Source organism: Anastrepha obliqua, chromosome 1 (genome assembly GCF_027943255.1).
Source record: "Anastrepha obliqua isolate idAnaObli1 chromosome 1, idAnaObli1_1.0, whole genome shotgun sequence".
In the NCBI taxonomy this organism is placed as follows: domain Eukaryota; kingdom Metazoa; phylum Arthropoda; class Insecta; order Diptera; family Tephritidae; genus Anastrepha; species Anastrepha obliqua.
Genome location: NC_072892.1, coordinates 44,025,666 through 44,091,790, shown reverse-complemented (window position 1 = coordinate 44,091,790; position 66,125 = coordinate 44,025,666). Strand labels below are relative to the sequence as shown.

General features: G+C 36.9%; 2 protein-coding genes across 6 annotated transcripts; one reads left to right on the top strand and one right to left on the bottom strand.

Moving 5' to 3' along the window:
- Positions 1–6,070: 6,070 nt before the first annotated feature.
- On the bottom strand, positions 6,071–11,151 carry LOC129235848 (zinc finger CCCH domain-containing protein 13). Its single transcript, XM_054869899.1, has 8 exons — positions 11,013–11,151; positions 10,601–10,826; positions 9,877–10,529; positions 8,269–9,812; positions 8,101–8,195; positions 7,137–8,027; positions 6,791–7,060; positions 6,071–6,722 (listed from the first exon to the last, which is right to left on the bottom strand). Exons 1-8 carry the CDS (start codon positions 11,049–11,051, stop codon positions 6,499–6,501), a joined length of 3,942 nt encoding a protein of 1,313 aa, XP_054725874.1. The 5' UTR covers positions 11,052–11,151; the 3' UTR covers positions 6,071–6,498.
- Positions 11,152–15,568: 4,417 nt separating this feature from the next.
- Positions 15,569–38,942, top strand: LOC129235847 (fructose-bisphosphate aldolase). 5 transcript variants are annotated; one of them, XM_054869896.1, is made up of 5 exons: positions 15,569–15,689; positions 26,999–27,405; positions 28,258–28,677; positions 28,735–28,934; positions 37,987–38,942. In XM_054869896.1, exons 2-5 carry the CDS (start codon positions 27,027–27,029, stop codon positions 38,080–38,082), a joined length of 1,095 nt encoding a protein of 364 aa, XP_054725871.1. In that variant the 5' UTR covers positions 15,569–15,689; positions 26,999–27,026; the 3' UTR covers positions 38,083–38,942. The 5 variants fall into 5 exon arrangements, with proteins under 5 accessions (XP_054725871.1, XP_054725870.1, XP_054725869.1 ...); XM_054869895.1 differs by lacking the exon at positions 37,987–38,942 and adding an exon at positions 31,195–31,639 and having other exon boundaries at positions 15,655–15,769; XM_054869894.1 differs by having other exon boundaries at positions 15,656–15,769.
- The last annotated feature ends 27,183 nt before the right edge of the window (positions 38,943–66,125 follow it).

Below are 66,125 nucleotides of genomic sequence, written 5' to 3'. Positions count from 1 at the left end.
CCATCCGCTCCGTGACTAGGGTCTCGAGATAGAGACCAAAACGTGGACCCTAGAATGTGTTTGTACAATATGGATATCAAATGAAAGCTGTTGATAAGTGCTTTAATACGGGGTAATTTTCATACCTATTGATGACTAGGGTCTCGAAATATATGCCAAAACGTGGACCCGCCGTGTCTTTGAACCGAATTAAACCAAACTTACACACATTGTTAAGTAGATATTGAAGATGATTTCCGTATAGTTTGAATACCTATTGGTAGATAGGGTCTCGAGATATAGGTCAAAACGTGGACCCGGGTAACCTTCGGATGTGTATGTACAATATGGGTATCAAATGGAAGCTGTTGGTGAATGCTTTAGTTCAGAGTATTTTTCATGCCACTCCGTGACTAGGGTCTCGAGATAGAGACCAAAACGTGGACCCTAGAATGTGTTTGTACAATATGGATATCAAATGAAAGCTGTTGATAAGTGCTTTAATACGGGGTAATTTTCATACCTATTGATGACTAGGGTCTCGAAATATATGCCAAAACGTGGACCCGCCGTGTCTTTGAACCGAATTAAACCAAACTTACACACATTGTTAAGTAGATATTGAAGATGATTTCCGTATAGTTTGAATACCTATTGGTAGATAGGGTCTCGAGATATAGGTCAAAACGTGGACCCGGGTAACCTTCGGATGTGTATGTACAATATGGATATCAAATTGAAGCTGTTGGGGAATGCTTTAGTACAGAGTATTTTTCATGCCGCTCCGTGACTGGGGTCTCGAGATATAGGTCAAAACGTGGACCCGGGTAACCTTTGGTTGTGTATGTACAATATGGGTATCAAATGAAAGCTGTTGATAAGTGCTTTAATACGGGGTAATTTTCATACCTATTGATGACTAGGGTCTCGAAATATATGCCAAAACATGGACCCGCCGTGTCTTCGCACCGAATTAAACCAAACTTACGCACATTGTTAAGTAAGTATTGAAAATTGGTTTCGTAAAGTTTGGTTGTAATTCGGAGCACTGGCAACGGGTACAGCGTTCTTTTGAACCATCCATAATGTCGCTTACTTTTTTAACGCTTGGGGCGGAACTGAACTGTCAAATTGACAGTGTGAGTTACAATGGGTCTATATTTCTTTCTGATTTGGATGCCATAAGGAAAAAACGTAAGTGCAACATGTAAAAATTGTTTGTGAATTTTTTTGGAGTGGATTTTGGAACAGTGAATAATTTCTTACGAAATTTGAGAATTTAATGTGAAATCCGAATGAAATTATGTGTTCGTGAAAAAAAAATTTTTTTCGTTTTTTTTTTTGAAAAATATAAATGGATAATGGTTAAAAAAGCTCCAATGGATCAGGAAAAAAGACGATTGTTTATTCATATGCGTTGATTTGACATTTAAAAACAATCTTCTTTTTTCCTGATTTTCAATTTATATTTTATATTTATTCAAAAACAAATAGAAAAACAAAAAATATTGTTTATGCCAAAGCGCTTGAATAAAGAATAAAGAAATAAATAATATGAAAATCATATATTTTCTGTTCTAAACCATATCTATTCTATTTTAGTGTGCCCAGCGAAGGGGGCCGGGTTTGCTAGTCCTAAATAAAGCCAACAGCTTCTCTCTTCTTAATTCTTCTCTCAAATGAGGTTTTGCCTTTTTTCTCTTCAACAGCTATCAACGTACCGAAAACTTTCAGAGCTAAACTCCTTAGCCACCGCATCGTCTGTGGCATTCGACGTCGCTCCAAAAATTTTCCACGGAGCTTTACTCTTGAATACTTGTTAGATCGCCTCTTTAGATGTTTTTAGCGTACACACCTCTGCGACTTAAATTAGGACAGATAAGATGACAAACGGTTGGTTTTTGGTCGTCAACAAGCTACTTTGTTCCTCTTTTGCTTACTCAACATAAATCAGGATTTATTGCAAAGAGTGATCTTTGAATTCCAAAGTTGATATTGTCATCGATATTATAACTTGTGTCCAAGTAAACCAAGTCAAATTACAGTGTACTGCTTCTATAAGCGATTATTCGCCTCATCCTCCTTAATTGTCCAGTCTATTTACTTTGCTTCTTTATTGCATTATGAGCACTCAAACGTGTAAGACCGCGAGATCGTTCTGGTCACGCGTGGATTGTGGTATTAGCGTGCGTGGCATTCTCCTAAGACTAGCAAAGACTCAATTGTTGGACGCGGTGGGTGTATTAACCGGGCATTTTCTGTAGTTATCCCTGCTATGAGACTTAATATTACTTAGAGCTCCTTTAGCAGCAACTGCCTGCCAAATTATCTCAACACCTACTCCCAACTGCCCTACTTTCGCGAAACTAAGGCTAAGGCAACTCGGCTATATAGTTAAGACACGCCTGCAGAACGGAATACTAACCGCTGCTGACATTCATATGTACGATGCAGTTACCACAGTCATTATTAGGTATTTCCGCTTGTCTACCCCACTCTTTCCTTTCTCCTCTTTTCCTTTCACAACAAATAAATTCTGGATTCAAATCCTGGTATTTCCTCTTATATTTGGGGGAGTAACGAGCCAACATAACTTAACCCAACCGACGTCCGATTAAAAAAGGTCTCGAGTTGTCAAAATTGTTAGGTTTATCTGGTGAATATCGAGTCAATAGAAGATTTATCACTTCTGAAGTCATAGTAGTAAGACCTAAGCAATTCCGCGGCTTTGGGTTTTAATTACTCACAGTCAATAGAGTTGGAAATTCGTCCACCTAATCTTTAACCGCGGAATTGCTATTCTTAATTTACCATCGTCAAGCGTTAGGGACTCGACTTCGCCGTCCACTTAGAGGAAGTCACAAGATTTTTACATCTTCTACTTAGTTCACTGATGTGATTATAGAGAAGTGGTCCGACCACAAATTAAGTGAGCCCAGAACATTTTTCAATAAGCCACCGCCTTATTTTTTATCATTTGGCTAGGGCCTCGAGAAATTGTTGTTGCTGTATTAGTACAAAATATTTCTTGGTAACAGATCTTAGCCGGATATAAATTTGCGCTCCCTCTTCATTCAGAAAATACGTCTTACTTCTTTCAAACCCCTTTTCGTTGCTCCCGTGCCGTTCACATCGCTCTGTGGAGAGCCTTCGTCCCTTATACTGCAATATATTTATGTAAATTGAGCGGCTACTGTAGCCGAATGGGTTGGTGCGGGACTACCATTCTGGAGTGCGTAGGTTCAAATCTACGGGCATGAAACAGCGAAATGATAGGAAAAGTTATTTTTAAGGTACGGCGCACTAGACAGGGCTAGTTTACTGGGGTGGCAGCTCTTGGTTGGGAAACCCCCCCCCCCCCCCCCCCCGAGTCATTCCGGTAGTGCAGAACCGGCTACCATGGGAATGTGCTCAAAATAAAATGCTCAGCAAACAGTTTCTGCTTGGATCCTATCGAAGGTTTCTTCCCTGCATACGCCTTCCAGGCACGTCAGGAGCCATGTCCTCAACTATTCTGACGAGATCCAGGACAAAACAAACCTACAACTATTGGACCGGACAGTATATAGACAGACACCAAACGACAATCATCGGGAGACGCTTACCCACATCCCAAACTACCAACACCCGAATGCCGTTATGGGTGACCAACCCCCACCTATTGCAGATGAACAGCTCCAGCGTCCCCGTGAGACATGCGTAACACTGGCACAATAACGTTTTGGATACTGTAACAGACTAAGCTCCTGCCTATCCAGAATCGGTCCCTACGTACCCAACATAAGTATGTCCAGCATGCGAAGGCACTCCGCACTACACTCACCACCTATTTCCATGTCCTATCAAACCTTCTCACCTAACACTCCTCTCCCTCTGGTCCCAACCCTTCGAAACAGCAAGTTTTCTTGCTCTACCGTTAGATGAGCTAGACGACGAATGTACTCACCATTGCACTCACAGGGTTTAGTAAGTTGTTACAACAACAACAACAAAATATTTCTAATAGCGGTCACCCCTCGGCAGGCAATGGTAAACCGTCGAATGTATTTCTGCCATGAAAAAGCTGCTCAAAAAAATATTTGCCGTTCGGAGTCGGCTTGAAACTGAACGAACGAGACGAGACGCACGCCACAAATAGGAGGAAGAGTGCGGCCAAACACTTAACAGAAGTGTACGCGCCAATTATTTATTTATAGTCTGTCAAAAAAGGACCGGGAATTGTTCAATAAAACGCAAAATAATTTAATCATCCAAATTTATTTTGTCGCCTTCAAAATAGGCTCCATTCGAAGCAATATACATATGCCAACGATTAGTCTAGTCATCAAAGCACCTTTTAAACGCGTTTGAAGAGATCTTCTTCGGCTCTTTCAGCGAAGTGGCCTCTGTCTACTCAAAGCGGAGTCCGCGGAGTGGCAATTTAAGTTTTGGTAAAAGGAAAAAGTCACAGGGGCTAAATCCGGTAGAGTGGTGGTTGTGCGATGATATTTCTCGAGTTTTTGGTCAAAAAAGTGTTCACAATATGAGCCTTGTGAGACGGTGCGTTATAATGGTGCAAGGTCCATGAGTTTCCTTTCCACACGTTTCCTACGCACATTCTCTCTCAAACGTCGCATAACTTCCAAATAATATTCTTTATTTGCCATAGAACCATTTGGAATGAATTAAAAGTCGGGCGCAGTCAAATCTGGCGAACAAGGTGGCCAAGGTAAATCTGAATTTTCGGAAATCAGACGTTCGCCAAAAATTTCACACAGCAGGTCCATAGTTTGCCTAGCAGTATGCGCAGTTGCTCCATCTTGTTGAAACCACAAATTGGGATACTGCTCCACCATTGGCCGCAAAAAGTTTTCAATCAATGTTCTGTAAGAAGCTCCTGAAATCGATTCCGGCGTTTCATCTCATTTCCGAGGAAATATGGACCGATAACTCTAGTGGCCGTAACACCGCACCAAACAGTACATTTAGATGGGTGCAACAGATGTTGGTGTGTTGCTTTGGATTTTCAGAGCCCCACAATCTACAGTTTTGTTTGTTGACATAACCATTTAAATGGAAATGCGTTTTATCCGACATATGCCGATATTTACGCTGCGTTAAAACAATTGATTGTTGACAAAAAGAGAAAAATAAATATGTCAAAAAATAAAAAAGTTATTTGTGCTTAACATTACTAGGTCTTATTTGGCCCACCCTGTACCTCTCTCAAACTTAAATAAAGTTTTCCAGCACCATTTTTCATCAGTTGAAGACGGTGATGGGCTATCAGAGCGGGGCAAAGCTTCCACGACTTCTCGGCCCTATGCAAAAGCCGTAGTATACCACTCGTAGACCCGTGTTTTTGATAAAGCACACTCGCCATGGGCTTCCTGCAACTGTTTCAACGATTCGGCACACGAAATCCCGTTCAAACACACAAAATAATTAAATTCTTTGCTCGATATTTTTATCCATAGTGAAAATCGCAGAGCACACGTAATTGAGATCACGCTCAAACACTTGTACCAACATTCCAGCAAAAAAAAAATTATACATTGTATAACGCACGCTTTTAAATGAACAATTCACGATATTTTTTTTGACAGAATGTATTTTTATTTATGTAAATTACAGCGCACTTTCGGGTCGAAGCTGAATAATCGGAGGAGGTGCGCAGCGCAGCGACGAGCGTGAAGCGACTAACTTGTTCGCCCTCTTGCTTTTTTCGATAAAAAACATTTTTTTGTTTCAGTTTGGCAGAAAAGGCAGTTGTTAAATAGTTAAAAATAAATTTTTAATAGTAGGTTCTTGGGAATAAATGGCAAAATGTGTGCCAAAGCTGTAGCAAAAACGAGCACAGAAACTTTTTTCTTGTAATTATCTTTTACATTCCACTGAGAAACTTAAACAGGAATAAGTATCTTCCGCCAACTCTTTCAAGTGCTTTTTAATCCTGCTTATAGAAGCCGTCTTCCGTTCGGAGACGTCTTGTCTTCCATGCCACAATCCATGTTAAATCCCTTATTTGCTAAAAATAAAATTGAGTTCGTGGGTATTTACATTTCTATAGTTCTAAATTAGCGAAATGCTAGAGTAAAATGAGATATCATACTTAATATGTAATATCAAGCGTTTTTCTGCTTTATAACTTTATTACATTTTGTTTGCATTTATAATTATTCGATAAGCCGTTGAATTTGAAAATGTTTACTATTCTATGTATTTCAAGAAATCACTGCAAACACTATTACAATATATTTTGTATAGCTGTTTTTATGTTTACGTATAGTTTACTATCCTTTTTTTAATATGCGAGAATATTTATTTTTCAATAATTTAAAATTTTTATATATATATAGTTTTTTTTGTGTTTTTGTCTTTCTCTTTACGTTTTGTAATTACGTAAAGCATGGATACGCAGCAATTATATTTATGATTATAAATATGAAATAATTTGCGTTGCAGCAATTAAATTTACATCCACACAAAATGTACTAAAATGTGCACCATAGCTTAAAATACAACGCACATCAATTCATTTTAAACAACCGATGCGACCCACTTGAATTTGCTGCTGCTCTGCACTTCATGATGATAGAAATTACACTCCAACTTATTTATGCAATTCTTGCCAAATCGACATGGTTTGGGATGGTAGAAAGTGCACCCAACCTTTGTGCATGTGGGGTAGTATTTGCACATGGTGCTAGCGGCTGTTGTGGCTGAAATCGATTTGTAATTTTGTACAGGCACGACGTGGGAGGCTGTGGAGAAAAACGTTTAATATTTACAAATATCAGTGAATTCATGTCTTTTTCAAATATTGACTTACATAAAGGCGGCGCTTGTGGTACCAGTTGTGCCGGATCACGCGGTCCGCTGTGCGAGTAATTGCAGTCCAGATTAGTGCAGGCGAGATCGTATTTGCAGTGCGGGTGTGAGTACAAGCATTTATCTGCATATTTGCAGTTGGGGAAACTTTTACATGGCGCCGTCGGATGATAATAATCACAAAATTGTTTTGTGCAATTTGGGTGATATTTACAACGTTCCTTTGTCTTGAGCACACGCACCGCTGCTGAGTCCAAGGTGACGGAGCTCACTTAAGAGAAGAAAGATGCATGATTTTCAATGCTATTGAATACAAAAAAAAAAAAAAATAAGTATAAAATACTTACGAGAAGGTATGTTGTCATACTTTTTCGCCTCCACATTTCGCGTTGAGATCTTGCGCCGCTCCTCGCCACTCTGGCGATCAGCGGAATAATCGCGTGATGCAGCACGTTCGTGAATTCGTTCACGGTCACGCTCACGATCACGTTCCCTCTCTCGTCCCCGTTCACGCTCCCGTTCACGATCACGATCGCGTTCACGTTCGCGTTCTCTCTCGTATGCGCTATCCTCACTTTTGGAACGTCGTTTACTTGCTGAAACATTATCACGATCGTAATAATCTAAGTCACGCGATCTACTGTCATGTTGACTACTAATTGGCGTGCGTTTACTTTTGGGCGGGGTTTTCGACGATACGCCCTGCTCTGATTTTCTTGTCGGAGTTGGTGTAGCCGAGCGTGCGCTTTGATTGTTTCGGTCTTCGCTGTGCGTCCGCTTGTGTTTGCGTTGTGGATTGTCATTGCTAACAACCACAGTCGAGGACAACTTTTTTGGGCTCATCTCTTCGTCGTCTGTATCATTTTTAATGATGATCTTTTTAATTTCTTTTGGCTTGCGGTAGGCTTCAATTAAATCAGAGCGCCGTAGTGGCGGTGTTGCTGGCAATGAGTTCGACGAGTCGTGATCACTGATGCGTGGTACTGTTGAGGTTGGCACCACTTTCGCAGAAAGACGCGATTTAATGTTTGAACGGCGACTGTTGTGTTCTTTCTCGCGTGCGGCTGGTGGTCTTGCGCCTTGCGTTACTGTTGTTGTTGTGGTTGTAGATGAGGCTTCCGCGCGTTTAGAACGCGAAATCGAAGATGAAGATGACACTTGTTGCAATGGCGATTCAGAACGTGCGCGTTTCAATGCGGCTGAAGCTCTATTCATGAACTTCAATGCAGATTTTTCATCTGTAATGGTATAGTGTGTGAAATGTTTTATATTGGCATTACTGTATCCAAATACATTAAAGTTTTAACTCACCATTAAGGGTAACCACAAACTGCGTTTTCCTTTGCGAGCCCTTATCCAAAGAGGTCTTGTCATTATCATTTCCATCTTCAGTCGTTTCATCAGTTCTGTAAAGATAAGAAAAACATAAATTAAAAACGTTGAGTAAATGTAAAGTGTGAAAAAATGGCAATAACTTACTCGTCACTTTCGTTACTCTCCTGATCCTCATTTTTTATGCGTATCATTTGCGGTACGTACACGTATTCGTGATTGGAATCAACCCGTTGGAACACCGTGCCTGGCACATATTTCTCCTCCAATTTTACTTCTTCCCCTTCATCTTCTTCAAAATCTGCCTGGTCGGTACCAACAATCTCATTCATTTCCGCTCGCCGTCGTTTCCGCAATGGCATATCGCTTTCCACTTTTATTACAAGATTTTGCGTTGCACGCCTAAACAAATTCGATGTGGAGGAAGTGGATGTGACTTTCGCGCCACGATTTAGTCTCTCGCGATAGCCTTTGGTATACAGTTTGCGCTCATCTGTAGGATCTTTTACAATATTACTAATTTTATTTGCTGCCACCTTCTGTTCTTTGTGTCGTGACTTAATTATAGTGGATCGTTGTGCTTCGGCAACGGCACGTAACAACAGCGTCTTGCAAGCCTGTTTACTGGGTGAGACTGGGGCGCGAGGCTTAATTTTTATAATTGAATTCAATGATTTGTCCTCCTCCTCCGATGATTCGACTGGTTTGACGGGCGCTACGATAACACGCGAACCGATACGTTGGCGCTGCGTTTGCGACGAATGTGAAGGTGACGCATCTTCATTGGCACTATCTTCTTCGCTATCCGAAGAGGTTCCTGATGTTGATGAGGAGCCATCATTACCATCATCGTCACTATTTGCGTCGACAATATCCTTCTTGGCATAATGGGGTTTAACTATAGCTGATACAGTAATGTTGGGCAGTGCGCGATTGTGGTTAGTCGATGTGGTGCGACGTAGTATTGGCGATAACGAGCGTCGCATTCTTGGTTCATTCTCCTTACGCCTATTAACTTGATCGCGGCTTCGGTCTCTGCCTCGATCTCTTTGGCGTTCACGTTCACGCTCCAAATCGCGATCTTTACGCCTGTCTTCACTTCTGCCACGCAATTGTGCCGGACCACGATTTCTTTCACGCTCCCTTTCTCTATCGCGTTCTCGTTCTCGCTGCCGTTCCCTTTCTCTTATCCTTTCACGTTCAAGTTCTCTATCTTTATCGCGCTCTCGTTCTCTTTCGCGATCATTGCCGTTGTCTTTCCTACGGAAGGAAGGCACGAATAGTTGTTTATCTTCCCGTTGGCGACGAACTGGAAATTGCGGTTCGCGTGCTGCTGGCAGACGTACGCCCAATCGCTCATGCACAGGCCTTTTAGTTGCCTCAAACGGGGTCTCGCGTTTATCACGCTCGTGATCCCGGTTCCATTGCTTGTCATGAACGCTTTCTTTCTCTCTTTCCTGATTTTGCTGTTTTGATGGGGATTGACCTCGTCCTCCACTACTATTTAATTGTTCACTGGTTTTTATCATTTTTTTGGCAACTAATTCTTGAGGCGGAGGTGTGAAATGCGAAGATATATCTGCTATTTCCTTTTCTGTAGATATCGGTTCCTGTATTTGTTTCTCGCCTGCGTCAAAAATTATCGGGCTTCTCCTCGCGCTAATTTGCTGTTCGGTTTGTATGGTTGAAATCTGAAAATATACATATACATTACATTATTTAAATATGCGCAAAAAGTTGTATTTATTTTATTACCATTTCAGTTTCTTGTGGGCTAACATTTTCCCCTTCCTCGTCCTCCATGCCATCTTCCTTCAAATTAATGAAATCATCATCATCATCAGTGTTATCATCCAGTTCACCTAACTGCCGTAAATGCTTTTTAGCTGCATAGATTTTCTTTTGTATTTCTGCCAACTCCGCCAAATCTTTCTCCCTATTGCCACTGCTTACCGGCGCAGTTGATCCTGAGCTCTTTCTGTTAACGCTGTCACCATCTCCGCCAGCGCCATTGCAACGTTCGTCTTGGATTGGTGTAATATCTATTGCTGATATAGACTTTTCATTTATAGACTTGGTTGTTGGGGTTTTTGTTGTTGTGTCAGTACTCGTCGTTTTGGTGTTGCTTTTAGCTTTTTTAATGTGCGCTGTCGCTTCAGCAGTTGTGCTGAGTGTTTTCTTTGCTTTTTCAAGAAATACATCAGCAAATACGTCAGTAATAGAGTTAATGGGTGGCACTGTTGGTGCGTTGGTAGCACCTGCTGATTTTTCGGTAGTGTTCACAGACGTACTTTGCACTTCATCTGCTGATTTTTTTGATGTGGATGTTTTTCGATCTCTTTTGCTAGTTTTACGATCCTTCTTGCTTACCACTTCTTGTTTTGGTTCTGCTTTACGTTTTTTAGTTGCTGGACACAGATCATGAGAACAAAAGTTTAGTAATCTTTTATTAAATATTAAAAAACAAACAGTTACTTACCACTAACTGCCGGCAAAGTGACTTCTTGCAACTTCTGCAGCACCTCATGCAGCCAAGTTACAAACAGTTCAGTCTGCGAGCCCAGAAAAAGATTAAGGTCGGCAATCATTTGCTGTTTGGAACGCTTGTTTGCCACCATAATCATCACATAATCAGGCAATTCATCGTCTATGTAGCCGGCAGTGCCACCAGTGCCTAACTCTAAGAGCTTGGCTTTTACAGCACTCTGGGAAAAGCAGAATTCATGCAATTAATGGAAGGCTTGCACACACAAATGTTTAATCAATAAATTTTTGATATTGAAATCACCAATGACTCTTTACTAGCAGCACTGAGCCATGCTTAAAAATGTTAACTGTCGCTATAAAGTTATGCGGTATTTTACGAATAACTCCTTTCAATATAAACTTACCCGCATTTTCTGGCCAATTTCACTGCCAAAGTTTTCCATTTTTTACAAATTTGCGAGAGTCAAATAAAAAACCTATGAAAATTCCTTATCCTTTCTACTACTTGTCGACGGTGAAAAATATTGCAATGGATTGGCGAAAATTGAGAACAAATGTCAAATAAATAAAGCGCAGCCGAAAAGAAGAAATACACAAATGCAGGGTTGTAATTTCAAAGTTACCACTGTCCTTAGCATGGTGAATTTGGGGTCAATTGATTCTAGATATTATGAAGGTAATTGAGGATAAAAAACATTACCTGGGCAAATTCAATATAAAGGACTAACAGAGGCAGCGAGGAACAGACCTAAATTCAATGGCATCCTTTATCATATATGGCACAACCCTAAGGCTAAGCCCAAAATAACGTTTGTATTCAATCGCGAAGATCCAGCCATAGATACGCCGGTCATGAAGAGTATAAAGGAATACACATTGAGTATGTAGTAACCATAAAAATCAGCTGAATTGATTTCTTCGTATCTATTTGATCTCTAACAAGGCGAATTTATTAATGAATACGGTTCGATCTCTAAATAGTTAAATTTTGTTTAAATTACCTTGATAAACTTTGTTTGTAGATTTTGACATTCTATGGATCAAAAATGCAAAAAAAAGAGGTTGTCTGTAAAGTCGGTTTACTGACGATAGTTTAACGTGACAACGTCATAAGAAAATACTGATGTAATGGTTGCAATTTTCAAACCAAAATTTTAATTTTATTAGTTTAATAGATATTTTATATGGATATAGAGGAGGAGGTAAATGGAATCGCAATGGAATAGGTTAAGTTACATTTACACAAACGTGCAAAATGACGAAACATTTATCAAATCATGAAAGATATGTTCAATTTCGATTGTGCATCAGACGTTAATAAGTCAACAACACAAAGAGGCACCATCATCGATTTGCCTTTTTCAAGACACTTTACACTCGAAACACTCCCTTTCATTTTCTACTTTTTCTATCATCGTCCTATTCTCAACAGAGAAATGGTTCATTACCATGCACACAGGAAAAAGGCATATGCAAATACAAGTATGTGAATTTATATACAAATGCGCATATACTTACATATACATACATATATATGCTCACTCAAGTAGGACAGAGCCAGATGTCGAACGTTGCCGAACGCGGGGGCCGCTTGTGCTCTTTGTCGTTCGTTCCGCGCTCTCGCTTGCAGTTCAAGCACATTAGCTTACATTTGCTTGCGTACGGAATAGATTCGTACATTTGATATGTCCATATGATTTGTATGCATCTTTACATATAGATTTGTTCTTTTTGAAAATTGAGCGAAATTTTATATGTATATGCATGTTTATATACATATATATATTGTATTATTATAGTATACAACATATCTTATAAGGTATGTGGTAAATATTACCCTACATTTTGACGTGATAACGTCTTATAATTTGATTTAACAGGCTGCACGCACGAAAAAATGTGTCGTTACCTTGCTCATTAGTGTTAACTTGCTCATTGCCGTTACCTTGAATGAACTGCAAGCGGAAGCGCGGAACGAACGACAAAGCAAACAAAGCAAACGAACGGCAACGTTCGACATCTTGCTCTCTCCTACTTAAGTGAGCGTATATGTGTATGTATATGCGCATATGTACATATATAAATTCACTTATTTGTATTTGCATATGCCTTCTTATTGATTATTATTAATTTGATTTACTTGAAGAATTTAAAATAAAACCAAGTTTGTTAATAATACCTGTTGTTTTAATGTTATTTTTATTTTTTGACGTGATAACGTCTTATAATTCTATGTAGCCAGCTGCACGCACCAAAAAATGCGTCGTTATCTTGCTCATGCGTCGTTACCTTGCTTGAACAGCATGTTATGTTATGTTATGATATGTTATGTTATGTTATGTTATGTTATGTTATGTTATGTTATGATATGTTATGTTATGTTATGTTATGTTATGCCATGTTATGTTATGTTATGTTATGTTATGTTATGTTATGTTCTGTTCTGTTATGTTATGTTATGTTATGTTATGTTATGTTATGTTATGTTATGTTATGTTATGTTATGTTATGTTATGTTATGTTATGTTATGTTATGTTATGTTATGTTATGTTATGTTATGTTATGTTATGTTGTGTTATGTTATGTTATGTTATGTTATGTTATGTTATGTTAACGTTATGTTATGTTATGTTATGTTATGTTATGTTATGTTATGTTATGTTATGTTATGTTATGTTATGTTATGTTATGTTATGTTATGTTATGTTATGTTATGTTATGTTATGTTATGTTATGTTATGTTATGTTATGTTATGTTAAATTATGTTATGGTAATGTTATGTTGTGTTATGTTATGTTGTGTTATGTTATGTTATGTTATGTTATGTTATGTTATGTTATGTTATGTTATGTTATGTTATGTTATGTTATGTTATGTTATGTTATGTTATGTTATGTTATGTTATGTTATGTTATGTTATGTTATGTTATGTTATGTTATGTTATGTTATGTTATGTTATGTTATGTTATGTTATGTTATGTTATGTTGTGTTATGTTATGTTATGTTATGTTATGTTATGTTATGTTATGTTATGTTATGTTATGTTATGTTATGTTATGTTATGTTATGTTAATGTTAACTCATTCTCTATATCCATACAAAATATCTATCAAACAAATAAAATTAAAATTTTCTTTTGAAAAATGCAACCATTCAATCAGTATTTTCTTATGACGTTAACACGTTAAACTATCGTCAGTAAACCGACTTTACAGACAACCTCTTTTTTTTAAATATAAATGTATGCATGAATTATTTTTAGGAAAATATATAAAAAAATGTAATCGTGGCCAATTGTTTAAGTTAAATTAAATTTAGATAAATTAAGTTAAGTCAAGACTAACTAAGTTCTACATGTCTGTCGAGCGATAATACTCGTTTTCCATCGTAACATTTTCATGGCAAAGAGTGTTATCAGTGTTAATTTAAACCCATGGAAAAATGTTAAAATGGTAACATTTTGGCAATTTGTAGCAAATTATGTTGTCAAAAACAGGGAGTAGACTTACTGCCAATTTTATTCGACATAATCACCTTTTATTAGTTTAGTAATATGAAGAAGAGGGTCGTAGGCAAATCCAGGATATTCCACCTTGCCGTCGGGCCAGCCAACGATCGTGCAGCTATGTATGTCACAGCGTGCATTCAGATCGCGATCTCAGCGTTCAATTCCTGCCGGTCGGAGGAGAGGCAATTACCCAACTCTGCCACCACGAGTAAATAGAGGCGGCTTGGATGATCTCAGGAAGTTGAGGGTGAGAGACGTGGGAACCTGAACTAACTCGCTTAAGCGCATCTGAGGCTGAGCAACTTTATAATTGTTTCAGGCAGAAAGGAAACAAAGTTATTTTACCTGCATTCGAATCTGAGTGTGCAAAGAAATCTTCCTCAGAAAGATCCGCATCCACCATAGAGCGGCAGGTTACTCCGAAGCTCTAAGAGCTAATTCACTTCACTTCACAGCACTCCAAGAGGTCGTTACGTTCCCACGACAGTCGGTTCTACGTAACCGGAACGACCCGGATTTATATCCGGCCAAGGACTGTCGCTTCAACAGCATTCCTCGTATATGCACGGGGAATGTTATGCTGCTACAACAACAACAACAGGTCGTTACGGACACACACGCTTGCTATCTGCGTGGTCTACTTCAGGTCAGATCTTCTACTTACAGACTGCAAAGCCGAGAAGACCAAGGAGTTGCTTACAAGAGTGACACAAAAGTATGTAGGATAAGTAAAACTTAATTCAAAAAGGTATGCTGAAGCATCTAAGCATGGTGTGCAAACGTTTAGAAGGAAAATCTAGGGATGGATGCACACCATAATAATTGGACGCATCATAACAGATATAGCAGTTACGTATTTACCCTACAGCTGCGTTGGAGGTAGTGCTCGAGCTAATACCGCTACTATAGTTATTCCGAAATCTGTCAAGCGTGCACTATTTAATATCACTAGGGAAGGTTTTGGCAAAAGAAATGTGATCTCATTCAAGAATGTGGAATCATTGAGCCTATAGTTTCTACTTGCCCAACTACTCAGAGATGGTATCAGTACGGGCTTCAAATTTACAAAGAGATTGAAGATTGAACAAAGCCAACTAGAGTACCCTAGTCCTTGAAAGGAAACTTCAACTGGTATAAAGATGGCTCGAAAATGCCTGAAGGCGTAGACCCTGGAACTTATGCCCCAAAACAAAGGTACCTATTTTCCTAGTATAGTCCAAGTAGAAGTATATGCAATCTGTCTATGTGCAGATATCATAAATAAATAAAATAAATAAAAAGAAACCATGTTTTTTCTTCAATTTTTTCGCTTTGAAATTTATTTAAAAATATAAATATCAACAGTTTATGCACTTCAAAGCACTCTACTAGCGCTTCACTAAAAAAAATGTTGCACAATATTCACCACAACTACAATATTATTGCGCAATGAATGATTAGCCGGTATTTAGCGCTGGTTGGCTGAATAATAGCTGAATGACAATTTGAAGCAACGACCTCCATTCAACCTTTCGGCTGCCACTTCGCCACTTTGCAGACTCAAAGTGAATAATAAAGTTGAAGCTGCAGGTACGTAAACGCGATTTTAAATAGTGTAAAACTAATTTTCCAGCCAAAAAACAGTTTATAACAAATTAAATACACTCCAGGTGAGTGCCATCAAAGTGAAAAAAAGGCTTCGAACTCCATTTAAGGGGAAAGAAAATTATTAATTGTGCTATTTATCCAAAACAAATAGGAAAGCGATAGTGAGAAATTTGTACGTGCGATTTAATTTTTTGCCTCTTCGTTGGGAGGTGTATTTTGAAGGCATTTCGTAACTGCATTTTGATTTTGCATTGCGCACGTAAGGAGTGTATTTGTGAAAAGTGCGTTAACACCGATGAAGTTAGGAAAACACGGAATTGTGTAACGAGTGCTTTTTATTAAAATTATGTGACTAACGATTAATTGTTATAGATGACGGTGGGGACACAAAGGTCACATTCCACTTTAGGAATAGTACCTATTATGCATGTGCATAATGATCTTCGTTTGAATTGCGTTTGTCGAAAAATAATTTTAATATATTTTGTTTTTGTTTTGTTATGTGAAGTATCTGTACTATTAGATCTTTTCAATGAAAAAAAAAAAAACCAGATAATTGCACGATAAAGTACCTTTTAAGTGAACGTGCTATTACGTATGTATGTATGTATGCATGCCTAAGTATGAATTACATATGTACATATATGCCTGCATATGAGAAAGTGGGGCTTCTGTGGGAAAGCACTCATGTGTCATTCTGATTAACGTATTTGAATATATTTAATGGAGATCCATACATGTACTTACAAATATATGCATAAATATACTTGCATACATATGTACAAGTAACTGTACTGTTTGTAAAGTTAGCACTTTAGCTTATTAACTTTCGTATGCAAGTAGATACGAAATATTTATATTGTATTTTCATTTATGTTAGGGGCCTCTAAAAGATTATGTTTTAAAGCAAAAAAAAAATTGCAATTCTTTAAAAATTTGTATCAATAATAAAAAAAGATATACAGTATGCAAAATTCGTATTAGTACACCCCCTTATAAATAAAAAAACCACGTATATTTTCAAATTAATTTTAAAACAAATGCTTGAAACCGTTTTATTTTATAGATAATTAACTAAAATAAGGCCAAATAACAAAACCACTCACAAACAGTATTGAATTACAAAAAAAAAAATGAGAAAGAAAAAAATGAACACTTTTCACAGAAACAAAATTCGTAGTAGTACACATGTTTTTTTTTAATGATTTAAAGAGTAAATAAAAGATAGTTCAGAAAATTAATATTTTGCAGGATACCCTCGTTGCCTTAGAACAGCAGACAATCTCTTCGGCATAGATTCTACCAATTTTTTGTGAGATTTGGAGAAATCTTCTTCCACTCTGATTTGAGGACTTTTTTTAATCTTCTCGGTTCCTTATTTGATGATGTTTCAGTTGCTTTTTGAAAATCGACCATAAATTTTCTATGGGATTAATATCCGGGCTTTGTGGTGGTGTTCTGAGATAATTTAGACAGTTATAAAGGATCCATAACCTTGTATCCAATGCCGTGTGCTTAGGGTCGTTATCTTGTTGGAATATAAATTTTTTTTTGCAACCCAATTTTTTGGCACTTTTGCGTAGATTCTTTTTTAAAATATCAATATATTGCCTCGCAGTCATAATTCCATCAATAAAATTCAACTTTCCTATTCCGTTTGCCCCGAAACATCCCCATACCATCAGAGAACCACCACCGTGCTTGAAAGAAGGCTGCAGATTTCGTTTTTGAAGGCTAGTATTACACTCTCTCCAAATTTGTATGCGTCCATCGGACATTTTTATATTAAATTTACACTCGTCCGAAAAAATTACCCTTTTCCAAAACCGCATATTTTTGTTTAAATATTGCCTGGCGAATACAACACACTTTCTTCTATTGACTGAGCTTACATACGGTTTTCTAACCGCAGTTCTGCTTCTAAATCCCAATTCTTTTACATAATTGCGCACTGTTTGAGGTGTAACTTTGATAGCAAAGTATTTTTCGAGTTCTGCAGCTAGTGAAACTCCACTGACGGTGGGATCTTTCCTGATAAGTCGTTTCAAATAAGTCTTGTGCCTCTGTCCAAGCTTTGCCCTGTTCACATTTCGAAGCTTTTTGTCAATCCTTCCACTGTCTCTATAAATTTTGACTACGTTTTGTATTGTAGACACACTTTTCTGCAATGTTCTCGCAATTTCGTGTAAAGACTTTCCGTTTTTGTTCATATTTATTATTAATCTCCTAGTTTCGTTTAATAATTCACTTACTTTAGGCGACATTGCAAACTAACTCCGCGAACTTCAACAAATGGCTACTAAAACGCAACTGCCCAAGGTTAAACATTGAATGTTTAACACAATCGTTTCGAAAATAACGGTAAATGCCAACAAATTGTTTACAAATTCAACGCATCCTAAGTACTAATACGAATTTTGCCTGCAGTAGAAATAGCTACACTGCTACTAAAGCTATTTTTTTCAATTCTATGCAAATGTTTCGGAGTTTTTATTATTATTCTATTTTTTTATGAATTATACAATACCGCACTACGATTGAAATCAATTGCTTTAAAGTAAATTTGAAAATATACGAGGTATTTTTATTTGTAAGAGGGTGTACTAATACGAACTTTGCATACTGTAGCTTAGAAATTCGTTGACGTGAAAATAAAATACAAGACTTATCAATATTTTAAAATTATAACCATGCGTATCAAGACTTAGATATGGTATATTATTGTTCTAGATATTGAAGTTTGCATGGTATCACAAACGTTTGGAAGAGCATTTGTAATAATATAATTGCAATAAAATACTAAGTATTATTGAGTACGCAAAAAACTTTAAATAAAATGTTCTTTCAATAAAGAGTGTTTATAAGTAAATATTGTTCCTTTTTCGAGTTTGCATTCAAGAAAAAAAGCGGGTGTATTAGGGTATTTTTTGAAACTTATGCAAAAAAAAAAGTATTTTTAACGCTAAATATTGCTATTAATTTTTAATGGTAGTTTACAAAAAGTACTATAAATCAATAGGCTAATATATTGACTACATTTGTGTGGGTTTTAAAATTAGGTCCACTCACTTAGACATTATAAGCAAATCTTTTGCGGTAGTAAGGAAAAGCCATCCTTAAAATTCAAAGTTCAAATTTATTAAAAAATATCTTAATTTTTAATTAGCAAACATCTTTAGGTAATTATACAGTGTATGGCGCACATGGAAAATTTGATCAAAAAAAGTCCAGGGGGTACCAATCGATGCGTATTGGCTCCAAATTAAAAATCTGAAGGAGCGAAGCGATTTTTTTTCTCCGTTTCATAATGTTGCTCTTTTAAATCACTAAATACACGAAATAAATACACTAAGGTGTCGAACTACACCTTCTATATATATATTTACACATTTTAATTTATTTCAATTGTATTTACCAAAAAATAATATATAAATATAATATTGCCGATAACTTAAATATATTATTAATACAAATGTATACAATGTTTATGTGACGATCGAAACATTATTTAAATGCCGCGCGTGGTTAATGCCACTCTTTTTTATTATTCCTTAAAATAGTTATAACGTGTTTAGGCTACTGATAATTTGTAGAGGCAAGATTAATTTTATAAATTTTAAATTCTCGTTTTCCGATTACGTTCAGTTTTACTACTACCACTTTAAAATAAATCAAAACGACAGAATGCAAAAATAGATTTAGTTTTATTAAGCTCTTGTCACTTATCTTACACCACCAAAAGCACCATGTAAAATGCAAAACACTTCTATTCGCGCGTTTTTTTATTCAAAATTTTGGCCTGCAGCGAAACAGGGCCGTAGAGAGCATACCCGGGCCCCGGGGGAAAATTGCAAATGCGGGCCCTTTCCAATGATGTCTAATTCATATAAATACGTATAATCTCGAGTCCGGGCCCCTCTGAAAACTCCGGGCCCGGGGAAAAAGTTGTTTTTTTTATAAAATTCGATATAATTTACCTATTTTCCCTAACAAATAATCAAATAATGAAAACAATTTACTAACGCAATTTTCGGAATCGACTTCAGTTTTCGCAGGATGCATAGAAATTGTAATTCGAGTTTAGGTAGGATTATCCTAAAAAAAAACACAAAATGTAAATTTTTTTTTATAAAATTCGATATAATTTACCTCTTTTCCCTAATAATTAATCCAATAATGAAAACAATTTTCTAACGCATTTTTCGGAATCGACTTCAGCTTACGCAGGATGCATGGAAATTGTAATTCGAGTTTTAGGTAGGGTTATCCACAAATAGTCTAATTCTTAGTCGTAATTATTAACTGGAACTGCTACACTTACACGAACAGAGTAAGCGCTAATCGAACAGATAAAGAACCGCTATTTACGGGAATCCAATTTGAAATAGCACAGAACATTTCCAATAAACTTTATGGATATACCCGGGCTAGTCAGTTTTTAAAATTCTTTTTATTAACATTTCTTCTATAAGTTTCAAAAAGCCACCAAACATTTCAATACTTCATTGGCGTGCATTTGTCTAAAATTAGCTCCGGAAAATTAATACAATCGCGAAAAATTGCCTATACACTACACAATTTTTTTAACATAAATAATTCCAAAAATATGCGCGCTGCAGTTGGGTAAGTGGATAAAAATAAAAAATGTATGTATGTATGTATTTACATGAATACAATTTGCACTATGTACATGAATGCGCACAAATATTTCGACTGAAGTAAATAGCCACGTAATTGTCTCTTGTCCACATACTTTTCACATGTCCGCATACTGTACGCGAGAACTTGTTTGCATGTGGCGCGCGGGTGTGATGGCAGTGTTCCAAGTTTTAGCTAAAAACCTGCACGCTTATCACAATGTATGTATGCACATATGTGAGATTGCAATATCATGTATAAATAACTAAAAGTTCAAATAAAGAACAGGTGTCCTTCGATTAGTTGAACTTTTACTATGTTGTAAAAATTAAAAAAAAATAAAATATAGAAGTAGAGTTAGAATTTAGTAGGCAATTTAATCGTCATATAAAAGAAAATGGAAAGAAAAAAATGTGCAGAAAAATATAAATAACATAGAAGTCTTTTAGTAATAAATGCAAGCAAGTAAAATTATGTCTGATTCCTTGGATCTGATTGCTCGTTTGAATTAGGTGAAATTTGTTCAATTAACAGCCCTTGAACCAGTGGTTATGCAGCTACTAATGCACACACCTACCTACCTTTGGTTCGATCGCTGTAAGACAATATTTTTTTTTAATTATTTCCGAAAATGCTTTTATATACAGGGTTCAATGCATTAAAAAAATGTAAATCTTTTCTAAGGAATTTTCTTCGAGATATGCATCTCTCAAGAAGAATTCGCCTGCCAAATTTTTTTTGCCCTAAGGAATCGCTAATCTCTAATTACCGCATGTCGTAATTACATGCTGGTCGTTATAGATTGGAACTATTCAGGCAAACCGTGAATGGAAAAATGCACCAGACTGTCATAAAAAAAATATATATCATATATTCAAAAATCAACGCAAATTTTGAGCCACTTCAAACTTGCATTTTATTATTTTCATAGCCCATGGGCCATAAAACTGCTTAGCGGCAATTTTTCCAGTACTAAATATAGTTTTTCAATGCCTGCGTGTAACTATGAAAGAAACTTAATCTCCATATCGCCTTCGTTTGGACTTTGAAATCAATCTATTTATTTTGTTTTCCGATTATGTCTTTGTAACTGCTTGCCTGTCTACATACAAGTCAGTTCATAAGCGCTGAAGCTGCTATGGAGGCTCGTTTTGTGCTAAGCTGTTTTTGTTTTTGATAAATGCTGGCGTATGCGATTAGTAACACGTCACATAATTGGAAGACACGCCCCACCACAATACTCATATTTATGTATAATATTTAAATATCATATATATACACACGTACATATGTAGTATCTGTTTGCAATAATAGTAAATATACCACAGTGATAAAGCCGGAAGAACGTGTTTTTGCAGTTGCTGCTGGTGTTTTTTTGGTTTTAGTTAAAATGATATTTGTTGTGTTATCAAAAGCGGTTTTAGGCTACTTTGCTTGATAATACAGTGGCCCCAGGGGTTGTACTATGTGTCTTTATTTATTATCATATGGAGGTATGTACATATGTGCTTGTTGGTGTAGAAATACTGCACATATTTACATATATAATTTAAATATAAAAGAGCTTGTGTAGCTGACTTCGAAATTATATTAAAAACCAGCGACCCACTGTTTTGGTCGCAGTACATTTTCAGTTCGCATCGGCGAAGGAAGTGCATAGGATTTTAATAAGGTAAAGTTTTTGGAATATTTGCAAATTTTGCTGGGCAGTAGGAGGAAATTTTGGCAACTTGGAGTTTGCCATTAAAACAATAAAAAAGAAGTGCCTGAAATTCGGGCGATATCCAATTTTACAAATATTTTAAGTGAAAGTCGCAGTTTTCAAAGGTCATCAGCACTTATCATTCGAGTTAATTCACTCACGGATATAGTGACGGACGCAAGTCGAATTCATATAAATTCAAAATTTCAAACAAACAAATAAACACAACAACAAAGAAAAAATCAGTTAACTGATATCCAAACCACTAAATCTAAAGAAAAAAAAAACAAGTCAGCTGTTTTACCTATATCACCTTGTATGGAATTGCCTTGGGCGGATGGAGAAAAAGCTAAATTTGTTATAGTCAAAGTGTTGTGGCAGCTTCCAGATATCCAAAGTGAATTTATTGAAGATGGTGGCGCTAGATCAACATTATACAAGGCAAAAATGTCATGACAAAAGAAAGTACAAAAAAAAAGAAAACGACGCACTACGTCGACTAGTCGACAGGAAGTGGGAATGGAAGGCTTTTCGTCATTGCACTTTGTTCTGGCACTGTGATGTAGACGGTGAAAGAAAAAAACATAATTTAGCTGGTCTACTGATATCTCCTTTAAAGATTTATCGTGCAGATATTTGCTTATGTGAATGCCATACTTACAGTTTTGAAAGACAGTCAAAAATTTCATCAGATAATCATTCATGTTCAACATCAAATCTACTTTCAAGCTGTGAAATTTCAATACTACAGATTTTTAATCATTGCATTAGTTTGTAAATAAAACAAAAAAACAAATACAACAACCCAGAAAATGGGTAACAGCATAGGTTGCTAAGGGAAAAATATAGTTCCATGTGAATAATTTGGGAGGCAGCAAATGTGATTTATAATATTATATGATAACTCTTAATATTTGTATAAACATTTCAGATACCGTGCTTCTTCCCAGACTTCATATTTCCCCTTATATTTTCAGTGAGAAAAATATTTTCCTTACTATAATCATCATTCACCTACTTTTCCTTTTATTACAGTGCGTCAGAAATTATAAAACTGTCGAAAACGGTCTTTATTTACATTCTTCCTATGTATATTTTATTGCATTGTTTTAGGCTGATAAGCTTTAGCGGCACACAAAAAGTCAAAGGTCTCAACAATTTTTAAATTCTATAGCGTATTTTTTATTTATTCTTATTTGCTTGGAATTATTTCAAGTGGCAAATTCCGTATTACGAATATTTAGTAAAAGGGGCGTAATTTTAAAATCTTTTTAAAAAAAATAAATTTAACACTTTTTTTGTATCACTAAATGAATTTATTTAAAACTAAATTAATTTAAAAATGTAAACGATAGTGTCGCTTATACAACCTTAGCCGATGTGCTATTTTTTTAATTTTATTTTTTTAATAATGACGGTTTTCAGAACGAAGACATTTAAACATATGTATATATACATGTAAATGTATATACTTCTGAAAAAATTATAGTTTTATTTTTTAATGGTTTACACTCGTCAATATTTCCTGTATTTTGATGTAACTTTTGATTTTATTTTAAATTTCATAATAATTATTATTTATTTATTAAATTATTATTAAAATTATAAGTTAATATGTTTATAACACTAGTTACCATCGCTAACGGCTAATTTCAATTAATTACTCTCAAATCTCTTTTATACATATTTTTCTATTAGGATATTTTGCTAAATAATATCCAAGAAACATATTTCCATCAATCTGTTAAATTAAAAAGTTCCCCCCTTTCCCACTATAAATACCTCAATCGGCCTTCACTTGCCACTCTTTTGACTTTTTCAATGTCAAGCGAGTCACTGAAATTCTTAAAATTAATTCGCTAGGCTGACAAAATGTGCGGTCGCCAAACGCCTACTCGTGAGTGAAGGGGGAAACAACAATAAAATATAGTTAATAATTAATAATACATATGCGGTATGCAACTGCATGCACATATATCTGCTTCAAGATAAAACTTGAAAACCCTTTAGTACATGGAAATCACGCGCCTTTCTAAAACAAAATAATTTCATGTTTCTACTTGAAAACACATCAGTAAACAATATTTCACCTGCAATCAAAATGTTGCGCCATCTTCAATGTTAGTGTTAACTGAAACAACAATGTATAGCAACATGTTTTGCACTACCATTTGTTTGACCTTCATCAATGTCGGCTACAAACTTATACAAACATATGTATATGCCTATTAGTGTGTATGTGTCATTTCTCGCATGCCGCTATTGTGCGCCGTGAATGAGCCCTATCGTGATAGAGCAATGGTTTTGGGGGATATGTGTGTGTCATGCCAATGCCAAGAGTCTGTATCGCTAAAATTGAGGGAATCGAAAATGAAATTTTTGTATTCCACATATGTTTGTTGTTTTTGTTGATGACATGTTATTTATCAGGCAACGAATTGCGCATGTCCATGAATACCGACGAATTTATCTTTTTTGTTTTTGGAGCGAGAGTAGAAGTACTCGTACACACTATGATAGCACTTCTGCGCACTCCACATTAATCGGGAAATTTGATTTGTCGCGCTTCACTATAAGAAGTGAAAGTGAAAGTCATTTTGTAGGACACTTTGCACGCGTATCACCACCTTCTGCTAACAAATACGTCACTAACCGCCCAATAAAATATGTATGTACACTTGCTCCATCGCGCAACTTGTGTCTCTCTCCACTGCAACCTCTATTAAGCGCGTTCTCCATGCAATATTACGCCATCAGTGCTTCAGAGCTTATCAGCTCATCTGAGAAAAAAGGCCTGACTTCCACACACACACACGTATGTACACTTACACACATACATTTGTATTGTTTGACTATACATATGACTGAATATTGCACCTTGGGTTGCTCCAGAGCTAACAATTTTATTCAGTATCTGTGTAGTGCTTCGTCTGAAACGGTTGACTTTTTTCGTGGTGCGTGTGCGATTGAATTATTTTAAATTTTTTTTGAATATGTATCTCTGTGATTCTTAGTAGCTATATTAATACATATATAGCTACTTCCATACATTTATTAATGGAATATTTTTTTTGATAAATTACTTTCTTATTAGTTTTTGTGGTGCAAAAAATGATATATGTTAACAAAATATTTTATTTCACTTTTTTACTTAATGAAAATTCATAAAAATTTATGTACTACATACATAGGCGTATATGCAAATTTTCAATATATGTACATATCGGAGTGTTCCAACCGGTGATACACATACGCATACACATATACTACGCATTTATAGGCCAATTAATCTCTTTTAAAATAAGATCTAATTAATTTCAATAGTAGTTATGGCAGAAAAAAGTTATTGAAAAATATTTTGCTTAAATTTTTACCGAAAATTTTAAAGTGCGAACATTGTTGAAAATCTGTTTTTAGCATTCATTTATCCCTTAGTGTTCTTGAATGTGATATATGATACATATTTGTAAATTCATGTAACTAAATTAATTTTCTAAATTTTGTGATGGAAGCAATTATTGAATTAAAAAAAAAATATTTTGCTACTTTTAATTAATTTTTATACATTTTTGTTTTGTAATTTTACGTATTCTTGTATTATTTGTATTAAATAGAATCAAATATTATTATTTCAGTGCAATTTAAAATTATTTAATGCAATTTTTGTGAAAAATTCAAGATACATAAAATTTTTTTCTCAACCGTCTTAACTTTTTAGTAGACAGTGCCATTAATTTTGTAACGTTTTGGCGTTTATTCATTTGTAATTAGATAACTGAAAAGGCATTGTTTTGGAAAAATTACGAATTTCGAATTTTTTTAGCGCACAAACTAGATTTGAGATTTTTTTTTAAGCAAATTTTTAAAGTTGTAGGAAAAAATTAAAAAAACATTAATAGAGACAAAATTGAAAATTTTCCTACAAATAAAATTGATAATCAAACTCTTATCATACATACAAATGCATGTATGTAGTATATACAATTTCTAGCAAACAAAATTTATATGTGCCCCTCTTATCGACAATTTCCAAAAAAAAAAAAAGATTGCTTTAGTAGGGTGGATGTGAGGTTTGAAGAAGTAAAAAAAAAATATTAAATTTTATTGACAACATTACTGATTTTTTAACTCCTACCGGCCTTTTAAAAAAATAAAAGATTAAAATTTTTCAACAAACAGCATTGACTTTTGCCCCTCTTATCAGTTTGTTTCCAGAAAGTCAGTGACTTGTCTGCACTCTGATTAATGCTGATAATTTATTATCAACTGTAGAAATGATTAATATTTCAGGTTGTAATCGAAATAAGCAAATTGTCAAAGCTTAAAATAAAATAAGAAAGCTAAAATTGGGTAATTTGTAGGTCGGTACATATATGTACATACACAATAAAAATCCACCTGCTCACAGTACTCCCCCATACGGAGCAACACATGCATACATATACATATATATGTACGTGTGCATGATTGTGTGTATTACGTCCCCACCGTCTAATACAAATATGTATGCCTGGATCTATGTATATATCCAAATGCCGCTTTACGCATACGCAAGTCACAATATTTCGCAACATTTATCTATCAACATGTTTGCAACATTGGTCTCAAAAATTGTTGCCTCATGCCTCGCATTATTTTTTTTCACACTCTGTAGTTAGTCGAGTATTGAAGCCTTAAAATAAAAATGAAAATGATAAAATAAAAAATATAAAAAGTAATAATATAAAAAAAGAAAAATATAGAAAAAGAAAATTAAAAAAAAATACAATAATAAAAATATAAAAATGATAATAACAGTTATAAAAACATAAAAAAGAAGAAAATAATAATATAAAAAATTAAAAAAAAAAAATAAGACTCATTAAAGTACATCTAATAAGTATATCTCTCTTTCACTAATAATTCTAAATCTCATTTTCAACTTTCTCTTCTTTCCCCTTCCTCTTTACAGTCTCTTTCAACACCGCTACATCTACAAAATGACCACCTACTTCAACTACCCATCCAAGGAATTGCAGGAGGAGCTTAGCCGCATTGCGCGCGCTATTGTCGCTCCCGGCAAGGGTATTCTCGCTGCTGATGAGTCCGTCTCCACCATGGGCAAGCGTTTGCAGGATATTGGTGTTGAAAATACCGATGAACACCGTCGTCTATACCGTCAGCTGTTGTTCTCTACTGACCCAAAGGTCGCTGAGAATATTTCCGGTGTGATTTTGTTCCACGAGACTTTGTACCAGAAGGCCGATGATGGCACTCCATTCGTTGAATTGCTGAAGAAGCGCGGCATCATTCCCGGCATTAAGGTCGACAAGGGTGTTGTGCCATTGTTCGGCTCCGAAGACGAGTGCACCACTCAGGGTAAGATCAGCGGGAATTTAGTTATTTTATTCTGAAAAAGGATTGCCTCTTTAAACACACAGATAGGATGAGTTTCAAGCCAGAAAATATGTTTGAGGAGAGTTTGAAGAACTCTCATATAAAACTCCTAGACAATTTAAAACAATTTATACCTAAAAAAAAATGTCAAAAATTAAATCAAAAATCTTTTCTTAACAATCCGGAAAATGTACGAACGATAGCAAAATTAGTTGTAGTGTAGGTGCGGAACTCTATTTAACAGATCTTCATACTGAGAGGTCTGTGCGATTACCAGACCTATCTGGTATCTTTCAGCTGAAAGTCTTTGCCATTTGGGAGGTTTGTTAAGTGCCCTAACTAGAAAAGATACGGGCTAAGATGGGTATCTTTCGGACAGCAATTAAGGCTCTGGCACTTAATTGAGGTCTTTGGGCAAGCCTTATTTTGATAGTTCAGGTTTCGTAGAATTATGTGTTGGATTTACTAGAAATAGGAGGTTTTCCACTCCGTCCACTTCTCTACAACTTTTGTGATAATTCTCTTCTTTTGAGCAGAACAAAACTCTGTATTTGAGTTGATGGATATTACATCATCTGGGTCCTTGAAGAAATTAGGTAGAAAAGGAAATTTAAACAGAAAATCATCAACTCTTAGATCAACTTATTTTACTTCATTTCATTTCAATCCAATTTCAGTCTTGCTTACATTGAATAAATTTGAAGTAAAATCTATGCATTTCCATAATATCCGTATTCTACTTGCACTCAAGTTGGCTTGACTCTGCTTAAAAAATATGACTTTGCGTATTGTATATGTAACTCATTGGTGCTCTCTTTTTCCCCCTCTCAACAGGTTTGGATGATTTGGCTGCCCGTTGCGCCCAATACAAGAAGGACGGTTGCGACTTCGCCAAGTGGCGTTGTGTCTTGAAGATTGGCAAGAACACACCTTCCTACCAATCTATCTTGGAGAATGCCAATGTTTTGGCACGCTATGCCTCCATCTGCCAATCGCAGCGTATCGTACCAATTGTTGAACCCGAAGTGTTGCCCGATGGTGATCATGACTTGGATCGCGCACAAAAAGTTACCGAAACTGTATTGGCTGCTGTCTACAAGGCTTTGAATGATCATCATGTCTACTTGGAGGGTACCTTATTGAAGCCCAACATGGTGACAGCTGGTCAATCATGCGCCAAGAAGTACACTCCCGATCAAGTAGCGCTCGCCACCGTCGAAGCTCTGCGCAGAACTGTGCCAGCTGCCGTGCCCGGTAAGTTGATGTGTTTTAAAAAATGAAATTCCATTCTATTTGATATGATTTTCTTAGGCATCACCTTCTTGTCTGGTGGTCAATCTGAGGAGGAAGCTTCCGTGCACTTGAATGCCATCAACAATGTGCCATTGTTGAAACCATGGGCTCTGACCTTCTCTTACGGTCGTGCTCTGCAAGCTTCCGTCTTGCGCGCATGGGGAGGCAAAAAAGACAATGTATCCGCTGGTCAAAACGAGCTGTTGAAGCGCGCGAAGGTATGTACATAAGTAAATCTTTAAGGGAATTTTAGATATAAGAACTTACCGGATTAGAGTAGGATAAGGTTAATTATGGTTATGGTAATGGGCTGAGTGTATGCGTTTAAAGTGAAATGTGAAACTCTAAATTAACGAAAAAAAAAACCAAACAAATAATTCCGAAGTTAATTAACTTGTATCTTTAAAATTAAATTAACTAAATTTTGTCCTCAATTTTTTATTTTGAACGCATATCAAAAAAAAAATCGTTTCATACCTGGTATAATATCCCATATATTCCATTAGGAATCTTCTTAACAATAAAAAGGGTTTAATTAATAATAATAATTAAAAGAACTTTTCTTGAGTGTCAAATATAAAATTTTTAACTTAAAACTAGTTAAAAATGTATTCATAATTACCACAATATCAGGTATTATAAGCCGCAGATGCCATTTTTCCACACTTAATTGAAAAACTACTTTGCTGAAAATTATATTGACTTAAAATAACTTTAAAATAATTTATTTAATAATGAATTTAATTTAGGTCAACATATTTTTTAAGAAATATACTTAGGTTAGACAAATAAGGCTCCAGGAAAAGAAACCGAACTTTAATTGAAAGGTTTCAAATGTGATAGTGCTGATTTTTTTCTTTTTGAATTTACTAGCAGCTAATAATTTTTCAAAATTGAGTTAAACACTAGTAAATTTTTCAATTCCTGAAGAGTAATTGTTTAAAAGCTAATCATAGCCAAACAGTGACTTCTCAACACGAACAAACGCTAATAATTATGAAAGAATATATCCGAAGGTGACCTTCGCCAAAGAAAGTACTAGGCCAGAGGGTCACACTTTTGTTATGTATAAAACGACTGCAAATATAATTTCTGTTCTCAGACTTTTATAGTAGAATTTTACGAGGAATTACCTTGAAGTACATTTTAACTCTCTATTCATTACCTAAATGGGTATTTTAGACCCTTTCTCAAAACTTGTATAATGAAAGTTCATTAAAAAGACAGTTAGAGGGTTAATGTGTACGACAGAAATCTTGAGCAGACAATTTTACTGGGGACTACCGAGGACGAAAACCTCAGACGGGTAAAGATAAAGCTTTCATCAGGTAATGTTTACACATTTAGCATAAATTCATTGCGAGTACTTGCACTTACGAGCATCAGGACAAACCAATGTATAGAAATCAACTTTTAGAAAAAAAAATCTAACCCTCTGGAGTAGTGTTGTCTTCATCAAAGTAGATCTGAGAAACATCCTCTTTTATGAATATTCCCCATACGTGTACGAAGAATACTGCTCGAGTGCCTGTACTTAACCTGATGAAAATCTGGGTCGTTCCGGTACCGTAGAACCTACTGTCGTGGGAACCCATCCCCTTTCATAATTATTAGCACTTTTTAGTGTTGAGTAACATTTTTGGACTGCGTAAATTATCCTGCACCAGAATTTAGCTTTGAAATAAAATAACTAAATTTATGTAATTTAGGTCCAATTATATAGAAAAAAAAATATTTAAAAAACTAGAAATGAAACCAATTTTCGACTCAGTTAATAGTTAGCAAGCTCAAATAAAAAAAAAAAACGTAACAAGAAAATAATAATTAAGACAGCTATCACTGATCGGCCCCTCACTCTATTCCCTATTTGTGATCAACAGTCGGGGAAGTGACATCTAGTTGTTACTAGAAGTCTCCACTCGTATCAAGGGTGGCAAAGTCGTTCGAAATTGGTAAAATCATACCAGTGAGGAATAAGGAATTTTCTTGATTCCATAGCTCAGGTGTTTTCTGCAAAGGGTTTTTTAAATTATAACCAATATCTTTTAGCAAATAGTGAAAAATTAATCCTCTTGCTTGCAATTTAAACCACATGCACACTTCACTAATTCCCATTATTTTGTAACTATTAATAAATATGTTTAGCATTTTGTGCTAATAATTTTTTGCTATGATATTAATTTATTAGTAGTGCTGCTACGACTGCAGCTACTACTACTCCTACTACTACTACTCCTACTGCTGCTCCTACTATTGTACTATTACTACTACTAATATTAATTTTTCTACTGCTTTGATTGCTCGCTTTTTAATTTTTTATTTGCATTATATTTGTTTTTTATTGTATTGATTTATTTCTCAAATTTTCCAAATTTATTACGCCTACACTTTCTCCTACACCAATACACGCACATTTTACACTGCTGTCACCACACTTGCTGTCACCAATTTTTGTGGCTTCGTTTGTTGTAAATGCAGGCCAATGGACTCGCATGCCAAGGAATCTACGTAGCTGGTTCAATACCTTCCTTTGCAGCTAATGCCAGCTTATTTGTTGCCTCGCACAAATACTAAGGAAAAAAGGAAGATTGTTGCCAAATTAGATTTATTTTAATTTTTATACTATAAAACTACACACAAAGGGCGTACAGGTACACATGCAAATGCGGCTGAACACAAAAACAACACACGCACACACATACACACATAAATATACGAAACAATTATGCAGAAATTTATGTCGAACGGAAAGATACACAAAAGCAGCGTGGATCAAAAAAATACTTTTAAACATTTTATTTAGACATAAAAAAATAATTGTCACTAATAATCGCTTTTTATGTGCCTTTTAATGAAACTAATTTAGATTTTGCGATTTTTCGCAATACTTGTTTTAATATAAATGTGTTGACAAACATAACCATATAAAAACCTACAAACTATTCTTTATTTCTTTTTTTAATTTATACCTGCTTATGCTTTCATTATATTTTAAATATTATTTAAAATAATTAATAAAAGTTTTATTTTTTGTTTTTATATTTTTTATCATGCCAACGTCATAACAATTTGCTCCCTGTATATTTGATTTACCTTTTAACACTCTTATAAATTTATAAATACTTCCCCCTCTTTTATGCTTTTATTACTCAAAATATGGGAAACAGTTTTTTTCTAATTGGGGTCGCCCCTCGGCAGGCAATGGTAAACCTCCAAGCGTACATATTTCTGCCATGAAAAAACTCTTCATAAAAATTCATCTGCCGTTCGGAGGCGGAATAAAATTGTAAGTTCTACATTTGTGGGGACACACTCTAGAAAATGGGGAAGGAGCGCTGCCAAACAACCAATAAAGGGTCTAAGTGCCATTTAGATATATAGTCAAAAAGCCCATTCTAAGACGTGATCAAACCACTTTGAGTAAAAAATTATTGTCTTGATGCATAAATGATGTTAAAAGATTCCTATTTCTATATTATTGTAGCAGGGAAAATACATATTTGTAGCCAAGTGCGCATAATATCGTGTAAAAGAAATCACGTTAGGTGAATTAAAAATTTTCAATGCATACGGCGGGGCGTTTTGAAACACAATGGGAAGTACATAAAAGTTTTAACGATATGTGGTGAGGGACAAGACGCTTGACTTGAAGTAAATGAATATTATTAGTCATTACACTCGCCCATTCCTCGGATAATTTTCGTATTTCTTCCCGGAAGAATGACGAGGTTTTTAAAATTCTTTTCTAAAGCTTGGAGCAATATTTAATTGAAAAGTGCAATGTTGCATGGTGAATATACCGGATAAGGTAGGATCAAACATTTTGTCTAGGTTGCCACGCTGAACGGCTGGAGCGTATCAGTTGCAGTCGCTTGGTTTCACTTGATTGTAAAGGGTGTTTTTTTTAGAGGTTAGGTTTTCAAGTTGGCACTACTTTTTTCGGAGATGGTCTTTTTGACAGCTGTCACTTGATTTATGCTCAGTTTGGTTTGCCATTTCATAATGAATAGACTTACACCTGAACAACGTTTGCAAATCGTGCAAATTTATTACGAAAATAATTGTTCGGTTCGAGCGACGCATCGAAGAAAATTTTGTTCAGCGATGAAGCTCACTTTTGGTTGAATGGGTATGTCAATAAGCAAAATTGTCGCATTTGGAGTGAACATAATCCACAAGCCATTGCTGAGACGCCGTTACATCCTCAAAAAGTCACTGTTTGGTGTGCTCTATGGGCAGAGGGAATCATTGGTCCATATTTCTTTAAAAATGAAGCCGGCCATAATGTTACAGTCAATGGAGAGTGCTATAGAGCCATGATTAATGACTTTTTCGTGCCTGAATTGGACGATGTTGATGTGAACGACCTTTGGTTCCAACAAGACGGCGCTACATGCCATACAGCCAACGCAACAATCGATTTATTGAAGGAAACTTTTGGTGAGCGCATTATCTCGCGCCGTGGACCTGTGGCGTGGCCTCCAAGATCGTGCGATATAACACCGCTGGACTATTTCTTGTGGGGCTATGTGAAGTCGCTTGTCTACGCAGATAAGCCCGAGACGATTGACGTCTTGGAAGAGAATATTCGGCGTGTTATTGCTGACATACGGCCCCAATTGGTGCAAAAAGTGGTCGAAAATTGGGACTCTCGGCTGGAATTTATTCGAGCCAGCCGCGGCGGCCACTTGCCCGAAATCATTTTTAAAACATAATGGCAAACCCTTATCTTTATAATAAAGCTAAATTCTTGGCCATAACATTAAATTATATACGTTTTATTTCATCTTGAAAACCTAACCTCTAGAAAAAACACCCTTTACTTGCATTTGAAGTAAAACTTGTATCAAATGATATTTCGTAGTATTGGGAAGTATTTTATACTACAAAGCGATGATTAATAACATTACTTTTCATGACTTTGGGCAAAAATGCGAATGGTTTATGTGAATAGTGAATAGTTATCATATTATGTATAAAATGACTTGAGACTTTTATAGTACAATTTAGGAAGAAATTTTTTTGTAATACCTTTTAACCTTCTACTTATTACCTAACCCTTTTATTACCTGTTTGACCCTTTCTCAAAACATGTGTGATGAAATTTCATTAAAAAATGCACTTAGATAGTTAAAATGCTCTATAGAAACCTCAAACAGATAATTTTACTTGGAGTCATCGAAGAATAACAACTGAGATGGGTTAAGATTAGTATACAAGAAAGCTTTGTCCCAGCAAATGTTTACAAATTTGATATATAATATGAATGCTAATGCTTTCTGGACCATATGCACATATATTGTGCTTAAAATATTGATTATCGACTAACCTTTCAACAACATTAAATCCAGGCAAAAATTGACACCTTGCGACAACTACTAGTCCAGCGATCAGTTATGTATGTATGTATGTACATAGATAGATACCCAAAAGAGGGCTTTTGAGTTTATTATTGATTTTAGATGTAGTAAAAATAAATCCATTATGTTTTCCTAACATTCAAGGCTTTATTTAGCATAGTTAAAACGATCCTATTTGGGCCAAGTATGTACGGCTTTGTTCGGCAACTTATTACCATTTTAAAGGTAATTCCATTACATCTCTTTTATAGAAACCCTCGTCCCTATTTACAAAAAACGGGGACAGTCGATTTTTACATGCTTCTCGTGAGGCGCACCATTAGTTGTCGCATTATATTTCTGCGCGGCGGCCGCCGTAGCCGAATGGGTTGGTGCGTGACTACAATTCGAAATTCACAGAGTAAACGTAGGTTCGAATCTCGGTGAAACACCAAAATTAATTAATTTTCTAATAGCGGTCGACCCTCGGCAGGCAATGGCAAACCTCCGAGTGACAAAGCTCCTCATAAAAATATCTGCCTTTCGGAATCGGCTTGAAACTGTAGTTCCCTCCATTTGTGGAACAACATCAAGACGCACACCAAAAGGACGACCTCAGCCAAACTCCCAAAAAGGGTGCACGCGCCAATTATATATATATATATAATAACATTTGATTTCCTTTGAGTAGCTTCTAACATGGGAATGCCATAGGAGGGAATATTATTCATCCCATGCTTGTATAGAAAGGTTGGATAAAAATGTGTGACACAAATATTTGCACATATATGAGGGCACTGCTTCCCGGCAGTTAGAACAGCGTTACCGGAATGACTCGAATTGTCTCGGTCGAAGGTTGATACTAAATATCGGAACGTTCGTTCAAAATATATTGTATACTATAAAAATAATGTCGTATATTGATCAATATTTACGCTCTATCAAATACAACTTGCAAATGGTGGTTTGGACGCTTCCAAAGTGGCAATCGTAAAAATTCAAAGATACTCAACTACAACAATTATTGGATGAAGACGTATGCTGAACCTTTGGTGATATATCTAAAGAGTAGAACATTGACGGATCAACCGTCGGTAAAAGTTTGTACGCGATGGGAATGGTTTCGAAAGCAGGTAATTGGGCTCCATATCAATTGAAGGAGGGGATATCGACAGACGTTTTGTCACGTGTGAGATGCTTTTTGAAAATGTGGGAGCCTGACAAATTAACCAGGTTCATAGACCCCTTAAACCATCTGAAACCATCACTGGCGATCGTTACCGACTGCAGCTAATGCGTATGAATCGAGCTCTCAAAACTGACAAACTGATTTTGCTGCATGACAACACCAGGCCAAACTTTTTGGTTGCTAAATCGATCCAGTAATATTTAGAGGGACTGAATTGGGAAATCTTGTCCCACCTGCTCTATTCCCCAGACATTGCACCTTCGGATTATCATCTATTCCAATCAATGCTATCAGCTCTTATTGGAGAGCAGTTCACTTCTTATGACAGCATTAAAAACTGGCTCAACGAATGGATCAAGTTAAAAAAACTCGAGTTTTTCGTCAGAGGAATCCGTATGCTGCTTGAAAGACGGAGTAAAGTTGTAGCTTCCAAGGGCACATACTTCACATAATATCATGTATTATTTAATTGTTTAAATAATTCGTAACCTTGTCTAAGAAAGGACGGAAACTTATTCCCATACCCAATAACAAAGTAGAAAACACAGCAAAGACTTCGTGCTAAATATGAATATCGATAAAACTTAATTTATATTTATTGTAAATAAAAGCAGTGGAGGCCACACAAATGCGAGGCTAATCATGGGAAATAAAAAATATAAATAGTAAAAAATTTCAAATTGCTTGGATTATGGTTGAATGATCAAAGGGACCTTGAACCTGAAATAAATGGTGAAATAGAAACTGCTAGAGCGACCTTCAAGAAACTACAGACACACCGGGACACACCAATTAAATTAAGGACACGTTTTTAAAATGCTAGGTAAGGTCGACACTTTTGTATGGATGCGGGTTCTGGATATTGCAAGGATACACTGACTTGGCCAGAAGCCTTTGAAATATGGCGCAATATAAAAACTATGAGAATAAGCTAGGCCTATATATGATGCAAACTTCAAGGAACGTACTAACGGACATAAAGAGAAGAAAAGTCGCTTATTTTGATCAAATTAAAAGCGACAACAAATGCGGTGGGCGAAGAGAAATTGACAGGAAAAAGTTACTTGGCCTGACAACATCAAAGAGGGGAAAGGTCGCAAGATAATTTGCGAACTTACAGAGGCAGCGAGAAATAGACACAAATTTAATGAATTCATCAATAATAATGCTTGACAAACGTATGGCTAAGAACAAAATAACGTTTGTATGTCATCGCGAAGGTTCAGCATGGATATGCCGACCAAGAAGAAGAATTTTTCGGTCAATTGATAACGGTTAAAATGTCAATTGTTTTACCCGGCAAAAATAAAAGGCTTGGCTAAGTAAGAAAAAAACCGCATTCAGTACAATTTAGGTACCAATCGATTCATCTTGACTTCTAGATATCAAAATAATATACTTTGCTTTATTGAGGTCATTCTGACTTAACAAACGAGGCGAAAACCTTAAACATGGAAAATTTGTGTTTGCAACAATATTTGGTTGTTTCATATGGTTTTCATGTAAACAGTAGTGTGTTTGCTTCATCAAATTTTCTCATAAATTTAGTAATATAATTTTGTACGATAATTATCTTATAATTCTGAATGGCATCTTTGCAAAGAGAAAAAAATTTATAAAAATAAGGAAATCTTCCCTTCCACCCTAGTTTGTTTGAGGTAAACTACTATAACGAGTTTTATGACCTAATTAGGCTAGTTATGTAGAAAAGATGGCGAAAAATTAATCATTAAATTTTGTTTGTGAATAACTTTAACTTAATAGAGTGTAACAATGCACTCAACAAACGGGCCACTCATAATCAGGTCTCACTGATTTTATGACAAAAAAGGGGCAGAAGGGCTGTTTATTGGACCAACCCCATTTTTCGGCTTTAACAAAAATAATATAAAACAGGAAACCAAAAAATGGATCCAAACTAAAATCAGGAAACACTGGAACAGCACAAGCGGCCTTAATCACTCTAAAAAGTTTTTGAACTTCATTGCCAACAGAGCAAATTCTACTCTAACCCTACAAAAAAAGGGCATCAGATTACTCTGTGGAGCACTTACAGATTACTTTGGCTGTAATAAACACTTTAACACAATAGGGTTATCCAGTACAAGATCATGCAGGTTCTGCTGTGATGAAGAGAGGAGGAGAAATACTTAATTACCAACTGTGAGACATTAGAATTCTGGGCTCATACCTATTAGAGGAGGAAGACCTACAATTGCTGGTTCGATTCCTCGGTATACTAAATAATTATAATTAAGTAATTAGGGGCGCACAATAGATCAATCTGGTCGCAGTGCATAAAGGCCTTAGCCTAACCCGTACAACCATTACCATTACCATTACCAACTTTAACTTAGAAGAACATACTTTTATAGCTATTCACATATACAAGGTAGCGCAAAATTAATATATTTTGTTTTTGCATAACTTTTTTGCTAATAAAAATCGAACACCAAAGATTTTGAGTGGTGCTTGTCTGTTTGTATACCTCAGCTCTCTAGTTCACAAACCTGAAATATGATTGACGTAGGCCATCTGCAAAAATTACTCATCTTCCAATAGAGTGATTAATTTTGCGCCACCTTGTATTTAAGTTGTAAATAAAGACTAATTAGCTAATTTATTTTACGTAAATATACTTGTATGTAACATAATTATATTAATTCGTAGAAATTCTCTGCTAACGACACTCATTAATCATGTTTTTCATTTTCTTTCAATTTTATTTCTTCCTTTCCGCAGGCCAACGGTGAATCTGCTGTGGGCAAATATGTTGCCGGCAGTGTGGTCGGTGCTGGTGCTGATGCAGCACTCTTCATTGCCAACCATGCCTATTAAACAAAAGCAACAATAGCATAAAAAGCACAAAATAGGAGAGGTCATGGTAGCAAAAGCCATGAGGAGGTGCTCTATAAGAGAAAACACAGGCTTAACTAAATTATAATGAGATGGATTATTGTTTGCAATTTATTTATTAAGGATAAAGCGAAGTGACAAAGGTAACAACAAAAGCAACAACAATAAAAATAAACAAATATGCCCTACTATAAATTAGTAGAAATTCAACCAAAGCCGTGCAAGAACTAGTGGAGCAGAGAGTGGAAATAACAACAAATTCAAGAAAATAAGAACAACAAAAACAGGTCAAGCTGTAATACAAATAACAACAATAACAGCCACATAAAAAAACATCACATAAGTGCGTTAAATGAACCACATTACACCTCGCTGCCTCTTCCTCCCACCTGGTACAAGCGATTTTCATGAACAAAAATAAGTGATGGAAAACTGAAGCGCAACAAAAATTTCAATCCAAGCATTATTTACTGTACATACACACACAGACACACAATAACCATATAAAAAAAATCATTCAGAATTGTTGAAGCGTTAAGTTTTAATACCTCTACAGCAGACTGGTTGAAAGACGTTAGAAACAACAAACAACTCTATTTATCAACACTCTGTTCATCATGGCTGCGGCAGACGCACCAACAACTCACTAAGCGTCGAGAGATGAAGAACAAACAACAACAAAAAAACTGTTTGCTGTTACAATAAAGAAATTTATTATCATTATGTATATGTTTAAGTAAAAAACACTAAAAAGTAATCAAGTTGAGAGTTAATACCAAATTTAGACAAAATGAGAAGAAACACGGAACAAATAAAATAAAAAATATATAAAACGTTAAAAATTGCATGTACTATTATTTAAAATGAAATACCAAAACAACAACAAAAAAAGCAATGATTACAAAAAGCATTGTTTAATTGAATAGTTATTTTAAAAGAGTTTATTACGTTGTTCCTCCGATTTCGAGATGTAGATGTGAGCTATACAAAGAATATTCAAATGTTTTTGCATAAACATAAAAGGGGTTTTTAATATTTTAAATAATTATTTTCGAAACTGTAGTTTTAGCTCGTTTTCTCTTTGAACAAAATCACTTTGTTCAAAGTAAAAACAAAAACAAAAAACAAAAAAAAACTGACGACGATGACTTTTTCAAATTGTTTGCTTTTTAAAATAAATACCAAATAACTAAACAATTTACTCAGGTACCAACTGACTTTGTATATTACTTGTATAAAAAATGTTGGTGTAATACTTGCACGCCGCATTGAACAAAAAAAAAAACAAAAAAAAAAGAAAACGGTTCACTAACCGACCCAACGATGCACTCAAACATACCTACGTTCAGGCCAAGGCCAAACATTTACAATATTTTGCATACTTATATTCCTACTACAGCTGCGTAAATAAATATGTATGTATTTACAAGCATGTTCTTAATACAATATTTAACTGAAAGAAACAACAATAAAGTGTACGTAGTTCTCACTTGTTTGAGTTTGTTGTTGTCTCTTTTTTCAGCAACGTTGGTTTGGGAATCATTTAAGCTTACGAGCTGAACAAAATTTTAACCAGAGAATTTGTAATTTAAGTACCCCAGATGTGCAATTTCATTGCATGTGAATAACATCGAAGGAATAATACACGACAGTTGGTTACCGGAACGATCCGGTTTTATATGCGGTCAAGCACTCACTCCAGCAGCATCGCGCAAGCATCCTTAGTATTAAGTATGTCAGCAAATAGCTAGGAAGTAGGAAAAATAGCTAATATCGCTCCATCTCTAGGCTTGATTGAACTTTAACAATTTCTGATTGTTTTCGCGCCTAAAAGTATATAGCTCATAAGTTGGATCTGTTTGGAAATTCGCTTACTATGAAAAATGGCATTTCTTACTTACACAGTTATGTTCATATTAATAGTGCGTTCTCTAAAATGGGAAAACACGATTTAGTACAAAATAAACTGGATGAAAAAAATAAAAAGTTTCCAGTTTTTAATTGTACGATGAATGCAAATATAACTTGAACAAAAAGTTTTATTTTTCTTTGCATTTTCTTTCGTTAAAATGAAAAAAATTCAGTAGCTCACAAAAATCCTATTCACGGAAATGGCAGTAAAAACGAAAATATGCATGTATCTTCATATATATGTATATGTATGTATTGTATATACAAGGTGGCGCAAAATTAGTCATCCAATTTTCTTTTGTCCACAACAACAAACAAAAAATTAGTTATGGTAATCTCTATTTTGGCCTTTATGCACTCCATTGCCTGTCTGTCTAGTTCACATACCTCAAATATGATTGACGTTCGATGCCATTCGCAAGCATTAAAAAAATCTTCCAACAGAGTGATTAATTTTGCGCCACCCTGTATTATTGGCGCTTACACCCTTTATTGGGTGTTTGGCCGAGCTCTTTCTCCTACTTGTGATGTGCGTCTTGCTGTTGTTCCACAAGTGGCGTTGTTCCTACAGCTTTATGCCATCTCCGAACGGCAGATGGTTTTTTAATGAGAAGCTTTTTCATGGCAAAAATACACTCAGAGGTTTGCCATTACCTGCCATGGAGCGACTGCTATTAGAAAAAACTTTCTATCAATTAGTGTTTCGTGCCCGGGGCTTCGTACTCGTGCACTTCCGAACCTTGCCGACAAATTCGGCTGCAACGGCCGCTACGACATATCTTTTTACAAAGTACAATAAGGCTACAAGGTGATTAGTTATTGTCCAAATTATTCCAATAATTCCAAATGGCGGCAGCACATTTACGCTGCATTCAGTCCATTAAAACGTGTGCATGTTTTGACTGGGATATATGCCCATGCGTTTGGATGGATTAGATTGCCTTCGAAAACACTGTGCTTTATACTCCTTCCATAAGTTTTCAATCTGGTTATTTCTCCGACTACTCCACCGCGTTGAATTTCGTATCCCGAAAGAAGTCCTTTGCTCGCTTGTCCGTATGTTTTGGTAGTTATACTGTTGGAAAACCAATTTCAGTAGCATTTCCTTTTCGGCATATGACAGCTTAACTTTTTCTAGAATTTTAACTTACTTCTACTGGGCCATGGTATGATTAGTTCTATATATCGATACTATACTTTTCAAGTATCGATACGAACATTAGTTGCCGACTCACTAAATAACTTATTTACGGTCGGTTTTTCATCCGTAAATCATTTTGGAAGGCTAGTTTAAAGAGGTATCTTAAATTTGAATGTATTAGATCCCATTTTCGCTGGGCAGCCAGTTATGTTTTGTATTTCTAGGTTTTTCGTTTTCGTAGGTTTTTTTCCTTCAACAAATATTTGGATGTCTGATATTTTCATAAGTACAACGTTACCTTACTGGAAACAATTTGCTTTAAGTCAGAAATAGTTTTTGTGAGCAAATAGTTCCATTTGCTGGCCAGTTAATGGCAGCACTGCTTATAATGAAAAAGTCAAATGGTTCAAGCGAAACGGTCCGGCTCTAAACGGCATGCTTTGATCGAATTGAAATTTACTATACCGTTGCCTTAGGAAATGTGTTTTGAGGTCTAAGCAGAGCTAAAATAAAAATATCGATATTGCGGTTCTTACAAAGTGGTCTGGGGTTGAATGGCTGAGCTGTGTCTGAGGAGCTGCGTGTTATACTTGTTTTTGTTTGTTTTATTTTTGATTGCAGCGAAAGGCTGATATTATGAGAATAGTTCCAAAATAATTCAAGCCCTTGATGGAATTATCGACTGAGACAATAGTGGGATAAAGCCAGAAGCCGATCACATAGACTTGGAAAATTTCGTCATCGGGAAAGGAGGTAAAACCTAATAAGCGTTAGTTTATATGGCCAGAGGCTTTGTGAAAATTTTTATTGGCAGTTTACATGGCGGAACTCAAACCCTATTCATTGGATTTTTGGATATTGTATTAAAATACAGGTTTATTTCCAAAGCGAAACTTCGGTTTCACCTTCAGCTCGCCTCTAAACAAAGTTTGGTCGTTACTGGAACGCTGTTTCGCCATTATCGCCATCTTTTAGGCACATTTCACATAACGTCGATTTTCTTGGCCCAATTTTATTTAGGTACACATTGAAGGGAATAAATCGCATGACTAGACCATCAATAGTCTGAAAATCAGCGTTAGCAGAAACTCCACTGTAAGGCAGCAATAAACTTTTTAGACTGTCAGCAGGTGTTGAGACTATGCGTGTGGAAATAGTGTTTCCGCGATAAACGTCGGCTTATAGCCTTGTGCGTGGCTAAGCTGCATCTTATTGCTTTGTAGTAGTGGACCACAGAATTTCCCAATTGAACCAGTTCTAACAAGTGCCTTAGTTTGCTTTTGATGTCCTTGACCTCTATCTGCCCTGTATTATAACTGCCAGACTCGCACAGTATGGCTTCGCGAGTTTATCTATGTATATAGCCGAGCCTGAAAGAGATTAGTGCTCCAACTGAGGTGGAACGAGAGCTGGAGTTAATAAAATTAAAATGATCGCATCAGGTGAGAACCCATATAGTGGCATTTTATCTAGTGAGGGAGGTTGTTACGAACCTTCCTCCGAAGCATAAGCTCCACAGTCTGGTTATCAACATATTCCTTTCTTTTTGACACAGTCTGCTCACAAGACTCCTACAGTTACGCATTTCAATACACTGCATGGGATATAAGGCTGGAGGATGCAGCACATATTCAGTATATCTCCTAAGATAAATATATCTCCTAGGTTAGGTTAGGTAGAGAGTGGGCCCATTTGGACGAAAGAAATTTGGTTCATCCTTTGTGATACCATTGCAAGAGGGGAAAAAGAGGTGAAGGAAAAAACGATAGAACGAAAAGGAGAGGGGTGGGGAGGGTTGAGTATATGTGGACTATGAACGGTTACTAATTCGCGGTTGTGTTAGGCTCTTTATGCTGCTAATAAGTGCATCAGATTTTTGTTATCAAGACCTGCTATATCAGTAGGCGCAGGAAAGAAGTGAGAACCAAGATGCTTGAATGTTAGTCCCGCGAGAGCTGGGCAGCTAAGGAGCAGTTGTTGAGATGATTTCACCTCATCCTCAATACGGCTGACGGCAAAATGACTCGAAATAATTCCGAGTCTCACGGCATATATACCCCCCGGATAGCGCGCCGTGAGGATGCCCACGAAATTTAAAAGATGAGATTTTGTTATCCTCAGAATATCCCTCGAACGCCTCCTATCCAAACGTGGCCAGAAGAACTTCGCGACCTTACACGTTCGCGTACTTGCCCAGCGCTCGCTGAGTTGGTGCAAAGCCCATCCTTCCAGGAGTAGAGCGCAGGTTGTCAAAGGGATCCCAATCCTTTCCTTTCGCGGGCACACTATCTCACAGATCCCTTGTCTGGCCAGCTCGTCGGCTTCGCAGTTTCCTGCAATGTGACTATGACCAGGTACCAAAATTATCCCTATATCGAAGAATTCTGATGCAATCGAGAGAGAGGCCAGGCATTCCTTGACCAGTCTCGAATGCACTTTAATAGAGCCTAGGGCCCTAATTGCCGCTTGGCTATCGGAGTAAATATTTACCTTCTTAACAGTTATTACGCAAGTAAGTAGCCAGTCAGCAGCTTCTTTGATTGCGGCCACCTCTGCTTGGAACACACTGCAGTGATTCGGTAACCTGAATTTGAGCTTGATGGGGAGCTCTTTGCAGAATATTCCTCCTTCAACGCTACCACCCAACTTCGAGCCATCCGTAAACAGGTTAACCAGGCCCTGTCCCCAAATGTAGCCACCGGTCCACTCCTCCCTTGATGGAATATGGGTGGGGAAAGTTCCGTTTGGACTAAGCGAGGGCACACAGTGATGCGGCGATGGGGGGATGAACTCAAAGTTTCTGAGGATGCTTGAGTGCCCACATGTGGGATTGAGCGTATAGCCCAAGCCCTTCAGTCTGATTGCGGTACGTGTAGCGGCAATTCTGCCTGCGATGTCAGCAGGTACCACATTTAACATTACATTAAGTGTTGACGTAGGAGTAGTTCGATGCACCCACTGATTCCAATGAGTGCAGACCTTTGAACTCTCTCCAGTTTCTTAACCGATGTCATCCTCTCCAGTGAGTTCCACCTAAACTTTTAGCTTCAGCTAAAGATTAACATCGATAATAATGACAGTCTTGAAATCCAAGAGAAAATCTCACTTGTTATCTAATGCCACTTTAGAATAAGTAGTACTTTGGACTTGAGTAGTAAAGTTCTCCATCGATGAACAGATGCGTGGCCGATTGGTCGATGACAACATCCGCTGAGGCGACCTTTGGAGTGTTTAAGGGAATAATTCAGCGGAAGATTTTTGAAGCTTTGCTCCAGCAGCAAGCTCATGTTGGTCGAATGATTCGGCTTCAAAAGCACGAAAAAATTCGAAAAAACTCTTAATAAAAAAACTCGGATAAAAAAATTTCCTATAACCAGGAATAACTGATTTCCCTTAATGCGTTTTTTTTACTTACATTTTTCTACCTCAATTTTTTTAACTGTTATTATGTATGTGTTATAGAAAATCCATTCATCTCAACTAATCATAAAATGCGTTTGCACCTACCCATTTAATTCCATGAAAAATAGCGCAACTTTCAATGGAATTCCAATAGTCAGCAAAAGAATGGTGTCCTTGACGATGTTACACCTAAATGAAGATATGGTACATACCTTTCTTTTCTATTTATGCGTTCATTCCTTCATTTCTTCCTTTATGGTATGCCCGACGACATTCAATAGTTGCTTCAAGGTCCACAGTCACTTTTCGCGTTATCAATTAAATGCCACGCAATATTTGCGCAGCCACTGAGAAAAAATGGGTTGAAAACGGAAAAGTAGAAATTGAAATCATAGGCGGACACACCTGCCTTTGTATATCTCCGCGCTGGCCAATCCTTTCGGAGGATACGAAAGCTGGGAAAATAAAATTCGTATGTGTAAATGAAATATGGTATACCTTCTGCTCAAATATGAACGAGACGTTATCAATAAAACGCTCCGCGGATGACGTATGGCAAAAATAAATTTTTTGTTTTTTGGTAGGACTGTTATAAGCTTACATGGCAAATTTCAGTGTGATATGTCACATAGTTTATTTTCTGTGCTACTGTAAACAAGTCAAGCTCGAGTGTGTTCTTCGAATTCTCTTTTACGACTTCAATTGTCTCAAAATGTTTTCCACGGAGCGGCAACTTGAGCTTGGGAAACAGGAAAAAGTCACATGGAGCCATATCAGACGAATACGGTGCTTGCGGAACGATATTAACATTATTTTTGTTCAAATAATCGCGAACAAGACGTGATGTGTGAGCTGGTGCATTATCGTGATGCAAGAACCATGACTTGTTGTCCCACAATTCCTTCCTTTTAAGACGAATGTTCTTGCGCAAACGCTTTAAAACGTCTAAATAATATTCAGCGTTAACCGATCGGCCTTGCGGAAGGAACTCCGAGTGCACCACACCTTCGTAATCGAGAAAAACAGTCAGCATAACCTTAATTTTTGAGCGACTTTGGCGTGGTTTTTTGGGTTGATGTACGGCCCTCTTTGAACGATTTGTACCACTGGAAAACACGTGCACGCGACAGAACAGAGCCCCCATAGGTTGTCTACAACATTTTTAAGGCGTCTGAAGCCGAAATTTTGTTGGAATAACAAAATTTCAAACAAATTCTTTGTTCAACTTGAATTTCCATCGTTAAATTCGAAGAACACACTCGAGCTTGACTTGTTTATAGTAGCACAGAAAACAAACTATGTGACATATCACACTGAAATTTGCCATGTAAGCTTATAACAGTCCTACCAAAAAACAAAAAATTTATTTTTGCCATATGTCATCCGCGGACCGTTTTATTGATAACGTCTCGTTCATATTTGAGTAGAAGGTATGTAGCTTCGACTACAGTCCCCAATAGAAGAGAGTAGTCACAATTTGAGTAGCGGGAACAGGTGAATTACTGTTCTATAGGAGTGTAAAAATAAAATACCTGCAATTTTTTTCGAATTTCCAAGCTTATATTTGGGCCTTTCCATTGAAAGTAGCCACATTTTTGTCCCATTTTCCTGTTGTCCTTAACGAATTGAAAAACCTACTCGTTGTTATTATTATTATTGTTGTAGTAACATAAACATTTCCCATTCACGTACGGGAAGTGCTGCTGGAGTGACAGTCCTTGGCCGGATAAGTCCGGGTCGTTCAGGTAAAGTAGAACCAACTGTCGGGGGAACGAAAAATCTACTTGTCTTTGAAGGCGTTTCATGAATTAGCCCAATGTTCTGTCCATTTCGTAGGAGCGTAAGCCCTGCTTAACCAGACCATCCTCGGAACAATTGGAATTCGGAAGGAGCTATGTTTAAATTATACATCAACTGGAGTGCGTGAGTGTTATTAGGTGGTTTCTAAGATCCTAAGCGAATTAGAATTTTGCGATATTGTTATCCGGTTTTTACCCGGTTATCTTAGAAAAGTCTTAATTATATTATATAAGTTTAGTGGAAGGCTCATTGGGGAAAAATGCAGTAATTAGACCAATTCTCTACTACGGTATTACAATACGGTGGAATGCCCTGGAGAAGGGCGTAAACATTGAAAGAGTTGGCAGCCTTGCATCTGTTCTTATAAACTGTGCAATGTCGACCACACCATCGAAAGCACTATATGTGATATTAAACTTCCTTCTGATAGATCTGCAGGCAAAGTAGATACATTGCGCGAAGTGCAGCAATAGGGCTGAGCACTTTAAGTAAGTGGTCAAACACAGACTATGGCCACGGTAAAATCCTGGATGACACGTTTGGGCTTCCCAGATAGGTAGACTATACAGTCCCGCCTATACTTGTCACTACAAGCCTCGTGACCCTTCTACTCTCGAGAGAAGAGTGGCAACGAGACGTGGTAAGACAGGGCAAGTCCATCCATGTATACATAGATGACTCAAAGCTCGATGGCAGGGTGGGCGGAGGTGTATATTCCGAGCATCTGGGGATCTCCTTCAGTTTTCGGCTTCAAGACTACTGTAGTGTTATTCAGGCTGAACTGATGGCAATAATGAAAGTCGTGAAACTGGTACAGAGTGATGCGATATCTGGAGATGATATCTACATTTTCACTGATAGCTAGGCGGCGATAAAGTATCTCACAAAATAGTCGACAACCTCTAAGGTAGCCATGAAATGCCGCACATCTCTTAACGAGATGGCTGAGTCATTTCACCTAATGATCACATGAGTTCCTGGCCATTGTGACATTGAGGGGAACTGCAGAGCCGATGAACTAGAGAAAATCGGTACCAAATTGACTGATGAGTACATAGACAATGATATAGGTATACCCTTGCAAACATGTAAACTACGTATCCGCGAGGAAATTGTAAAAGTAGCGAATGAAAGATGGTGTAATGAAGCCACTTACAAAATCGCCCGACAGCTGTGACCCACTCTCAATGCTAAACGCACGGAACTTCTACTAAGAAGAGATAAGGACAGTCTTAACACACTGATTTCAGTTATTACGGGGCACTGCCTAATCGGTAAGTGCGCCCAGAGAATGGGTGTGCAAACACATTCTGCAGAAGTTGTCTATATGAGGACGTAGACTCGCAGTTTTGGGCGGACATTTCTTTAATGAATTAGAAGATCTCGGCTCTGTTGAAATTAAGGATCTTACGAAATTTTTGAAAAGTACACATTGGTTTCAGTAGGGATAAGGGCTAGTTCCCCACGCGGCATCACAATGGGCCATGAGCCTGAGTGTGTCCTACAGTGGACAACCGCTTCAACCTAACCTAACCTAAGATGCAAACTGAATTTTTTTTTTATAATTTTAAGATTTAGTCAATGTTGAAAGTTTTAGTATGAAGCTTTTTTATAGCCAAATATATCGGGTTATTTTCAACATTTTTGCAATCTTTTTTTATTGTTTAGGGTAAACGTAGATTTTAAACAGCGGAAGCAGTAACCGAATTAGTTGTTGCGTAACTACCATTCGGTAGTGCCTAGGTTCGAAATGCCGGGTATAAAAATCAAATGACAGAAAAAGTTTTTCTAATAGTAGTCTCTCCTTTGCAGGCAATGGCAAATCTCCGAGTGTACTTCTGCCATTAAAAATCTGCCAATAAAAACCATCTGCGGAGGTGGCATAAAACTGTAGGCCACTCGATTAGTGTGAAAACTTCAAGACGAACACCACACATTAGAGAATGAACTCGGGGACTAAATTGCAATAACGACATCTCGCAAATCCCGGGATCGTAAAAACGAAGGAACGTACATCCCTAGTGTGAAAGTTGTAAGTATGCGTAAAAATAAAGTTTCTGCTGTGTGCACACAAAAAGACGGACATGCAAACATGGCTAAACTGTTTCCTCTCATTATTTAAAACATTTTTGTTCTGCTATTACAAGCAACCCCCATGCAAATAAAGCTATAAAAGCCATGTGCACCTGTGATCTCTGGCAAAAAAATTCCGCAAATTCCTAATTGATGCGTTTTTAAAGCGATTTTATGTGTACTTTAAAAATACTTTTTCGCAGTCAAAAATTTCCGTTTTAACAAAATCAGGTCAGCGGGGTAATTAGGGCCATGTACATTTATATAAATAAATATTTTCTACAATAACCACATATGAAATTCATAAAACAATTTTTTAGGTCAATATTTCCCCTGCATAAAAGAAAAGAATATACAAATTAATTAGCTCCGATTTATTTATTTTTATATTTGTATGTGCTAAGTGGCTATATATATTTAGCTATACAAGTGCATGCGTATATGTATTTAGTCTGCTTGCCGACGTACGCTTCCATTTAGCTGCAAACGCTTATTGACAGGCATCTTTTGCCAGAAATTTATACGCCATCTGCAAGTGGCTGGCTTTGCCGCATACGCCCCGTAGGCCTGCCGCGTGCACTGCCCACCAGATATACTATATTTACATATCACTTGCAGGTCTCTGCTGTTGAGGCGGCATTACATATGTAGCGGGTGTTTGTTAGAGGTCTAGAAAATTTGTGTTCTAAAAATACACAAAAAAGTGTTAGTGAAGAGGGCAATGTTTCGGCTTTACGGCGTTGCAAATTATACAAAATTAATGGGTAGGGGCCACAAATATTTATTGCATTTCGTGATAGTGACTAGGCTTTGTGAATGCTAAATAAATAAACGAATACATAAATAACTGATATTTTCTTATCTACTAACGCCCCTAAAGTTGGTCTCCAAGTCGTCAACCACAATATGAGGCCCATGTTGTCAACCCCACGAATGAACCAAAAAGAGTCATAACAAATAACACAGGCAGCCTATTTCCGAGCCGAGTTTTTTAGATACATAAATAATTTGATTACCAAGCATGAGAATGGCAACTGACGAAAAAACCACTCGACTACTAATCATTACATAGGCCGAAGTATTTTTTTAGATTTCGACTAACTACGAAACGGAACAGGAGGGAGAAGGCACGAACTTCGATTCAATTACCCTACCCATAACTTCTTTATAGATTTTAACCAACATTTCTCAAAAGGGTGGGGTGATGGCTATGACGTTCGAAACCACCGCAGAGAAATACAACGGAAACTGGTTTATATAAAAAAAATACATCACAAAGACTTATACATCTAAACTATACAGGAAAATGAGAAGATCGATGTGCTAGCCGAAACCAGTGTAAGCCGCTCATAGTTCATGTGCCACACATGAGCGATTCTATGCCAAGTGTCCAAAGCACTTTAGACATAGTCTTCAATTTTCCTAAAACTTGGTGCATTTTTAAGATTGAGTTTAATACGGAGTCAAATTAAACATTTTGAAAAAATGTAATACTTTCGAGATTTATTCAAAGTTGAAATCTGGTTAAAGTTTTTCAAACTAGACTCTTTCATTGTTCACGGTTCTGGGCTGTTGTTTTTGCGCCATCCCATGTAATGTGTGCATCTGCGAGTTCGTGCCACATCGACTTTATCCAAGTATTTTTTGGCTGACCGCGACTTCTGCTCCCTCGCGGATTCCAGTCCAATGCCATTCTCGTTATACTATCTGGTGGTTTTCTAAGCATCTCACCTATCTATCGCCACTTTCTGCATCTGAGTTGCCATAAGACCGATTCCTCATTTTCTTGGTCTCCCCAGCGCTGATGGTATTCGGCCAGAATATTCTACAGATTTTGTGGAGGCACTTGTTGACGAAAGATTGTAGCCTCTGTGTGATGGTGTTACAGACTAGCCATGTTTCACTTCCGTACAAAAATACTGACTTCACACATGAGCGCTTACAGTTTAGAGTGCCTGAATATTTGCGAACTCGTCCTTACTGTATGCATTTTCATGAATGCCGCCTTTGATTTGTTTGGACTGCAGTTGACACCTTCATCACCGTCTACCGTGATGGTGCAGTCAAGGGAGCAGAAGCTTTCCCCAAATTCCACTAGGCACCCGTCAACCATTCTATGATATGTCATACTTTATTATGGTTGGGTGTCATAGCCTTCGTCTTGGCGATGTTGATCTCCAGTCCAATAGCGCGTGACTGGTCTGTTCGCCTTCGATTGCATATCAGTGAGTTTGTGAGAAAGTAGGCAGAACTTCAGGTCCTCAAGAAGTCTGGTGATATCAGATGAGGCGATTTATCTTAGCAGGAACTCCCTTTCTACGCCACCCATATTGAGCCTCGTTTGATTTTGTCGAATGCCCTTTTAAAGTCAACGAACAGAATGTAAAGTGAGGAGCGCCACTCAACTAAAGGACGAAATAAAGTTTGCCTATCTCTCACGTTTGGAAACACATTTTATTCCTTTGCTAAAAACTCTTTTTTTTTTGTCATTCGTCATAGAAGCTGAGTCTATGTTCAGAAATCCCTGAAAGTCTCATAACGGGGTCCTTATAACTTTTCGAACTATATTCAAATACGTATAGCGAACAAGTTTGATTGAGCGGCCTTAGAAGTGTTCTATACTCAGTAATGATTTTAAAGGTGAATCTAGTGGGTTGCTGGACTTTTTAAATATTGTTTCGCTCACACAACGCAAAAATTCATAAATCACTCTCTTGGCAACACTAGGGACCAGCTCTACTCCATTCGAGATAAGTCGAGCTTTTAAAGAGAAGAGCTAAAATTCACTGTCCGTTCGGATAACAAAACCCTGCTGCCGAATTCACAATCCAAAAACCAAATGGAATCAATTACAATAGAATCAGTTTAGATTCCAATTAGTTTCTTAGTTGAGTTTAGTTAGCGGAACAGGCCTGAAACTTCACTGAATTTACTTTATGGTTTCTTTGGGTCAAACTTTAATTCGATGACGTAATGTGTACACGCGCATTCTGGAACTACTTAGTATTTTGAAGTTTAGTATTGACCTGCGGAAGAGACAAGTCCCAAAGTATTTAGGTTAGGTTAGGTTAGCCGGGTGGGCAATAAGCCACGCATAGACCTTTTGGTACCTAGCGATACCAGATGAAGACCGACCTTTATGAATACTGAAAGTAGACATCATGTAGGATGTCAGCACTTTTGGCGAATCTAAACAGAGCTGGGAGATCCGCTTTTGGACCCTTACACAATGGGGCTCCTAGGCATTTTAAGCACGTTTTTAATAATGCCGGACAGACGCACAGAATGTGTTCTTAAGTTTCCTTAACATCCTCTCTGCATTTCCTGCATTTGTCCGCGTTAGCAATCCCTATCTTGTATGCATGTGCAGCCAATAGATTATGACCTGTCGGCATACCTATAATAGTTCTGAAGTTCTTTCGCGAGAGCGTAAATACTAATTGAATCAGTTTTTTGTTGTTAGTTCTGCACTTTTGCTGTTTTGCATGTGGTCAGATTAGTCCACCTATTGTCCATTTCATTGTATATTGTATTTAGCGGTTTTGGTATGTCGCTCTCTTGTTCAAATGATAGTCTAACCACTTCCAGTGGCATTAAGTATGTCAGTTTTCTTGTCGCAGTCCACCATACCAGGGCCCCATACAGCAATATCGGTCTAACTACTGCCGTGTGACACCAAAGCAGCAGAGTGGGTGGACAATCTTTTATATGCGTACAAACCATCCTTTCTTCAACAATGTGCTTCGACAGCAATTTACTGTCTCTCCGAGGTACCTCGCATGATCTTTGAGAAGTAGTTCGTTGTTGCCTAGCTTCGGAAGGTTCCACGCCGGGACCTTGTACTTCCTGGTAAAAAGTACCTTGCCCGTTTTTTCCGCGTTTATCCGTAGCTCTGCGCGAGATGTCCATTGGTGTACCGTTTTAAGTGTGTTATTTATCACATTACTGATGGTGTCCAGGTACTATCCCGTAACTACTATAGCTATGTCATCTGCATATGTCACTAGTTTTGGTGCCCCTCTGTCAAGTTTTTTGAGCACTTCATTTGCTACAAGTAACCATAATAGCGGCGATAGTACCCCAGCTTGCGGAGTACCTCTGCATGCATATTTGGTGACGCTCGCATCGTTCCACTCCGATCTTATCTTTCTGCTAGCTAATAGCTGCCTTATCCATAGATAAACCGCGGGTTGCACATTAAGTGACTCTATGCTATTTAAAACGGCTTCTTTTGTCACGTTGTTAAAGGCCCCTGATATATCTAGAAATACTCCTAAAGCATACTCCTTATATTCTAACGCCTTTTCTATGTTTAGTACAAGTGAGTAAAGTACAGTTTCAGTAGATCTGCCTTTAGTGTAAACATGCTGCGTCTTGGATAATCCGGTCGTTTATGTCTTATACCTATTAAAAACTCCACACCTCACAAAAACCACCCATTTCACGTTTTTATAAAACTAAAATTAAATATTTTCGTGTCAAATCTGTGGCAATCAGCCAACGATGAATTTATTTTTTCTCAGTTGCATGCATTTAATGCTCGCACTCTTCTTCCTTCATCTTCACTCGTATTTATTTGCTATTATTTAGTGTACTTACATATATATTTTTTAAATTTTTTATTTTTTTGATTTCATTAGAATGACTGGCGACAACATCGACCGCTTTAAAATTAATTCACTTCATGGTCAAGTGCATGCCAGCGAGTAAATCAAGGAAGCACATTGCAAAATGTAAAATGTTTTAATCTTTTAATGATTTAATGTACATTATTCGACATAAAATGAAAAGATATGGATAGATATATTTGAGAAATGTTACATGGCATGCGCCTTGATGCGAGGAAAGTCCATACAGTACAGTTTTATTTCGCCTCAGAAAAGCAGATTATTTTTCATGGCAAAAAGGTACTTGAATGTTTTTATTGCTTGCCGAGGAGAGAACGCTTTTTCTATCAATTCCTGGTTACAGAAGGCTGATCATATGTATGTTTGATTTGTTTACAATAACCGCCGATCGCCTACTACGAAGAGCGCTGATAAAAAATGTATTGATTGCTTATTTCTAATTACCATACTAGTGCCACCCCACACTTCTAATTTCTCGCGAGATGGTACTTCTGATTCTACTCGACTTACATAAAGCCTCGCTGTATAAAGAAAATTCAGAAATATTCGTTTTATTATTATATTTCAATAAAGGTAACATCTCGCCAACTGCATCACAGCTTTATAAAAATAGCTTGCGATATCGTTATCACCATGTACCAGAGCTTCAGAAATTTCTTCAATTGTCATACAGCTTCATTTAGAAATTTTGCTGCATTCTAAATGTGTATATTTACTGACTTATTATTCCCTTATTCACGTAATGACCGCTTTAGTATGGTAAATGTTGTATTATATTGGTTGTAGATATTTTGCCGTAAAGCGTTGCATATCAAATAACCAGCAGTATGGTTTGATGGCTGGCAGGCCAACTGCCACTAATCGCACAGAAGTTTGCATGTCTGCTTTCATTGAGAGGCTTCAAGTCGATACAGTATATAACGGACTTTGCAAAGGATGCTTTCCATTTCAATTCAACCGGGCTATTCGGGTCATGTTCTCCGATTTCGATGTAACTCAAATATGTTGCTCTCTGGTCAAAATAATGAGACACGTATTTTTTTGTTCGCCCTAAAAAAATTTTTTTCAAGAGTAATCAGCAATTTTGTTTTTCGGCTCAAAATCGATTTTTTTTCATTATATAAGAATTTTTTTTCTTTTTTAAACGCTCCTAACTTAGTCAAAAATGAACCGATTTTAATGATTTTGGCAGCGAAATGATCGTCATTACATACACGAGCGACTTCACGTCGACACATTTGCAAAAAAGTAATTGAAAATTTTTTATTTTCCAAAAAACAAAAAGTGCGAAACAAGTTTTTTACTCAAAAATTCATTACTCAAAAACAACTCATTTTAGCTACTGGGCATTCAGCTCAATTGAAGTTTCAGGTGTCCTTTTGATTTGGAAAAAGTTATAAAAAAAAAAAATACACTTTTTGAAATATTGAATTTCGAAAAAATTTCAATTTTTTTCCTTTTTTTTGCTAAATAAAAAATTTTCAACTACTGTTTTGCTATTGTTTCTACATTAAGTCGCTCGTGTAAAGAATGACGATCATTTTGAGCCCAGAATTATTAAAATTTGTTCATTTTTGACTAAGTTATGGGCATTTAAAAAAAAAGTTTTCTTATATAATTAAAAAAAAATCGATTTTGAGCCGAAAAACAAAATTGCCGATAACTCTTGAAAAAATTTTTTTTCGGGCGAACAAAAAAATGCGTGTCTCATTATTTTGACTAGAGAGCAACATATTTGAGTTACATCGAAATCGAAGAACATGACCCGAATAGCCCGGTTGAATTGAAATGGAAAGCATCAAAGGATTTTGGTTTGACCCTCTACTTAATTTCAATCCCCAAAGTGCATAGTTTTGGGTTGCAGTATATTTTTTTTAATGGTTAAAGTCGTAACTTTCTTGCCGTAAGTGTGTAGTTGTAGTTGATAATTTTATTTCCCATGCTTTCGTTGCTGCTTCTGGTGTTTCTCAGAGCAGTATTCTGGGTTCATTACTCTTCATCACCTTTATTATTGATATATATGGGTGTTTTCAATTTAAACGATTTAAAAATTTTAAAATCTGTTTCAAGCCTTCCAATTCGAGTAAGCTCCAGCCAGGTCCCAATAATGTAGCGGCTTGGTGTGACAAAAATTGCCTTCAGCTCAATTTAAGGAAACACTTTCAGGTATCGTTTTCTAAGTCTAGGCAGTTATTTGATACCTCCGTACATAGAAAAGAAAGCATAGAAAAAGTTTTTGAAGTGAAACTTCTTAGGCGTCGATGGACGAGCGAGAATGGAGAGTAAAATTTTAAGGCCATGCAACGTTTTGGGCATTTTCGTTCCGCGAGAGAGAGAGAGAGAGAGCGCTATACCTTATATACATCTATCTTAGATCCCCTTTGGGCTATTTTTCATGAGTTTTTCCTTGTGGTTGGTAATTTCTAGTGAGAAATAACACTGCCTACTTTTTGGCGCTTGTTTGGTGATGCAAACTTGTAGAAAATACATTTTTGGTGTCTACTTTTTGGCGTTATCCTTGGTGCCAACTGTTTGCGGCGAGTTTGGTCCCAATTTTTTTGGCGGGTTTTTTAGCCTACTTTTTGGCGCTTATTTCCGTTTCTAGCCTAGTGCTTGTGAGGATTTATTGGTATTGCCTTGCGGTAATTTGTGCCGTTGCTGCGTTCCTGGAATCGCTGCGTTTGTGCGGGTGATAAACGCTCGGAGTAGTGCACGTTTTTGCTACGGTTTGTGTCCGGCGTTTACCTACACCGGTCGATCTTTCTCCGTTTTTTGTAAATTTTGTCTATTTTTATTCTCTGCAAATGTTTTGAATTTATTTAGATATATATTCTCTCTCTCTCTCTCTATCATTCTCTCTCGGGTCTCTCCCTCTTTCTTTGTCCGCCTTGAAAGTTTCACTTCTGTTATGTGTACTACGCTACACGCACTTTTTTTCTAATATCGGTCGCCCCTCGGCAGACAATAGCAAACCTCCGAGTGTATTTATGCTTTGAATAAGCTCCTCATAAAAAACTATCTGCCGCTCCATTTGTGGCACACCATCAATACGCACACCACAAATAGGAGGAGGAGCTCGGACAAACATCCAATAAAGGTTGTAAGCGCAAATTATATGCATATGTTTAAGGTATCGCGTACCAAGGGCAAACATTATTTTTTCGCCACTACACTTAAAATTGGAGTTTGCCAAAAAATGTATGAAAATGTTAGAGAAAAAAGGAGAATCAGAGGACTTAGCCAAGGTTATGTTTACAAAGCTGAGCGCTGAAAAAATTAAAGAAGATATTTGTAGGTTATTAAAATTTATTACACGCTAATAAAAGATTTTTGAAAGAAAATGTTGACCATCTCAGATCGATATCATTAATACACACTCATTCACAGCGAATATTTCGTAAAAGTATGAAAAGGACCGGGTAGACCGGCTTAGACCGGGTGCTAGTAAATTAGATTCGTTCGATGTTGGCCCAAAGAATCGTCTCGGTGCGAGCAGAGGAAGATCTGCTGGTGTCATCCGGGGTTAATAGAGGCTGCCCCCAAGGCCGTGTGCTGTTTCCATTGCTCTGGTGCATGGTAATCGATCCTCTACTCACCACCTTAAACGATTCGGGAGTCTACGCTGCCATAGGCTCAGTTGTGGTTAAACTCCCGGCAAACACTGTTTTCGCATTTTTACGGATGGCTCCAAAACAAGCATGGCTCCAGCTCTGGGGTCTACGTGGAATCCAGCGGAACAAAACTGCACTTTGCTCTTGGAATGCATGCATCTGTGTTTCAAGCGGAGGTGTATGCAGTTCAAAAAGCAATGAACTTTGTTGGGGAAAAGCGATGGAGAGGCAGATCTATATGTGTCTACAGCAACAGCCAAGCCGCGCTTATGGCCTTAGACAGCCATCCAACCACTACATCAGGGGTAGTCAAGTCCTTTAAATCCAGGCTGAACTATGTCGGTAGACATAATAGCCTGATGCTAACATGGGTCCCGCGACACGTGGGTATCGCGGGTAACGAGACCTCTGACTCCTTAGCTAAGATAGGCTCTGAGGCCAACTTCTTTGATCAAGAGCCCGTTTTGCCGCTCCCTTCTGCGGCCATCACAGCCACGGTTAGCAAATGGGTAACTTCCACCCACAAGCGAGCTTGGCAGGCTGAGAGAGGCTGCAGATGGACTAAACTTATGTTACCTGTCATGTCCGATCGACTGCCGCAAACCCTTCTGTCATTAAGCAGAGGGGAGTGCAGACGGCTGGTTGGGCTGATGACGGGCCACTTTCTGTGGGCGAAGCACATGGAAAAGTTGGGCATATCTGACAGTGTACTTTGTCCAGCTTGGGAAGAGCAGGATGAGACGGACTACTTCCTGTGCGTCTGCCCCGCCTTCGCTCGAATCAGGTTTGAGGCCTTTGGCACTGATGTGTTAAGAAGCGACCATCTTGTTTCCTTGGCACCACAAGAACTACTCAGATTTCTTCGGAGATCTGGTAGATTTATAGAAAATTAAAAGGGAATCCAAGTGTAGTACAATGTACTAAATTCATGTCTGAGTGCTGAAAAAAAAATGAAAAGGAATTGAACTCAATGCCTTAGTCTGTAATACTAGATTCACGCAACTTAGTGAGGTGATGGATATCAAATGCAGGTATCACAACCGAGTGTTTTGACTTAGACAAGTAAATTAGCTAACCTAACCTAACCTTCTTACAGTCTTTTAACTTAAAAAAATTTACTGTATTGCAAAAAACCTTTGTCTACAGGTGTAATGTGTGGGTGCGTTATAAAGGAGTTGAAGTAGCAACACACACAATAATCAGAGACGAAATCTATAAGTGCAATGAAAAGTTTGAGATATCAATCGATACGAATTTTTCAACTAGTTCTGGTAGGCTCATGGACTGATAATTGAATTTTTAGATCTTGCTCCGGTTAAGTCGTGCCATCCAAATAGATTCGATCGTTTTACAGGTAAAAGTATATAAGTATAAATGCAAAGTGACGAAAAATTAATAATCTAATTTTGTTTTTCACTAACTTTTTTATTAAATAAAAAAAAAATGATTTTGCGGGATGGAAGTCTTTATTTTGACCTTAATAGCCTAGACAAACGGTGGCGTTAATCAGGATTAACGACTTAATTCGAAATTATATCTAATGCGGATTGGCAACTACACTTTATTCTCATAACTTAAGCATACTACGGGAGTAGTCGAAAAATGACAGTTAATATCTATTGTGAATGAAAAATAATGCAACTTTTAAAGAGAATAACGAGAAAGACTAGATGCAGTGCTATTTTATACTAACACGTTCGAAATTATATAGTTTTGATATTTTGGAGTAGTTCGAGAAATTACATTTCAGGATTGTTTTTTAATAAATAATTATTTCTTAGTATCAGGACAGCTAATACCCGTATTTGTTGCGTGCGGTCCATGTTTTACTGGCCAAACTTTCCAGTAAGCAAATCGTCTATTCCAGGTAACAGCCGTCTGTCACACTACAATTTTAATCAGAATTAACTGTGCCTGTAATCCCGATTAACACCGACGACTGTCTAGGCTATTATGCGCTTCATTGCTTGCCTGTTTCTATATTGCAGTTGTCTAGTTCACAAGTGTCAAATATGATTGACGACTGATAATCATTTGCAAAAATTATAAATCTTCCGGCACGGCGATTAATTTTGCCCCACCTTGTAGAACTAAAGTGATCAGTGCAATATATGTTTGGTGAGGTCAGAAATAATGAGGGAAAATGAAATGTCAACTCTTAGGGAATATCAGCTCTTATATCGAAAAAATGTGGTGGATATTCGAAATTAAAATTTCACTTGAAACACCCTCTACTTAAGTGGTTAGTGAAATATACTAAAATTAATTGCATTTTTATAGTCGGTTTTTATAATAAATATTTGCTGTCCTACGTAATGTACAATAAAATGTTGAGTAATTTACAATATTCGATTATGAAGCCATCACAGGTAAAATATATTTTTTCATGCGCCGCTACCGTAAACACTAATTGGATAAAATTGAATTCATATTTTGTGTTGAATTACCGTTTTTGTGGTACTAATCTCTTGAGAGGGGTTATTATACTTTGGACTTTCATATTGCACCGAATATGTCTATAAATATGTATGTATCAGGTAGGAAAGTAGAAAATTGATTATGGAGAACAGAGGGCAATGAGAAGGTTATCGCTGAATCCGAGGACTACAATATTTTGAGGCAAAAGATAAATCGTTCTCCAAAAGTGGTATTGAAATGTTAGACCGGCGCTGGAGGATTGCGCTGCTCTTGATGGAAATAACGTTGATAAATAACGCTAATTTTGAACAAAAAACAAAAAGAACGTGTTTTCTTTGTCAGGCCCGGGACTCTCCAGCCCATGTGCTGATCAAAAAGTACCGGGAATGTTTAATTTAAATAAACCGCGCATGTGGGAACTGGTCCATATTTTTTTCTTACGTTGGTAGGACTATAAGAAATACATCTGTCATTTTTTAGCGCCATCGGATCATTAGTGTCTGTCTGGCGTTTGTCTAGATCAGTCAACTTTTTTCAATTTGTCGCATTTTACCATGAATAATTTTGTTGAACAAAGAGTTGTGTTGCGCACGAAATTTCGTGTTCCGATGCACTGAAAATGTTTCAAAAAGCATTTGGCGAATATGCTCTATCAAGAATAAGAGCATAAGAGTGGTATAAAGACTTGCCTCGTATAAAGATTTGCCTCGTTTCGGACGCCCGTCGAACACCGATGAAAACGGGAAATAAGTGAAATAAATCGTACTTGAAAATCCTCATACCAGCTTAAGAGAGATTTTCAGTGAACTTGGCATTTCATATGGAACGGCACAACACATTGTTGTTGCTGCTTTCTGAAGCCCAAAGTGATCCAACCTTCATGAAACCTATAATTACTGGCGACGAGACATGGCTCTATGAATCTGACATGGACACTGAGCAATAAACGTCTGAGTGGCGCTTCGAAGACGAGCCGAAACCGAAAAATCGCGCCAGACAGTCAAAAAAGAATATTATTTATCCGTTTTGAAGCGTTTGGGAGATGCTGTACGTCGCAAACGACCGGAAATGTGGGCAAATAATTCTTGGATTTTGCATGATGATAACGCGCCAACGCACCGAGACCAAATTGTGCTGGATTATTTGACCAAACACCAAGTAAATACCATCGTGCAAGCATCGTGTTCACCTGATAAGGCCCCGTGTGACTTCTTTTTGTTACCCGAGTTAAAGTTACCACTTCGTGGAAGGAGATTTCAGTAGATAGAGGGGATCAAAGAGAATACGACGAAGGAGCTGAAGGCCATACCTTCGTCGGCCTACCAGGGGTGCATAGAGGACTGGGTTAAATGTTGGCACATGGAAGTTGCTTAAGACGGGTCATATATTGAAGGAGATGAAATAGACTTACCTGAAATTTATATCTTTCTTATTTTATTTAAACATTCCTGGTACTTTCTGATTATAGGGTATTATGCCCCCAATATCTGCCTCAATGTATATACTAAATATACATACGATAGGGTGATTTTTTAAGAGCCATAGGAAAGTTTTTCAAAAAAACACACTTAAAATTCAGAAAAATGCATGAAATTTTTATTCAAATTGATAGTACAGTCCATATAATTTAATGTTTGAAGATTATTTCATGCAAATGTTGATCGCGACTGCGCTTCAAATGGTCCATCCGCTTAGTCCAATTTTGGCATACTCTTTCCAATGTTTCGTCCGCTTGCTGCTGCTTTAATGTTGTCTTCCAATGCGTTAATTGAAGCAGGCTTGTCTGAATAGACATGAGCTTTAACATAGCCCCACAAAAAATAATCTAAAGGCGTTATGTCGCACGATCTGGGTGGCCAATTGACAGGTCTCGAACGTGAAATAAAATGTTCACCGAACTCGCCTCTCAACAAGTCCATTGTTACGCGTGCTGTGTGGCATGTGGCACTGTCTTGCCGCCAATATGTCATGCAAGTCAAGCTCTTGCATTTTGGGCGAAAAAAAGTTCGATATAATTTCACGGTAGCGTTCACCATTCACAGTTACGTTACGATTCGCAGCATCTTTGAAGTACGAACCAATGATTGATACCTCCAGCCCATAAACCGCATCAAACTGTGATCTTTTCTGGATACATTGGCAGCTCTTGCAATTCTTCTGGCTGATCTTCACTCCAAAATCGACAATTCTGCTTATTTACGTACCCATTGATCCAAAAATGAGCTTCGTCGCTGAACACAATTTTTCGATAAAAAAGTGGATCTTCGGCCAACTTTCCAAGAGCCCATTCACTTCAATTCTTGCACCAGCTGTATTTTGAAAGACTTCACACCTAAATCCTTTCGCAAAATTTTCCACGTTGTTCAGAAACAGAGGCCCAATTACTGCGAACGGCGACGAATCGATAATTGATGGTCATCATTAACACTGGCCGATACAGCTGCGATATTTTCTTCAGTTCGCACTCTTCGTAAGCATGTTGGTGGTTTGATGTTCAATAATGTAAATTTGGTTCTAAATTTAGTCACAATAGCTCGGATAGCCGCTTCAGTGGGTCGATTAACCCTTTAATGTCAGAATTAAAGTGGGCGCGGTTAAAAATATTTTTACTACGTCAGGTTAATGTTAAAGTCCTAAATATGAACTGATATCAATTTCAAGGCTCTAGGACTTCTGGTTTTACAGTTATGAGAAGTTGCCTATAAGCAACATTTAGCCATAGTGGTATATTTCAAAACACAAAGGAATATTGATATTTATTAATTTTTTTATTTCTTTTATTAACTTTTTATGTATGGTATGAAACAAAACAGTTTTTTTGGGGGTTACAACATAAATGTACCTTAAATTTTGAGCATTTAGATTTTAGAATCCCGGTATGGCATAACCTATACCTTCCCTTTGCTCCCCATACAACCCAATGACCGACTTGATCGAGGCGCATGGATTTTGGAGGTTTAGATGTATATGATCGTTTTTTAGATTGCGATGAACCTTGTGATGAAACGTTTGAAATATTTGATGGTGCTGGAGACGACGGTGATGATGAATCTGAGTCTATGCTTGAAAGAGCTGCCAATGGGCGACCTCTTTTGCGTTGGTTTACTGGCTCCATATCAGACGCGTGTAAAAGCTCGTTTGATATCATCAGTTGAAAGTTTAACAATGACATATGTTTCGTTTTCCCAGCTTGATTTTTTAGGTCCCTTCTACTCGTATACATCAACCAGCTGTTGACTACTGCTGTGCTAAGACACCAGTACACTATACGCATATACCACTTCTTGGAACGGTGGTTGATTTTATACAACTCTAGCAACATATCAGCTAGGTTTACGCCTCCCATATGCTTGTTATAACAGCCAACAATAGCAGGTCTAGCTATATTTATGTACTTTTTTTGCTTACGACACCAGCGTTTGCATTCTGAAACTGGATTTTCAGCTATATAGTTTGATAGCAGTTGAACGCTCTTGTTGTCGTACCAGCGGCAAGCAACTAGATTATATGTTGCTTCATATTTAAAATCATAAGAACCACGACCTTCCTTCATAAGTTCCGTTTCGTTGCTTCGTATTGTTGTTGCTGCTAATATACCATTTTCCTTTAGCGCAATCATAAGGCTTATGGAAGCGAACCAATTATCAAAAAACAATTTATAATTTTTATTTGAGGGAACAGTTGAGGCTAAATGCAATACTATATCTGATGATATCCCTAGTCCAAAAGAGGGGAATGTTCCTTCTCCTATGTAGAGAGCAAAATCATATACGATACCTGAAACTCCAGCTCTCCTAAACCTTTTAAAGCCCCACTTAATGGGCTTCATTGGAAGGTATTGTTTCAAATTGTGACGACCTTTATATTTAATAATTTGTTCGTCAATACTTTGGCATTCCTCCTGGTCTATTCTGTTACATTTTTCCTTCATTTTATTTAATAATGGTCGTATTTAATAGAGTTTATCAAAATTATTTGATCCGCGCTCCGGCTGTTGAGAATTATCATTTATGTGGAAAGATTCTTTGATTTTCTCAAAACGCGCTCTAGAAATAGAATTTCCAACAGCCGTTAACCTGAAGTTTGGCATCCAAGCCATTCTCAAATTTGGAACTTATATAATGCCTAAATAAAGAAGTACACCAAAGAATCACCTAATTTTACAGGGTGGGTGATGAATTTTGCTACATTAAGAAACTCAAATAACTTTTTTTTTAGTGTATGGAATTCATTTATTTTTTTTCAAGTTGAAGGTCATTAAATTTTATTAAATGTAGCTTAACTAGTTTTAAAAATAATTGAATTTAAATGCCCCCCATGCTCGTTGACACAAGTGCGGCATCTTAGTAAAAAGTTGTTCATTGCTGCTTTGAGAGTTGCGACAGGAATAGCCGCAATTGTTGCCCGAATGGATTGTTTTAGTTCATCCAAATTTGTTGGCTTTGTTTTATAAACTTCTTGTTTACATAAACCCCACAAGAAAAAGTCAGGTGCAGTAAGGTCAGGCGACCTGGGGGGCCAACGAAATTCGGAGTTTCTTGAAATCAGTTTATTGGGAAATTTTCGTCGCAACTCTGTCATAACAGTCTGGGCTATGTGAGACGTTGCCCCATCTTGTTGAAACCACACAGAGTTGAAAGGAATTCTCTTTCGGCGTAGTTCTGGATAGAAAAATTCTTTCAGCATTTTCAAATAACGGTCTCCAGTAACCGTAACGGTGTGACCATTTTCTTCAAAAAAATAAGGCCCGACAATACAGCGTGAAGAAACCGCACACCACACTGTCACGCGAAGAGGATGCAATTCCGTCTCGTGGAGTATCTGTGGGTTAGAAGTACTCCATATTCGACAATTTTGTTTGTTCACATTGCCGTTTAAATCGAAATGGGCTTCATCAGACATGAAAAGGCAGTTTAACATGTTTTGGTCTTCTTCCACCATTTGCAGGATCTTCTGGCAAAATTCCAAGCGAATCGGCAAGTCTGCTGCATTCAGTTTGTTAACCATTTGAATTTTGTAGGGAAATAAGTCTAAATCTTTGTGCATTATTGTTTGCAAAGACTGTCGGCTGACACCAAGTTGAGCAGATAAGCTTCTTGTTGAAACCCTTGGATTGCTTTGTATAGCTGCAGCTACAGCAGCGATCGTTTCCTCCGTCCGAACTGGTGGGTTTCGATGATAAGGCCTTCTTGCGACTGTTCCTTGCTCAGCAAAATTATTCACCAGTCTCATTATGGTCCATCTGCTCGGGGGATCGCCGCCAAACATCCGCCTGTACTCTCTCTGTACCAAAACTACGGACTCCAGTGCGTGATAGCGGCGGACTATCCAAATTCTTGTTTGCGTGTCCCAGTTATCCATTTTAATAAATTTTAAAGATCAATCTGCAAATTAAAACAAAAATGGAACAGATAACTTAAAAAGAAAAAAAGTTATTCAATTTTTTTTTGGTAGCGGCTTTCATCAGCCACCCTGTATTTGATTGGCACTTTGACTTCTCGACAAAGTTGATCTTCTTGCCAAGCAGTTTCAAAAAGGGCTAGGCCCGCGTTCCTCCATCTCATTTCAACTTCTTCATCAGCATGCTCATATTCTCCAACAATACCGTCTATCAAATTTATTTCAACGCTTTCCCCTCTTTCCATTACTTTATCCATCGTTTCTTCAATGAATTTCTCCAGATTCGAATCATAATCATCATCAGAATTATTCCAATCGAAGTTTATTATCTGTTTTATTTCTAGATCTGTAAGACCTTTTGGACGCATTTCTAAAAGAATAAAATACAAAATATTATTGCTACTATGGCCAAATGTTGCCTATAAGCAACATTGTGTTCGCGAAATTCCTGACATAAAACAAAAATCTTTATTTTAATTTTGTAAAGTTTACTTGATTTTCTTACCTGTTATTTATAATAAAATTCACTTTTTATATAAAAAATCTTATATATTACGTTTTTATTTGAATTTTTATAGAACGATTATTTTGACTTTTTTTTGCACACGTCAGCACACCACTTCAACTAGCTCGCAAATGAACACCTGTTAAGCTTTTCTAAATATAAATTCTCAAGAAAATGCCCACACACATTAGCTATTGTAAAAAAAGAACCGTTAGCAAAAATAACAACAACTATAGAAACTACGCGTAGAAATATATAATGTTGCCTATAAGCAACATTTAACATTAAAGGGTTAAACTGACCATAAAATGGAAGAAGCGCGCGATAAACTTTCTTAACAGAACACGCATTTTTATAATAAAATTCAATGATTTGCAAGCGTTGTTCGTTTGTCAGACGATTCATGGTTAAATTATAGACTAAACTGAAGATGTTTGACAATGAAACAAAACACGAAACGTGCGCCAACTGCTTAAAAAGATAATAGCTAAAAAATCACCCTATATAAATGCTATAAAACCCACTTGAGAACTCTCTTGTGGGTTCTGAGGATATGGTTGAGAAATTTCATAATATTATTTTTCAAGGGCCACCCTAATATGCATGATTCATTCTATTTTTAGGGCTGTAAATTATATTTTAGATATACCTAAGTTTGATAAGAAGGGCGTTTAGAAAATCCTCATAAAATTATGTGGCACTTTGGGCAATTTCAACTTCGGTACGCGAAGAAGGCGCCAAGTAATATTTACTCAACAGTGAGCGCTTAGCGTTTATGTGAAAATGAAAGGGTAATGCACTAAATTAAATTTGATACCAATGTCTGGTATTACGCTTGCTTTGTACAAAATAATGTTTAAAATTAGATACGTACATGCAGTTACACACACTTGTAGTACATACATACATATGTATGTAAATACAATACTCATGTAAGCATGTTTCCATTTTTTTAATGTTTTTTTTTTTACTTTATTATTTACTGCTACAAATTTACCCATTTATATAAATACCATTGCATACATTTGTACATATGTGACAGAAACAAAACCAAAAAATATTCATAAATTAAAATTACCTACCTTCTGTTTGCTCAAATTCCACTGAATCACATTACCGTAACCACTGGCGTTGCT

Bases quoted from the DNA above. Each gene is read 5' to 3' on its own strand.
- LOC129235848 (XM_054869899.1), bottom strand. From the start codon at position 11,051: ATGGAAAACTTTGGCAGTGAAATTGGCCAGAAAATGCGG. The intron at 10,827-11,012 runs GTAAGTTTATAT...TGCTTTTCCCAG, and splicing joins AAATTGGCCAGAAAATGCGG to AGTGCTGTAAAAGCCAAGCT. The intron at 6,723-6,790 runs GTAAGTCAATAT...TTTTCTCCACAG, and splicing joins ACCACAAGCGCCGCCTTTAT to CCTCCCACGTCGTGCCTGTA.
- LOC129235847 (XM_054869896.1), top strand. From the start codon at position 27,027: ATGACCACCTACTTCAACTACCCATCCAAGGAATTGCAGGAGGAGCTT. The intron at 28,678-28,734 runs GTAAGTTGATGT...TGATTTTCTTAG, and splicing joins TGTGCCAGCTGCCGTGCCCG to GCATCACCTTCTTGTCTGGT. The intron at 28,935-37,986 runs GTATGTACATAA...TCCTTTCCGCAG, and splicing joins AGCTGTTGAAGCGCGCGAAG to GCCAACGGTGAATCTGCTGT.